This window comes from Rattus norvegicus, chromosome 4, assembly GCF_036323735.1.
Source record: "Rattus norvegicus strain BN/NHsdMcwi chromosome 4, GRCr8, whole genome shotgun sequence".
NCBI lineage: Eukaryota > Metazoa > Chordata > Mammalia > Rodentia > Muridae > Rattus > Rattus norvegicus.
The window spans coordinates 171,403,654-171,473,882 of record NC_086022.1 but is presented as its reverse complement, the minus strand read 5'-3'; the positions used below and the strand labels follow the sequence as shown (position 1 = coordinate 171,473,882).

The following is a 70,229-nucleotide window of genomic DNA, read 5'->3' as shown; positions in this document are numbered from 1 at the left end:
AAATGAGCTACTTTCCAAAGACAATTCTCTGCTGCTGGGGCTGGTGAGCGAGCTCTTCAGTTAAGAGCCACTGCAGCTCCTGTAGAGGAACGCAGTTCAGTTCCCAGCACACATTACGGGGGGCTCACAACCACCTACATGGGCACCGGTACTTGTGTATTTCAAAGTACAGTCGGATTATACACAAGACGCAGGGGTAGGTGGATCTCTGTGAGGTAGAGGCTACCTGTCTCCATAGCAACTTCCAGACCAGCCAGAACTGGAGTGAGACTCAACTCCAACATACATACATACATTTATGCACACATACATACATTCATACATATATATACATTCATACAAACACGCATTCATACATCATGCATACATATATGTATTCATACATAATACATACATATATTCATTCATACATAAATACATACATTCATATATACATTCATACATACATTCATACATACATACATTCATTCATACATACATACATTCATACATACATACATTCATACATACATACATTCATTCATACATACATTCATTCATAAATACATATATTTGTACATACATACATTCATACATGCATTCATACATGCACACATACATATATACATTCATACATACAAAGATAATACATACATGCATATGTGCATGCATACATACATTGATACATACACACATACATATATACATTCATACATACAAAGATAATACATACATGCATATGTACATACATACATACATAAACACATACATACTTCTGATTCACTGCCTCACTGTGTAGCCCTGGCTGGCCTTAAACTTGCTAGGTAAACAGTCTGGTCTACAGAGAACCACTGGCTTCTGGCACCTACGTGGGAGGGTTGAGGCCATGTCCCAGCACTCACTACTTAAAAGATGGATGTTTAAAAATCTCTGTCACCGAGCTCCTCTCTAAGTTGTGTCTTCTTTGCTTTTCACAGCTTCCAGCAAGAAGTGCACCCCTGCTCCAATGGTTGTTCTTTGCCTCTGTTTGGTCAGTGTCCTTATCTCGTCCAAAAGCAGAGAGCATAGGAATCTACCGGCTCCCTTTTAAAGGAACTATTTAAACTTTTCGCTCCTATTTTGCTACCAGAGTCTGAGGCTCACACTTCCCACCATACCACAGAAGACTAGTGAGAGAGAAAAGTCTGAAATCCCTACCTAAAGGTGTCTATGTCGGCTACTTTACCCAATAGCTGTCACCAAGACCAGGAGGAGAGCTTCACTTGACTTCTAAACGTACAGAACACCAGAGCCAGAAAGGTTTGGTATCAGAAGCACCAAGAACTACAGAAGCAGATATGGGGCAGGATATCAAACCTCAAGACATGCTGCCCCTTGTGACTCACTTCCTCCAGCCAGACTCCACCTCCTGAAAGATTCCACAGCCAGGAAAAATAATGCCACCAACCGGAGACAAAGTACTCAACACATGAGACATTCAAAACACAGTAAGCTCTTAGTGCTCAGTGAGAGGAGCCCTTAGTGCTTACGGGAGAGGAGATGGGAGTGCAGACAGACAAGGGCAGAAATCCCTGCTCTGAGAAGGCATCGCCCTACACAGACCTGTCTTTGCTCTGCCCTCCACAGGAACCTCACAAAGGACCACTCTCCTGCAGCCACTCAGCCAGACCTGGAAAAGGCTGTTACCACACGATGACTGAAAGCTGAGCATGGCGGCATCCTTGGCTGTCCATTTGTCCTTCCCTCCGTGCCTCTGTCTTACCCATTCAAGGTCCCCAAGGGCCACACTTGCTTGCCCATTATTTGGCCAGAGATCCATGACGAAATGACAATCCGAGGAGGACTCTCAATGACTTCTGGCCTCCATACATATGTGCATGCATGTACATGTGAGCTTTTACACGCGCCCACATAAAAACATTAATACACACATTTTTAATGCCAAGGGCTCAAAACAGATCCAGAGCAACCATGTTAGCTTTCATGGCTTTGATGAAAACAATGATGACAGGGATGAAGGGGATGGAGTCCTGCTGCTGCGACCGCTGCTGCTGCTGCTGGTGCCAGGGCTGCTGAACAAAGAGTCAGGGTATGTTTCTGAAATTCATTTTAGGAGTGCAGCAGTCAGAATCTCTCCTTTGAGTGATTACAAAAGCAGCGCACATGGGCACTCAGAGTTGCTGGCAGCTATCTCACCACCAAGAAAGAAGAATTTGCCTCCCTGAGAAACCAACTCAATGGAGGCAGCGCTACGAAACAGAGAGAAGACAGGCCAGAGTGCGCGATGAGCCTCTAGTGCGAACCGTGCCGGAACCGTACAGTCAGCGTCTTGGTTGCATGAGTTAATAAATGATGTCCGTGCTGGTGCGATGTAGGCTATGTTTTCTATCTAAGCAATTGGAGAGGTTCGGGTGAGCAGACTCCCACTGTTTGCTTTTGAAATCGGTGACCCCAAGTAGTAACAAATCAATGAAGAGCCAGCAGAGAGGCAAACGACCTTTCTCCAGAGATTTTTATTAGCTTTCAAGATCGGATCAGTGTGCTCACAAAACAGAAGACACGCATGGGAACCAGAGAGAGAGAGAGAGAGGATGTGTTAGTGTGGGAATGCTTAAGCAGTAGAGAGAGACAGAAAAAGAAACTGGAGCCTTATCTCAACAGACCTGATTGTTTATTCCAGAACAGGGTGGGACAGACACTCCTGAGGGAAAGGGGTACCTGGGGCCAGGAAAGGCTCTTCACAGGGGGGAGTGAGGGTATTGCTTGCACCCATAAGGGGATAGAGCAGTTCCAACGTCTCTTTCTGTGGGCTTGGGATGCAGCCGTGTGGCATGATTGAGGTCCAGATGCAGGACAGATGACTACCTGTTATGTAGCCTCAGGAGCTGGCACCTCTGACTCTCCATTCTTTCTTTCCTCCCTCTCTGTGACAGGCTGACCCAGTGAGGTCATTTGTAGGCACCCTGTCTTATGACCAAGGCATTCTACTGGTTAATAAAAACTTCATCCATACCTGAAACAAGTTCCTACATGCATGTCCCCAAAACATTATTAAAAAATGGGATTTAGGCATGCTACTGTTGCTGTAAAATTATAAAAATTGCTGTCTTTTATCCTGCTCTAGGTCTGACACCATAATGACCCAAGAGATCTGTTTGATCTCTTCATCTCAGTCAGCAAAGCCTCTCACCCGCTTTGCTCCATCCCATATCACACTGCCGATGGCTTCTCTCTGAGCCCGGTGACAATCTCTCTACCTAGCTAGTTCCCAAGGCAGGTTGCCACCATGCCAGACATACACAACCTAATTTCGTGGTGGCCCAGTGTCTCCAGTCATCACATACTCTCTGAAATTCAATTAGATCACCACATGAAAGAACACACAGCACAACAACCTCTGATCCAATTGATAAGATATAATTGCCCACCTAGACACACAAAGCCCTGTACACATCCATCCCTTAAGAATATTCATAACAACCTTAAATGTACAGAGTGGAATTTTAACATCTGCCTCCATGTTCTCTCGGCTGCTCCTCCTTCTCTCCTTGCTCCAGTCTCCTCCTCCTCCTCTCTAAAACTTTTCGCCTGCCCACCCTTCTTTCTTGTCCAATGACAGGCCTCATTCTATTTTGTACCTGCCTTCACCAGCATAATGACATCATCCTACATGCTGCTGTATTGACTAAATGGAAAGCTTTATTTCAAGCCTGTATAGAAAAGTATCTGTTGTCGGGGAGGCTATGTGTGGAAGCCAAGAGCCAAGGCGAGAATACGGAAAAGCTGATCATCAATGACTACCAAAATATCTCAGCTTCATTGTGCACTAGGAGATACGGAATATAAACTACCAAAATTCAGAACTGGAAACATTTCCCACACTTTCCCTCCGGAAGTACACAGTGTACAAGCAGACCTGATCTCCAAAGGCCTGCTACTGAGGCTAATGGAGGGAGGAGTCTGGGGGGGGCAGCTTTGTGCTTTTGAGCTCTCACTACCTACACGTGCCACTCTTGCCCCTTGAAGGAGAAGGAGATAAAAAGTAGCAGAAATGGAAACCAACTCTTGTGCCCCAGAGAGAGGTATGGGAGGGGCTGTGCTACAATCCAAGAAACAGAATGAACAGCTAGAGATGTAAACCACCTATTGGATGTTCAGCCTTCAACATGCCGTCTATCCACAGTGGGGAATCCCAGACTGCCAGGGCTGTCTTAGGTGGGGTTTCTATTGCTGCAACAAAACACTGTGAGCAAAGCAACTTGGGGAGGAAAGGGTTTATTTGGCTTCCACAGCACTCTATCACCTAAGGAAGTCAGGACAGGAACTCAAGCAGGGCAGGAACCTGGAGGCAGGAGCTGATGCGGAGGCCACGGAGGAGTGCTGCTTACTGGCCTGTAGAGTTTACTTGGTTTGCTCTCTTATAGAGTCTAGGACCATGAGAATAGGAATGGCGTAGCTCGGTCTGGGTCCTCCCTCATCAATCACTTAAAGAAAACGCTCTGCAGGCATTGCCTACGGTACAATCTTACAGAGGCATGGTTGGCTGAGGTTTCCTCCTCAGATGAATATAAAACTCTCCGGCACAATGAACAAGAATTTCCACAAATAATTCCCGTCAATCTTTGCACAGGGTCTTTGGTAGCTACCTAGGGGACAGCTTTGCAGTGAGCCCTGGAGAGGTAACAGTGAAATGACATTGCAGGAAAAGAAGGCACCCAACACCTGTCATATATTTCTTTTATTGTGCCATATACATACATTTATTGATCTGTGGGATATGCAAAGCATCAGGGGTTAGATGGTAAGAATAGGGTGGGCGAGATGGTTCTGAGGGCAAAGGTGCTCGCTGCACAACTTAATGACCCGGATTTGGTCTGAGGAGCGCGTGGGAAGAGTCACGCACATCTGCAGTCCTAGTGCTTCCACAGTGAGATGGGAAACAGAGACTGAAGACCTGCCATGAAGCCCATGGGAGGCCAGCTGAACAGAAACACCAAGAAGGACCTTGCTGTAAACACAAGGTGGGAGGGGAAACCAGCTTCCAAAGGTTACCTTCTAACCACCAAACGTATACCAAGGGCATGCTCACAATCACACATACACAGCAGTAGTTCTTTTCTTTTTTTAACTTTCAAAAGTTGAATATACTTGAATAGGTCTCTCATAAATTTGTAAGCTCTGAGAAGAAATTTAAAAACAAGCCACAAGAGGAATATCAAAAGAAAGGAACACTGTGATGGTTTGTATACGGTCGGCCTAGGGAGTGGCCTTGTTGTAGTCGCTGTGTCACTGAGGGTGTGGGTTTAAGACCCTCACCCTAGCTTCCTGGAAGTGAATCTTCCACTAGCATCCTTCATATGGAGATGTAGAACTCTCAGCTCCTCCTGCACCATGCCTGCCTGGATGCTGCCACGCTCCTGACTTGATGATAATGGACTGAACCTCTGAACCTGTAAGCCAGCCCTCATTAAATATTGCCTTTTATAAGACTTGCTTTGGTCATGGTGTCTGTTCACAGCAGTAAAACCCTAACTAAGACAGAAGGTGGTACCAGAGACTGGGGTACTACAGTGATAGGCCTGATCATGCTTTTCTTTGGAAGAATGCAGATTTTGGGACTTGGGATTTGGAAAGGGGTGGAATGCTTTAAATGGGGCTTAATGGGCCATCCTAGCAGGAATGTGGAAGACTTTGTTACTGGGAGTAATTTGAACTGTGCTGACCCACAGAGGTTTCTGAGGAGAAGAATTTCAGAATATGGCGTAAAGATTGTTTTTGTGGTATTTTGGCGAAAAATGTGGCTGCTTTTTGCCCTTGTCTGAAAAGTCTACCTGAGGCTAAAGTAAAGAGATTTTTATTAATTTCATTGACAAAGGAAGTCTCAAAAAAGCTCAACAGAGGCTTCATTCTCTGGCTAAGTCTCATGAAGAGCATTTTGAACAGCGTAGCAAGTTTAGAAAGGAAAAAATATAAAATAGGAAGTGAGATGGAGCCAAATCTTGTGCCACTACAAACACCCGTCTTATGTTTGTGAGAATCCAAGCAAACGATGCCCTGAGGAACCAGGAAGCTTTGGATGGAGGCAGCATTTGACCCAGGTTGTAGGATGTATAGTGGGAGGGAAGGGGGAGAAAAACAGTCAGTCACACATTGCATGTGGCAGTGCTCTGTGGCTGAAATGAGTATGAGCCATAGACGCTTGAAAATGGGAAGAAAATGAAATTCCTCTAGACCCAGGATAATGAAAGTTTTGAGCAGAGAAAAGGGTTTGTTTAGGTGAGACGTGGGTAGGAAAGAGGCAAGTAGAAAGGCACCGCAAAGCAGGGGTGGTCCTAGAACTCACAGAGGCAGGAAATGGTTAGATGTGGCAGAGAAAGGAGTAAGATGGTTGAAGGATTTAAAGCCACACAGCTTGGGGCTGGCAAGAGGGCTTTGTGGCAGAGGTACTTCCTGCTAAGCCTGATGACCTGAACTTGACCCCCAAAACCTATATGGTAGGAGGATACTTCCGAAAGTTGTCTTCTGACCTCCACATGTGTGTCACGTACCCACTTACACACACACATACACACACATACACACACATACATACACACATATACATACACACCTACAAACATACACACACATACATATATACACACATATGCACGCACACATACATACACACATACATACACACACATACACACACATATACACACATACACACACATATACACACATACATACACACATACACACGCATACACATACACACATACACATACACACACATATACACACATACACACACATATACACACATACATACACACATACACACATACACACATACACATACACACACATACACACACATACATACACACATACATACACAACATACATACACAATATACATACACACACATACATACATACACACATACATACACTCATATGCACATGTACACACACATACATACACACATATATACACACACATACATACATATAAACACACACATACATACATATATACACACACACTTTATTTAAACTTTTTTAAATTATAAAGCCACATAATAAAGTGAGAAAGTCAGTGTAAAGCATATCATCTCCATGCACCATGAGGCTTCCGAGTGAAACAGTTTCATAGGTGAGTCTTAAAGAGTGCTGTCCACACAAACAACATCGGAGTTCTTGTTGTTTCTTTTTGTTTGTTTGTTTTTGTTGGCTTCCGTTTTTGTTTTTAGCATCCCTCAGTGACCATAGTGGAAATGTGGACTCTAAAGCCAGGGGCTGTGTCAGCGGACTCATTAGCACTCTGTGGCTTCATACAATTCTGCTTTCTCCTCCAACAAGAGGGATCATTGTGCCTGGGATGTGGTCATGACATCTAAGGACATGAGTTGTCAAATGATGGCTTTGTTCTCCCTCGCTTGGATGCCTAGAGTTCACTGGAAGATAGTTGTAGGCAATCTGTGGGCTCCAGGGTTAGAAACAGAACTTTTCTCAAACAATAAGGTAGGGGCAATAGAGGAAGACACCTGATATGAACCTTTGGCCTACGTACACACACACACACACACACACACACACACACACACACACACACACAATTCTCCCACACTTGAGAAACCATAGAAGACCTGTTTAGATATTTCACTGTAATTTCTGTTTCTCTTGCTCTGTTAGTCTGTGGTATCTTCTACAGGTAAAACCCATGCTCAGATATAAATTTGCATGGACTGTTAAAAGAAACTTCTAGACAAGGTATCTAGTGAGGTATCTCTCATCGTGATGTCATTGAGATGATACAAGACTCTTAAGAGTTTTGGGACTGTGAACAGACACCATGACCAAGGCAACTCTTATAAAGGCCAACATTTAATTGGGGCTGACTTACAGATTCAGAGGTTCAGTCTATCATCATCAAGGTGAGAGCAGGGCAGCATCCAGGCAGGCATGGTGCTGGAGGAGCTGAGAGTCCTATATTTTCATCTGAAGGCCGCTAGTGGAAGACTGACTTCCAGGCAGCTAGGATGAGGGTCTTAAAGCCCACACCCACAGTGACACACCTACGACAACAGGGCCACACCTTCTAATTGTGCCACACCCTGGGCTAAGCATGTACAAACCATCATTGTCTATGTATATAAGTTTGTCCTAAATCAATTTACTATTTTATTTCTGCCATAGACGGTGTTCTCTTTGATAGGCCCACCTGAAGTTGTGTGTGTACTCTCTCAGTTAAAGCAGCAGAGTGGGTTGGGGAATGGCCGAGATCACTTGCTCTTCTTGCACAGGACCAAGATTCAATCCCCAGCATCCACGTGGTCACTCACAATATCGAAACTTCCAGTTCCAGAGAATGTAATGCTCTTCTCTGGCTTCTGTGGGATCCTGCATATATGTGGTACACATACATAGGTGCAGGAAAAATGCCCATAACTTAAAATGAGCAGAAATAAATCTTTTTTTAAAAAAGTGGAAAAATTTTTTGGATAATTTGCTTACAAAATCAGGATTTGGGGATTTCTTTCTCTGGTGATCTGATTCCAGCTGATTTAGATTGAATTAACTCATTTACCTTTTAAAATAGTCTGTTGTTTTATTTCTGAAACAATGTTTTTGAACTCTAGGCCAGCCTCAAATTCCCTACTTAGCTGAAGATGGTCTTGAACCTCTGATCCTCCTGCTTCCACCTCAGGAGCACCAGGCCTGCAGGTGTGTGCCACCAGGCCCAGTTTTACTCCGTCCTGGGGATGAGCCAAGGGGTTAGACAGGACAAGACAGGCAGTGTTACAGCTCGGCTTCATCCTCAGCCCTATCTAATCCTGACTTGGCAAAGTCAACAGTCATTGGTTTCCTTGGCAAATGCTTAAGGACTGGGGCTTTGCGTCCACCAATGTCTTACATGGAAGTGTTATAAAGACAGTGAGATACGGCTTTTTAATTTATGTTTTATTTAAGTTTTTATATATATTTTGATCATGTTTTTCCATGCCCCAAAACTCTTCCCAGAACCTACCCATCTCCCTCCCTCTTTCCCTCCCTCCCTCCCTCCTCTCTCTCTCTCTCTCTCTCTCTCTCTCTCTCTCTCTCTCTCTCTCTCTCTTCCTCCCCATCCCTCTCAAAATTATCAATTTAGGCAAATAAAAAGAACAAACAAAGCACCAATAAGACAGAAATAATAAAACGAAAAGTCCACAAAAACAAACTTACAAACAAAAATGGAGGCTGTTTTGTGTGGCCAACTATTCCTGGGCATGGGGCCTGTCTGGAGTGTGACTGATGTACTCAGTATCACTTGGTTGGGGAAAACTGAGTTTCTCTTTCCAGCAGCTGTAAACTGCAGACAGTTCCTTGGTTAGGGTGTAACTGGTTAGGGTGTAAACTGCAGACAGTTCCTTGGTTGGGGTGTAACTGGTTAGGGTGTAAACTGCAGACAGTTCCTTGGTTGGGGTGTAACTGGTTAGGGTGTAAACTGCAGACAGTTCCTTGGTTAGGGCGTAACTCTGTGTCCATTTAATCTTTTCAGAGCCCAGATTGCAGGGTGACTCCTTTCTGAGGAGACCATATGCACACACCTGGAAGCTTCCCTGCATGTTGAAAGTATACATTAAAAATACTCTTTTAGTCAACTCTGGTTCTTCCTGGAGAAGCCCATGCCTATGCTCTGGGTGTGCCTTACTTTCCTTCTGAGAACTTTTGTCTCAACCTTCAATCTTTCCTAAGCCCCCAACTCTGTGTTATACTGGCTACTCCTAAAATTGTTCCCTGAATTGAAGCCATGATTCCTCCTTTGGCCTGAGGGGAGGTCCCCGAAAATATCAGAGGAACTTTTTGAACTTCTGTCAATGGGAGAGTGGAGCTGTGCCTCCTCTGTGTACCCTGACCAAAAAAAAGTACCTATCATTTTTAACTACTAATATCCCCTTACCTTAAGACCTTAGAGCACACAGATGGGAACAAACTGTGTGCTCTGGTCTTATTCATGTAAGCAGGAAAACTATATTGCTATCCACTCATTGTTTTACTTAGGCCTAGGTAATCATATCAGGAATATCTAGTGGTTTATGATAGTCAAGACACTGGGCATTATAGAAATTGTACTAAAGCAGGAGAATAGGGCTGAGAGAGGGCCAGGAAAAACCTGACACAAATGAAATGGAAACTTTAAGGGTTCTGTGGAAAGTCAGTGGTGTTGGAAGGCGTTCTGCTGGAGCAAACACACAAAGGAGTGTTTTCCTGAAGTGGACACAGGTGCAAGACTAAGGCAGACTCGTGAAGGAAGGTTTAGCTGAAGCAGACACAGGATGCTCTGCTAACACAAGCGCGAAAGGACATCCGATGAAGAATTCTGTGCTAACAACACACGTGTATTGGTCCGCCCTACATTACCTAGTGGGGCTGCATTTGTTGGGACTGCGTGGATGGCTGAGAGAAGACACGTACTGAGGCAAGGCACGTAGAGGACACATGATGTTTGGAGGGCATAGACAGGACTCGACAGAGAGATGGAGACAGCCTGGCTTGCTGGTAGAGCTAGCGCTGCAAAGCTTATATGGGTCTCGCAACTTGGCTGATCTTTGCTTCCCTGAGAGAGGCATATCTGAGAACTTCTCCTGGTGTCCCTCTGGGTCCCTCCTGGTGACTCAAGCCGAGACTGAGGCCTGGCTGTCACTGCTAGGTAGTGCCACCTCTGCTGATTCCTGTTTGCTATCCCAGCTTCCTAACTGGACTGCTGGAATACCCATGAGGTGTTTGTGAATGGATCAACCTGCCACTGCCTGCTGACCTGCGAACTGAGCTGATTCCAGACAGCACAGAAGTCACTCCACAGAACCTTTCTAAACAGGTCCACTCTTCTTCCGTTTCTTTTCCTATGAGGGAGGTTAAAGTGTTTAAAAATCGTCACTTAAAACGGGAGTTGAAAAAATTAAAGTTATATACAAGGGCTGTGTAATTAGCATATGAACCAACCTTTTGGCATAAGGGAAGACTTCGACTCCCTTAGGTAGGCCAGCTTGGCCACAAAGGCCCATAATAAAGATATGCGAGAAAGCTGGCACTGTGCAACTGTCCCGTCAAAGGGTCACAACCCTCCCAGGACGACACCATTGAGCATCTCACCTCCCTCCCCCCCCAGCTCTGGCCCACCGCCTCTCCCGAAAGCACAGTTTTTCTTTTTTCTTTTTTTTTTTTTTTCTTTTTCTTTTTTTCGGAGCTGGGGACCGAACCCAGGGCCTTGCATTTGCTAGGCAAGCGCTCTACCACTGAGCTAAATCCACAACCCCAAGCACAGTCTTTCTTAATAAACTATATTTCTGCAGCACTGCAGATTTCTCTGTCCAGCTTTTTGTCCCAGGATGCAGGAACCTTGAAATCCCAACAAGATGACCATGAGACTCCCCGATCAGCCTATGTCAGTCTGAATGACAACATGGTTTGTATGTTTCCTGAGCATGAACAGTCACGACTTTTAGCTTACCATATGATAATGCCAACACTTACCTGGACTTTGCACTGCTGCAACTGAGGCACACTTGTGAAGAGGAGAGATCAGTGGCTTTAATTACGCTTTAAGAGCAACAACTGACTTAGGACTGGCTCTGAGGGAAATGCTGCCTCCACCCTTACAGCAGGACATTCTACTTAGTCACTGCTACAGCACCGGGGCTTTGGCTGTTCCTTTTTCTTTTAACAAAGCAGAAACTACAGGTATCTGGTTTGCCAGGCAATGACTCTGCCCTTGGGTTCTAACATCCGAGTATACTAACCAGGCATGTAGTGTCAGCACAGTATCATGGAAACATGGAGAACTCCAGCTGACTGTCATTCAGGAAGGAACAGGTTTCCTCTACTTGCCCTGAACCTGTGTAAGGACACAGCTATTCCCTTCCATGGTCTTTATGGATTTCCGGAGGACCTGTAAAGTCATGTCCATAGTCTTGATAAACTGTTCCAGTTCTTCTGCGGCTGTTTCTAGGGGCTTGTGGGCATTCTCTGGACACAGCATATCTTGCAGCCTCTTCAAGGCTTCCTCCTTAGTGGTTTTGGGACATTCTGGACTCCTGCTTTTCTCAGATGTGGTGGCATCTGGCTGTTCTTTGGTCTCCTCACTATGGAAGTCACTTAATCGAAGACCCATGATGGGGAACTGCATCAGGAGTGAGAGAGAAGTTTCTAGACTCCCAAGAATGTGACTGGTTTTCGGGACCAAGGCAGCACCTGATGTCTGGATGGTTTTGAGCATTTCTTCTGCCATGTGGTGTGGACTAAGGTCGGCACACTTCCCCCCTGCAGAGGTCACCTCCGTCACCACCTTGGAACACAAAGGCTCCTTTTGCATTTCTTTCTGCTTTACATCCGCCATCAGTTGCATCTCTTTAAAATTTTCGATCATCTGTTCAAGGAAGTCCTTAATGCAGCTCTCTTCATTCAGACTCATGGGGAGGATCTGAGTCTTCATGGTGAGGTTAAATAACTCAATGAACCTATTTATGAAGGAAACCAGGTCTTGTATGTGGCAGGAGAATAGTTTGGCGGCTTGAATCAGTCTCTCTTGACCCTTTTCTGACTCAGAAGACATTTCTCCAACAAACTAATTTCAGCCCTGTTAAGCAAAGCAGAATCCAAGTGAAAACTAAGCATGGAATTGACCGTGAAGAGACTGGAAGGATTCTATAAACACACCAAGCCAAGTGCTGACAAGGGTGGGAGAGCTGCTCAAACTTGAGGCAGACCTGACTCTGGGCTTTAATCCTACGCTTACAGCAGGAGGTGACTCCCAGATAAACTCTGCACTTAGGGCCAGAGGCAGCTGTATTTGAACAGGAAGGCCTGGGAGGATCTACAGCTGTTGGGCCAACTCCATGACAAGTCTAGGAGATGGATGAATCTGTATTCCTGCTGGGAACTCATGCCTCAGTGGTAGTTAGGCTTGCACACAAGTGACTCCCTGACCACTACAACTGAAGAGAACCATGCAGGCAACCAAGACGGTGGTACTCACATGGCATATGTGGGAGGAACTTAGCCAAGCAGGCCCAGCTGCAAGGCTGGCATATGTGCCACAGATATTTCCTCCTAGAAAAGACCAGCACAGCTAGAGATCGCTGATGATGGACCAGGCAACAGAGCAAGCCATTGAGAAAAAGACAGCATCATACGTGGCTACTTGAGAAACAATGAGATGCTGGGATAGGGGTCTAAAGGTTTGCCCAGCTCCTGTAATAGACAAATGTGCTTTTGCCACTTGCCCAACTCCCAGAATCTGTGTTGTTGACCCTGCCCATTCTTACGCCTGCTCCCAAGGTCTTGGTCGGGGCTGCAAGCAACAGGCATGGCCTTAGTGGTGCTGATAAAGATAATGCCACTAAGAGGCACCTCAGAGCTGTACTGCTTGCAGCCCCTGACTCTAGGACCACTGTACTCCATACTTTCCTGCACAGACATCCTCTGCTCACCCATCCTCCTCCCTTTCCTTCCTCACTTCTTTCCTTCTCCCTTCTCCTTCCTGGAGCCCCACTGGGCACTGGAGACAGCAGACATGCTGGGCTGGAGAGATCGCTCAGAGGTTAGGAGCACTGAATGCTCTTCCAGATGACCTTGTTCAGTCACGAGCACCTCCATAGCAGTTCACAGTTGTCTGGAACTCCATTGCAAGGGATCCAATGCCCTCTTTGGACCTCTGCAGGCCCCAGCACATCTCCTACTTGCGTGCATCCAGACTCACAAAAACACACAAAATAAAAATTCAAATATGTATTGTTTACATAGACACGCAAACATGGAAATGGGAAAACTGAGGGGCTTTACCCATGGCCAGGCAGCTAAGGAATGCTGAGAACTGAGCCAGGGAGAAAGAGTCTTCCAGGGAGAAGAGGCTGATGAGCAGACTATTGGATTATCCAATCCCCAGTCAGCGCACAAACCATCTCCATATGAGCAACACTGTGACGTGAACAGGCTGTACTATATATTATGGGTGTGTGTGTGTGTGTGTGTGTGTGTGTGTGTGTGTGTAACAATTACAACGAGAGAGAAAGAAGCATGATTTCACAGGAGAACAAGGGGAAGTGCAAGGGAGGGAGAGGAGGGAGGAAAGGTTCATCCAGGCACAGTCCTCTGGACCTGTGTCCTGTTGGGAAGGCATAAGTGACAAAGAGCAGAGCCCCCATTCTGGATGGGGACCCTTCTGTTCACACTTGGCTGTATCTGGTTTGTATTTCCTGAGAACGTAAGAGAACCACCCGCAGATGAGGCCCAACTGCAGCAGATCTGAAGAAAACGTATCTGGAAGGGTTGAGAAGATGGACCTCAGAGCTCCAACCAGACAGAGCTCACACTGAACCGGATTTGTGCAGTTTTATGGCATTTTGACCAGGTTTATAATCACTCAAGTTAACACTGCTTAGGACATCAGCAGGCTGCATTAAGGAAACAGAAGGATTCTGAAAACTAAGCCAGGCAGGAGTGGCTCTAAACCAGATGGGCAGAGGGACCCAGCAGAGACCAGCAAACCCTCTGGTCATCACATTCCACCAGAAGCTTCCAGAGGAGCCCACATGAGCACCCTTCAACAACACTCCCAAGCAACAGAGGGGACGCACACTTGGAACCCCAACAAGGTAAGTGCTGTGGAGACTCAAGGAGCGTGAGGACCCTGAAGGACCAGCCTGTGACTTTGGAATAAGGCCAGGTGTAGGCGGCCATGTACTGTGCCAGCTTAGTGTGAGGGGCTCTCGGGCATACTTTGGAGATTCCCTCCTTGTAGACACCAGGGGAAGAAGAATTTTGTTGAGAGAGGTTAGACTAAGTCACTGAGGGAGAGAAGTAATGAAGACATTCCTTTTAGGGAGTCTGGAGATGGAAGCCACGGCCATGTGTGAGGTAATGCTTGTCTGGAGGAAGCTGTGTCTTCTGTGTCACGAATGAGACTCAAAGTGTGTGGACAAACGACGGCAACTCTACGTTAGCCGATGCGTACAGCACTTGCCTGTAGTCCATGAAGTTACTCCAACTTTGATACATTCTGAGCCTCTAAGCAGCCTTGGAGGGGGAAGCACACTGTTTTCCTCAGCAATGTCTCCAGGGAACAACAGATTCCTTTGATAAGGGCTGAGGGATCCCCTCACAGGCCTCATTCTGCTCAGAATTACGACATCATTCTGCTCAAGATTTTAGAGGAAATTTAGAGGAATTTGTATCAGAAAATGTACCATTGCCTCATGATTAACTCAAAAACTGAACACCAGGGGTTGGGGATTTAGCTCAGTGGTAGAGCGCTTGCCTAGCAAGCACAAGGCCCTGGGTTCGGTCCCCAGCTCCGAAAAAAAAGAAAAAAAAAAAAGAAACAAAAACTGAACACCATGGCTTTGGTTTGAATTCAGTGAAGCGCAGAGTTAGACAGCAGCCGGTCTTTCCTTCTGCAAAGCTTCTGGCCTTGTTTGTGTTCACTCACAAGTGCACATCGAGGAGGGAGAGAGCAGTGCATGAGCTGAGAGAACACTAGTAACAACATTAACACCTCAGCCGGTCCTCTGCACTGTGTGTGTGTGCATGTGTGTGCATGTGTCTGTGTGTGTGTGTGCGTGTGTGCCTGTGTGTGTGTGCCTGTGTGTGTGCCTGTGTGTGTGTGCCTGTGTGTGTGTACCTGTGTGTGCCTATGTGTGCCTGTGTGTGTACCTGTGTGTGTGTGCCTGTGTGTGTGTGCTTGTGTGTGTGCCTGTGTGTGCGTGTATGTCTGTGTGTATGTGTGTGTGCCTGTGTGTGTGTGCCTGTGTGTGTGTGCCTGTGTGTGTGCCTGTGTGTGTGCCTGTGTGTGTGCCTGTGTGTGTGTGTGTGTGCCTGTGTGTGTGCCTGTGTGTGCATGTGTGTGTGTGTCTGTGCGTGTGGACCTGTGTGTACATGAATGTATCAGAGCACATACTTAGAAAAGCCGAAATGTATAAAGCCATTAAATGGACTTCCCTGTACCGGGCTTCGGCCCAGCTTTAGAAATGATCAGAACAAGGCCCATCCTATTTTTCAATGACTCAGCTCTCCCGAGTCTTCCACTTCACTGAGAGAGAATTCCTAGGGCCTTATCATTTCACATTAAAATGCATTCAGTTTGTATTCTTAAAAGAACAACTCTGTCTGAAATATAACCTAGGTCCCCCAAGTAAACAAGACCTAGCAGAGAGAGACCAGTATCGTGGCATAAACATTTACTGTGGGTGTCAGCAGAAAAGCTTTTGAAGTGCAATGTGAATATGTGTCAAAGGCAATAAAAATGTAGGGTCAGCAAGATGGCTCAGGGGGTAAACGTGTGGGCCAAGCCTGACAACCTGAGTTTGCTTCCAGAAGTCACAGGGTAGACAGAGAGACCTGATCCACAAATGTGCTTTACGTCCATGTCACAGCTCCAACCCTATTGTCCTTCTACCCACTCATTACACGGGAAGAATGTAGACATCGGAGGGAAAAACAAGCTTTGCATATAAACATTACAAATGTAACACAATTGGAGGCTTATTGAATTATCATGTTTAGAATAGCTTATATAACTAATATAGTGCTTATGAAATTAGAAGTACGGGAGACCAAATGAGTTAAAATGAAAAGAATCTCATTATTGCTACAAATTTATTGTTATTACAACTCTGTAATGATTTTTGTGGGCTGGAGAGATGGCTCAGTGGTTAGAGCACTGACTGCTCTTCTAGAGATCCTGAGATCAAATCCCAGCAACCACATGGTGGCTCAGAGCCATCTGTAATGGAATCTGATGCCCTCTTCTGGTGTGTCTGAAGACAGTGACAGTGTCCTCATATATAATAAATATAAATCTTAAAAAAGATTTTTATGCACATAGATAAATTTTAGAAATAAAAACACCCAGGATAGTGGGATTGCAGCTGTCTTTCTTCCTCTGTTTAAAGGTTTATATGTTGGTGTAATGGTGTTATAAGATTGATTATCAGCTGCTAAGTTTAATGTCTCAGCATTATATACTGGAGCATCTGCCAACACACCCGTCACACGTCGCTTTCTAGGACACGTTCCCTGCACTCCCTGAATCCTAGTTTCCCTCTCTAAGTTCCTGTAGCTCTGGGGAAAAGATGTGCTGTGTTCTCTGAAGTCCCCTGAACCTTTGTATTTGCAAAGTGACCAGCAAGAAGAAGTGGCAGCAGAAAAACAGGGAAGTACAAAGCATAATGACATACGTATAAAAGGCCAAAAGGAAGCAGTAATTTGGAACGCTAATCCTTAGTTTTAATTTAAATAAACAATTTAAAGCACGATGCACAAACCAGGTGTGGGAGCACACGCCTTTAATGCCAGCCCTTGAGATGCAGAGGCAGGAGGATTTCTTTGAGTTTAAGGACAGCCTGGCTTACAACAAGAGTTCTGTGCCATCCAGGGTAACAACATCAACAGCAATGATAATAGTTGACAGTCAGTGCCCTTTCTCAGGTAGTGTGCTTCTTTTCCAGAAAAAATAAACCACCTACATAGTACCATGAAATTAACCTTCACTTTTAGAGGTATGTATCCTTTCCTTTCTTTTATCTTTCTTTCTCTTGAGACAGAGCCTCAGGTAACCCAGGTTAGCCTTGAAGTCACTGTGTAGTTGAGCTGACCTTGCATTTCTGGTCCTTCTGCCTTTACATCTCAAGTTCTAGGACTATAGCTAATCATGCAAGAGTACTCTTGGTCTCAAACCCTGTTTAACCACCAAACACTCACATCAAACCCAATTGTACCCACTACAGCCCAGATGTAGACCAAGCAGGCAAAGCACAATTGCTTCCCCAAGGCTGGAGTGAGATGGACCCCAGGAGCCAGGAGCCCCACCTACTGGGTAGCAGCAACACCAGCAGGCGGCTGCAAGGCTCCATAGATCCCAGGGAAGAGCAGAGATGCTGGAGAACGAGAGAGCAATGCCCCGAACAGAACTTCTTCACTGACAGGAAGCACTGGATGCGATTTCTAACTTGTGAAAGCTCAAATAAGGCATACACAGTAGTTAATGAGAGCAGGGTTAAGCTCACTCCGAGGCCCCTGGTAATGCCACAACCTTCCACGGTCCCCAGGCAGGCAACTGTCAAAATGTAATAGAGTGGGAGTAAGATACGCCCAGAAGGCCTCTTGGGCTAGCATTGTGTCATTGGCCTGTGAGCTTTGAGATGGCTGGCTAATTGCAGGGCCTCCATTCCATTGAGTGGAGCGGTCAGATTGAGATGCACAAGCAAGTTTGTTGAAATCCAAAATGGACATATCACTGCGCCTACTCTTAACCATGAAGTACACATTTAAAGATATCAATTCAAAAGCCTACAAGTTGAGAACCTTCCCGGGTGACCAGGTGTCTCCACCTAGTGGCAGTATCAATATATAGTAAGAAAAGATGTAAATTGTTTAAAATTTGAATCTGCACAAGTCAAATCTTGTATATCCAAGTTTTTTTTCTAGCTTAACATCATAGTTATCACTGTCTTAATTTGCTAATTGATTGGAAATGCCAAGAAAGAGGCATGCCACTGTGTATTCTTTGTGTGACAGAGTCAAAGAAAGGCACTCCACAAACTAAACACCGAAGACAAACTACAAACAAGAGTAGTTCCACGATACTAACCGGCTACAGGTTCAGTGCTGGGCAGACAACATCGCAGTCTTATAAACCTGCTCTGGTGCACTGAGCACAGGAAGAATGATTCTTTAGACAGACAGGATGGAAAAGGAAAGACTAGAACACAGGTTGGTCAAGCTAGTTACAAGCCCTGTGAGACAGAAACAGGAAGACAGACACAGCACGGACAACAGGAAACGGACAATAGAAAAATGATTTGTGCTAAGGCTCGTGTGTGTGTGTGTGTGTGTGTGTGTGTGTGTGTGTGTGTAAGGTGAAGAGCTCTGGCTGCTTTTCCAGGAGACCTGAGTTCCATTCCCGGCACCCACATGGCGGCTCACAACTCTCTGTAAGTCCAGTTCTAGGGGATCCAATGTCTTCTATTGGCCTTAGAGGGGACTAAGCACATACATGATGCACAGACATACATACATGCAGGCAAAACTCTTATATACATAAGAAGACAGTAATTACAAAACTAACCATTGCTGAGTTTAACAGAGATGTCCAAGGGCCAGTCACACAGAAAACATATTCACTGTATACATATTAAGTTCTTTCTGTGCTGAGTTTTTTGGTAAAATAAATGCAGAAAAGTATTCTTGTTCACTCTCTAAATAGAAGGCACTGCGAGCCACAAATGCACTCCCAGGAAGCTGTGTTATCTGCAGAATGCTTGTGCTCTTTCCTAGAGCCTTTGTGAAATTCCATTGCCTTCTCTTTTCTGTTTTGTTTTTCAAACAGGATTTCTCTGTGCAGCTATGACTGTCCTGGAACGAGCTCTGTAGACCAGGCTGGCCTCAAACCCATAAAGACCTGCCTGTTTCTGCCTCCACAGATCTGGGATTAAAGGCCTGTACCACCTCCACCACCACTTCCACCACCACCTCCACCTCCACCTCCACCACCACCACCACCACCACCACCACCACCACCACCACCACTACCTCCACCTCCACCTCCACCACCACCACCACCACCACCACCACCACCACCACCACCACCACCACCACTACCACCACCACCACCACCACCACCGAGCCACCATTACCTTCATTCTAACACCCACTCTAGTTTGTTTCTATAATGGCTTTGGACAGAATGTGGTGGCTGTTACCAGCACTGAGGAGGCTGAGGCAGGAGAATCGCTGTGAGTTTGAGGCTGCACTGGGCTACCTACTGAGTTTATATGAGCCTGGACCACAGTGAAACCCTCAGTCAAACAAAAGATATGTCCACATGCAATATAGACTTACTAAATGGTTTAATGTGTTGAGTCCCAGAAGGGATCAGAGATGCCCTATACTCCTTTGGTCTCCACATTCTCCTCAAAGGACATTTTCATCTTGAATTTATACTCTTATTCTGAGGGGTTTTTGTTGTTGTTTTGGTTTTTGAAGCAAGCTCTCACTGTGTTGCTTTAGCTAGCTTGGCCCTTGCTATACAGTGCAGGCTGGCCTTGAACTCACAGAGATCTGCCTGCCTCTGCCTCTAGAGTGCCAGGATCAAAGGCATGCACCACCATGCCTGGCTGCTGAAGGATTTTTTTTAAGATTTTAATATTACATGGGTGTTGTTTTTAGATAGTGCTTAGAATTTAAAAACAATTTCCCAGAGTGATATAAAATGGCACTACTATTTATATCTGTGTTTATTGGGGAGGGGTGAGGTGGCTGTGTGAGAGTTCCCGAATGTTGTGGTAGGCGTGTAGAGCTCAGAGGACACCTTGCTAGAGTCACTTCCTTCGGGGGTTCCAGGGAGCAAACTCAGTCTTTCAGGTTGAGGTTGCACTGTTCCCAACTAGGCCTCCTGACAGCCCTGGTGGGAATTCTTTAAGTTATCAAATACATAAGCACTGAATTTATATCAGTGTTGCTGTAAACCAGATCTTGAGACTATTGATTTAACTTTAAATTCTTGGGAAATACAGCGGGTAAACACATAGTGGTGGCTAGGGAATTGGGAAACTAAGTAATGGTACTTGAGAGCTAGCCTCCGAAGGGCTGAGTGTGCCCCTGGCATAGAGCAGGCAGCGGGTGCAGCCCTGTAGTCATAGCTCATGGGAACCAGATGCTGAGGGATCAGAAATTCACACCTAACTTGGGCTACAGGAGATCCTGTCTCAAACAAGCCAACACATCTCACCTGCTGAGACCTCCAAGACCATCTTAGCTACGGCCGCTTTGCTGGCTGACTGGTTAGAGTCCTGCAGGTACTCTGAGCTGATTTCCTGTTTGATTTTTCAGAGACTTGCTGAAATATGGCTCAGAGTGACTTCCTCTACCCACAAAACCCAAGGAGGCGACAGGAAGTGAACCGCCTTCACCAGCAGCTGCTGGACTGCTTGTCTGACTGCTTCCAGGTCACCAACAAGCTCACAGGCCTTCTGAATGCCCACCTGGGTTGCAGGCTGGCCTTCATTGAAATGAGAAGTGACGCAACCATCAAAAGAAACTGTGACCTCATCATCCAAGCCGTGACAAAAATCCAGAAGGAGCTGCAAAAGGTTGACGAGGCACTGAAAGACAAACTCGAGCCAACCCTTTATAGGAAGCTTCGGGATATTAAGGAAAGGGAAACAGAGAAGATAGCCATCGTGCAGAAGGTCATTTCTGTCATCCTGGGAGAAGCTACAGCTGCAGCCAGTGCAGTGGCTGTCAAACTGGTGGGCTCAAATGTCACAACGGGTATAATTAGCAAGCTGGCCTCTGTGCTGACTCACATCGGGACTTCTATCCTCGGGAGCATCGGAGTAGCCGTGCTCAGCCTCGGGATAGACATGGTCGTTCAAGCCATCTTGGGAGCAGTGGAGAGGACGCAGCTTCAATCAGCCATCCAAAGTTACGAGAAGCATCTGACTGAGTTCAAGGCCGCCTCAGAGAAGTACCATCATGCTATCGCTGAGGTCACCGATGCTGTGAAGCGCCAGTTAAGGTGAACACTCAGGCGTCTACGCTGGGATGGCCCTGCGCTTCTCTCTTTGGCGCCGTGCTAACGTCTTTAATTTTCCAGATGTCTCCAGCAATGTGGACACAGATAAACAATGTGGCATGCTTGGGTGTTAGGACAACGAGTGCCCAAACCAGCTGTGTTGGACCGTCATGGGATAACGCTCTATCCGGGTCTTACCCTGCTGTCAGAACCACTGGGGTGTAAAGGCATCATAGAACAGCAAGGCACTGCCTATTGCTTCCTCATTGCCAAACATTCCTGCTAAATGGAGAGGCCGTTCCCATTCCCTGTTTCAAACATCACTTATGTCTAATAAATCATTCTTAATAACATTGGACTAGACACAGACCTGTGGTCTTCAAGTAAAATAGACATCCTTCCGTTATTTTTACCACCGGATTAAATTCAATTGTCTGTAATCTGAACCGATGGCAAAACCACAAAAACAACATGTTCTTCAGGAATGAAAGGAAGCAATGCCCCTGTGAGGTTCTACTCAACACAACATGTGTCTGGATGCATCTGGGAAAGGATCAGATAATAGAAATTGTGTCTATAATGCAGTTAATATTGATCTATCTGTCATCTATCACTTCAGCAGGCAAACTCTCGAATATCTTAATAAACAATAAATAAAGCGGAGTGACCCCTGCATAAAATATGTTAGAGTGAGGAAAAAGACTCACTCCCCAATAAGAATTCATTGGTTAAAGAAAGTATGTATTTTCAATTTTTCAGGGGGATAAGTTCATTTTCAATACCACCAGGAAGTGGCAGCTCCCTCTGCCCCATAAAGCATTAACAGACCTATGTTAATTTTCACCTGAAATCAGAAAAAGTCAAAAGCTATGGAGGCCAATTGATCTAACTTAATTTCTGTAGATGCAGCATTTGTTTTCTAAACCCTTCATCTAAGTGTTCTCATTGAGCCATTTTTTAGAGTTTACTTTGAAAGTCATATTATGTAACAATGCCGAGAATGTCTTTGTTATAGCTCTTTTGTTTTTGAAGCACAAAAATAATCATTGGAAGAAAATACTCAGTATATCTTTAAAAAAAAACAACTCTTACAGATGAAAAATTGTAACTAGCCCTATGACTTTTCCAAATATATTAATATCTTGTTATCACTGCTTTTATAAATTAGTTTCAAAATATCACAATTTGGGTCATCTTCAAATTTTATTAGCTGGTTTGTATGTTTTGAACTAATATATCTTGCTATTGCTGACCCTCAAAGAATTATTATAACAGGAATGTAATGACAGACCCAGGCATCATGACTTTTTGACTGGAATTCCATCAATGAAAACAATGAAACAGAAGGATGGGGAGATGGGGTCCAGCCTAATCTCTTTACTGAATACTTTTTTTTCCCTGACCACATAAAAACTTGGCTTAAGTATGGGACTGATGTTACATTGTTAGGGGACACAATCAGAGTATTCTAAACATTAATATACACCTTCAATACTTTTTAAAATACCCCATGTCAAAAATTTCCTTATTACCTTTTTCTGTAAATGATGTTCAGATTAAGTTGCAAAATAACCAACTGAGCTTTATGAAGATTTCAACTTAAATGCTTACCTTTAAGGGGAAAAGGGGTGGGGGTAGGGGTGGGGGGTTAAGGAATGGGGATGTAGAAGGGAAGGACGAAGACTTTCAGGTAAATCAAAGTGTGTAATGACATCATAAAATGCTTACCTTTAAGGGGAAAAGGTGGGGGTGGGGTGGGAGGGGGTAAGGAATGGGGATGTAGAAGGGAAGGACGAAGACTTTCAGATAAATCAGTGTGTAATGACATCATAAAGGTGTTTTGAGTTGATGAAAAGATCAGTCGGAGCATTATGTTCCAACTTCCCCTCTAGAAAATCTACAAATGTACCGTTTCTCTTTTGAAATATACATTTTTGTGTAGATGATCACTTTGTGAGTCTCGCCCAGGCACTATTTGTTCAGTTCATCATATCCTGTGTAGAGAGATGTTTGCTGGGCACTTTAGACTCGATGCTCCGTATTATTTGGCAACTCGTTTTCAATGGAGGTATTCCTGAAGGACCGCAACCATAACACACAAAAACTAACAGAGACTCAATGGACGACTCAGAACTGTCCATGTACCTGTACCTAGCATCTCGAGAGAGGAGCGACCGGAAATACGTCAGAATTCCGAGAGTAATCGGTCGATCAACTAGCGGCTTGCTTAGCTTTTATTCTTATTGGACTATATTAGTTTCAATCTACAATGCTTCGGAATGAGGCGGGCTCTTGGCCTATAGGTATCCAATCGGATATTGGATGCGAGCGGAAGTAACTCTGGCCCCAATGTTATTGTACCCTCTATGGTCCCAGTGCTTGGCAACGCGGTGTGAGCACGGTCAGCCGATAGGGAAGTGATGTATAGCTAGCGGTTTGGCGCGGGGTTTCAAGATAGTGGTCCCTGGGTGCCTGACTTAGAAGCAGAGGTGAAGGACTCGGGAGTCGCCCGCAAGTCGTCCTCACCGTCCCGGGAGCCTCGCTGTCCTGTGTGCGTGCGGACTAAGTGCTCCGTTTCCCGGGACCCTCCCCGGGACCTTCTAAGCCACCTCAGAAACACCAGGCCCAGGGGCCGCGCTATTCTTCCTCTGGGTCCTGGTCACGGGAACCACGGGTTTCAGGGCTCCCGGGCTGTGGAGGTGCGATGCGTCCGACGGGTCCTCGGCCGATCACTCCCGCCGAGTTAGGTCCACCTCCTGAGATTGTCAGTATCAACCGTTGCTATGGTTTTGGCGGTTGCTGTTGAGGCCTCCTTTAGTGGACCAGTCGGTCGGGTTGCATCTGTGCAGTCTGGGTTCCCTTGGTCTTTTAACCTCGTCTCTCCCAACTACTTCTTTTAGGAGAGTCGCTCTTGTAGACAGTCTTGTAAAAATTCTCGACTTGACACTGAAGTGTTTTTAGTTGGGGGGCCAGGGGAGTCAAAACCTGAGCCTGGGGTTGGTTTAAAAAGGGAAACAAAGATACGATCAAAAATAGTGGTTGTATCCATCCCTTTTTCTAGTTCTCTGTAATCAGTACCCTTCCCTTCCACCCAAACTCCTGACCTGTCAGTTTTCTGACAAACATTCATAATGAAATAATCGACTCTGGTCAGTTCTGAAACATCAGGGAAATAGCAGGGAGTCAGGCAGTTGAACGCTTTATGAAAGAAACATTAACTAAAACAACTTACAAAGTCTCAACCAAGGGAATTACAGTTGTAGAGTCTTAAATTTACTTCGGGTTATTCCCTTTCCTAACCTATAAAGAAAGATTTATTTAATGCTCAAAGGGGAACGACAAGAGGGGTAGCCTGTAGGAAAATGTCACACACGTTCAACGGGAAACATTTGTTCTCTTTTTACTATAGGCAAGGTTAAATTTTGAAAGTTTCATTCATTTGAAATGGACGAGAAAGAAGTGATACTAATGAAAGCCTGACCTTAAAATGTTTTCCTACCGTGACTACCACTTTAATTCCCCTAAAATATATAAATCAAGAGTCATTTGTGCTAGTCAGAAACAATATATATCTAAATATTAAGTCTGGGGAGCTCTAATACTTCATTTTTTATTTGTTTTGCTTGAGAGTCATGAATCCTTTGACTTGGTATTAAATCAGAATAGATGTTTGAATGGATTGCTTGTTGCCGTCTGGTACACATGCAGGGAGAAAAGTAAAGAGTATGTGTTGGTCTTTGAATCCAATTGATTATCCCCACTCCAGTTTCATTTCACCATGTGATGGCTATTCTTGGTTGTCAATTGACTCCAACTGGAATAAACTACAGCCAGGAATGGAGGGCACACCTGTGGTCCAGATCTTGAACCTGGAAGACACAGATGTCTGACCAGGATCTTATCGTGAAGATCTTGAGGCATAGGCCCAGGCAAGGTAGTACAGGCCTTTAATCTCGAGAGACTGAGGCAAATAAACCTCTGAGTTCAAGGTCAGCCTGGGACAAAACAAGTTCCAGATCCAGACAAGGTGGCACACACCTTTAATGTGGACCACACCTCTGGAGACCTACATGAGGACACTGGAAGAAGGAAGACTCACTCTTCGTCACCTGCTTGCACTCACCTGCCAGCACATCTGTTGGAAGGCACTTCTTCAGAATTCGTTTAGACAGAAGACCAGCTGGAACTACTAGCCTGGGCTTCCCATTCACTGCTGGCCATTGTGGGCTTAGTTGGACTGCAGACCTTAAGTTATTACAATAAGTTCCCTTAATATATAGAGACATTCTAGAAGTTCTGTGACTCCAGAGAACCATGACTAATACACATCTTAGATACACAGAGAAGATGTCCTCACGGTTTGCATCATATTATTAGAACATTTTCTAAATTATTTTTGGTTGGTTTTTAGGTAGTTTCATATTCCAAGCAATGGCTTTGTAAATGCAAAGTACTAGTTTTGTTTTTTTTTAGTTGACAGTACTATATAATCCATAGGAAAGTGTTATTTTTAATTTAATGATATTCTCACTACCTTGACTAATAGAGATGTTAGCTCTTTTTGTGGTCAAGAAAGGTAAAGACATATTTCTCGGATGCTTCATTCAAAATTAAGGAGCAAATTCTTACAACATTAAGAACCAACGGGTTATTTCTTTCCAGAAATTTATACAAATTCTTAAAAGGAAGACATTTTACACATACAGAAAAACTGAGTTCTTTAATTTTTTTTTAATTCTAGTTTTTTTTTTTTTTTCTGACACCAGCGACAGAATTTATTATGCGAAGCAGTTTGAGAAAGCTCAGGGTTTGGCCATGATCTCTAGCAGAGTCTTTTTCCACTACTCGTAGCTGAAGAGGTAGGTTACAGACTGCAGCCCAAGTTACATCACAGTTACTGTGCACTTCTTCTTGGTTATCTTAAAATCACAAACGGGGTGATTTGGGCCCAAATTTTATAAAGAAAAGCCCTATGCTTTAATTAGGCTCTGCGATGCCCATCCAACATATCACCAGCCTTACCCAGCTGAGGAGGGGAGTTCTGTGGTGCCAGAACTGAATGGAATAGGATAATTGCCTGGGAGTGAGCCTGGGGAGGAGACGAATCGAAACCCAAGCCCTCCTGTATGAGTTAGGCAGGATTTAAGATCTTTTGGGTGGAAGTCCCCTGGTTGCCTAGCAACCAGTCCTGCTCCTTATCAAGAATGAGCGGTGTTGGGAAGGTGGGTCTCCACTTTGCACATGTAAGGACAGAATTCTCAGGAGCTGGGGCAGAGCTGAGTGCCCTTATTTTCCACACCTGGGAGCGTAAGCTAGTGTACCTCATCCGGGATTTGCCTTAGTCTTCCCACCAGTTCCTTGTCTGGATCCAGAAGGCAGGTTCCTTATTTCCCTCAAATCAAATGGCACTTAAGAAACACTGCTCTGAACAGCTCTGGGGCCACTTCCTTGTTAATGAAGCCGTTTCTTCGTAAGTCAGCCCCACTTCCTGGCAGCCACAGTGGAACATAGACAAAGGCAAGCTTCATCTCCTCACCCAAAGAAGGTACCAGAGAAAGGACATTCCCGGGACCTATCTGCCAGACACTAGACTTTCCTCAGTATAAGCAGCTCATTCTGGCTACAAGGTCCCCCAAGGTGTTCCTATTTCTGTCTTTAAGGCACGCCAACTCCTCTAAGGTTCTCAGCTTATGAGTTTTATTATTTTTACCATTCCAAAAGAAAGTTCTACATTAATGGTCTCCCCTTCTAGCCATTTAGCCTTAGATGCTGAGAGAGTGGGCTGAGAGCATAGATCAATTCACACTTACGGGTTCTAGTCATTGGGGTCACACTTGATCATAACTTTGAGCCCCACTCCCTTTTTGGATGTGTCAAAGGCTTCTACCACCTTCTCCAGAGGTAATCTATGCGTAACTAAGGGATTTACACTCAGTCTTCGATGCAAGCATGGAATTTGCCACTGGCCACATGTTGCAGTATTGAAGCACGCTTTTGATACCCACGTCCCGCACAGCTGCGTGCACTGTGTATAAACTGATCCTCTTGGAGCCTATCTCCACAATCACCAAGATCCCACCAGTGAGTGGCTTAGATGCCCGGTCTGGATGGAGGACTCCGCTCCTCTGCATCCAACGGTGACCTCTGGCTTCCTCCCCAGCAGACTTTCCACCTTACTGACAATTTCCTGAGGGGTCTCTGTGGAAACCTGGATGATAAAGTCTGCTCCAACTTCCTTGGCCTTGGTCAACCGAGAAGCAGATAGGTCAGTCACCAGTACTTGAGCAGCTCCCATTCCTTTGGCCACAAGCAAAGTGACTATCCCAACCGGCCCAGCTCCACACACAAGGACCTTGTTCCCCAGGGAAACTGACGGCAGGCATGGATCCCCACAGAGAGAGGCTCAATCAGGGCCCCTTCTTCAAAGGTGACACCATCAGGAAGCTTGAAGCAGAAGTCAGCACTGTGCTTGTAGAAGCTGCAGAGGTTCCCATCATTCGGGGGTGTAGCACAGAAGAAGCTTGATGGCCTCAGATTGTGTCGGAGATCTTGCAGTAGTCATCTATTTCTCGGGGAACGCCAGGCTCGATGGCAACTCCATCTCCTGGTTTTAGATGTTTCATCGACCCTCCTACTTTTATGACTGTTATAGCAGCTTCACGCCCAAGCACCATTGGCTTTTTCATAACAAAATCCCCCTTTTGGTCAAGCTCCCAGGAGTGAACAGAGCTACAGAACCCCCACTGAATGCATCTTTAGTAACACATGATTTGGGCCCAGCTCGGTGATTGGGTAGTTCTCCAGGCTAATGTCTCCAGGTCTGTGCACCACCAGGGACAGGTTCTCGCCCTTAGCTGGAGCTGCCATGTCGCTCTCTGGGCTCTCTTGCTTCCAGGTGTCGGCTGGACTCGGCGGGAAGCTGGTTCTGCTCATCGAACCGCCAAGGGTCTGAAGTAAGGGCTAGTTTTGTTTTGTTTTATGAAAAAGTAAATCATACAAATTGTCAACATGGGACGAAGATCAACATCCTCCACCAAGAGTGGGAAGGAAGTTTATGAACCCCACAGACCAAGCCTGTAAGTGCCATTAGTGTGAAATGAAGAGTTAAACCTGGCAGATGATTTCACTGTGGCCTAAGTTCAGCGTTGGTACGGTGGGTTATGGGAGGTCATGTGGAATTCTTATAGTTAAAATTAATTCATGGTTAGAATGTTCAGAAAGTAAGTTACTTAACATGTTTCACCTCTCAAATTTGATTGGCTAGCAGGATAAAATTAAGTTTCTCTTTTTGTGTTAGAATTTTTAAACAAATGTGTTTTTCAGTGTGTGATTTGAGACTCTCTTTTCCTCCTTGTGGTTCAGTTATTTCTGTAAAAACAAAACATTGGCATTTTGGGTTGAGGGTTATAAGCAGTACAGTTTCCTAGTGAGTCAACACCACCAAGGCTGTTACATATCCATGTACTCCATAGGGGAACCTAGGAAAGAGAGAATTGTGTTAGCTTGTAGCAATGTTAACGATGGAAATTTGAGTTATGTCATCTCTTCCTCTCTCCTTAGGAAAAGAAGCCCGGAAAAGAGAGTTGAAAAAGGTATGGATTTAGAAGCATTCTGTGTATTGTTTTGAGATTTGTGAAATTTCAAATTACATGCCAGGAAAGACACTTTATACTGTACTACTGATGAAACCAGAAAATTGACTATGTTTAAAAACTGATATAACTCTGGAGATTAGATTCAAGGGGGTTTGTATGACATTGTCTATTTGATTCTCTTTCCTCATAAGTTAACAATGCTCTGGGGTCTGGAGTGATGGCTCTCAGTTAGCAGCACATACTGTCTTACAGAGGACCTGAGTTCTCTGCCTGGCATCCATGTTGGGTGGCTCATCCATCTGTATGTCCATCTCTCAGGAACCAACACCCACCTCTGATCTCCACAGGAACACACAAACACATGCCCATCCATTCACACAGTCAGACCCTGCCTTGAGAAAGTAATTATTTTTACATTTATCAAAATGTAACTGCTTTCTAAAGAGCTACAGAGTGAATGCCAATAATTGTGTAGCTGGATAGCTTAGTATGTGTACTTAACTATTAAGTTTTGGCAGAGTGCTCAAGCAGTGAACATTTGGTATCATTTGTGATGCTTTGAGGATCTTTTATAATCTCCGTTGGTTTGCTCTTCTTTTATTGTTTAGTCTTTATTTTTCTTTTCTTTTTTTATTTTGTGGTTTTTGTTTTCTTTTATTTTTATTATTGTTTAGTCTTTTTTTTTTTTCCCGGAGCTGAGGACCGAACCCAGGGCCCTGTGCTTGCTAGGCAAGCGCTCTACCACTGAGCTAAATCCCCAACCCTTTATTGTTTAGTCTTAATCTTTCAAATTGTCCCTGTCCAGCATAGTATTTTATTAAATGTAGCCCTCTCCCCACTTTTTAAAGGTTTTCTGTGAAGTAGTTGCTAACAGTGTAACTAGGTAGAAAAAAAATACTTAAAGCACATCATTTTCACTAAAGTTTAAACATTATTGAGAAATAATTCTCATAGCTGTTTCTGGAGGTTTAAACATGATCAGAAACAGGAGAAATTTGAAATTCTTCTCAGAATTTCTAGAGTGAAGGTAAAATGTGTGGGTTGCTGCCTATATGCTGGTGAGGGCAGGCACAAGATAACGTAAAAGCCTGTGGCTGGGCAGTGGAAAAGGAAGGCGGGCTGAGAATTTTAGAAATGAGACACTATAAAGAAAGAGGGAAAGGAGTCTGTACTTGTGAGTGTCACAGGTCTTCCGACTCAACTATAGCTCATTGGGCAAATTCTGCCTGCCTAGAACGAGGCACATCACCCACTCCTTTACACACCCACCCGGAGAGGTAGCTGCTGCAAAAGAGGATTTCTGGGTTTTCTGACTGTTTTTGTTTTTGAGACTTTGTGTAGCCCTGACTGCCCCGAACTCCCTATGTGGACCAGGCTGGCTTGAACTCAGAGATCTGCCTGCTTCCCTGGTGCTAAGCTTAAAGTTGTGTGCAGCCACCAGCCTAGGACAAAAGCTGGTCCTTGGCCTGCCCTCCCTATACCCCAGGAGGCTGGTCCTTGGACACTGTTGCTGCTCACAGGGACAGTCCCTTACTTCTCAGGGTCTCACAGTCACAGACTAGGCAGGAATGGTGTCTGTATGAGTAGCACAGACGAATCTGCTAAGCCAAAAGTTAACATTACTCGTATGTATGAGCTGGAGAAGAACCACTGGGTTCCAGAGGTGAGGACCCTCTGCCTTGCGTGCCTGCTGCAGGTCTTGGTGCTCCATCAAGACTTTAGCTTACTCTTAGGCTCAGACACTGGAAGAAGAATGCCTCAAATTGTTCTTACATGTTCAGATTATAGGGCCTTGGCATTTAAAACAAAATAAGGTGTTTTCCCCCGTCTGGTTCACTCGGATACTTCAGTTTACCATATTTCTGAAATTACACAACTGATATTATATGCCGAGTAAATGTCATGAAGGGTTTTTTGTATCCACTTAATTAAAAGATCATAAATGTACCTTCTCAGTCAAATTGCGACTTGATTTTACTGAAATCACTTTCACAGAACCAAGCGAAGTAGGGCCTGACTGATCTTAGTATAAAGGAGGGTGAAGGTTGTCATTAGCAACTGAGTGTCCCCACCTAGCCTGAGTTTCATAGGATCCTGCCCCAAGATACAAAATATTAAACACACAAAGAACAACCAACCCTGTGGATTTCTATGCATATCTGTATTCCCAGCACAATGACGGGCTGACCAGGAGCTGGGGTCCTCCATACACCCCTTTGGTTCTGAGCAAAATACTGCCACACTCAGGAGTTCATCCTGAGGCTAACTTCTTCAAAGTCCTGGCTTTACCACCTACAGCTGACTCTCATACACTAGTTAATAGTCCTATGCATTCCGTGGGTTATCCATATTAAGTCAATGTAGATAGACACCTCCGGTGCAGCTTCGGGGAAGAGATTCTAGAATGACTTTTGTAAACCATCTTAAGTGTGTGTTTATATCATGTTTATATCTTTTTTTCTTTTCTCTCTTTTTGAGACATGGTTTCACAAATTTGAAAAAGTATTCTGGCTACAGCTTTGTTCCTCATTTTGGTAAGAATTCTGAAAATCGAAGGATTTAAAATCGTAAGGTAAAATTTAACCATTCAGGCTTTCCCCCCTCAAGCTATCCTCGAGCTCAACTAATCTCTAAGAGACAGGGAGGGAACAAACAAAGGAGATCCTGTCTGAGTAATGGAACTAATGGAAATTGTAACATATTATAACTTAAAAGCATTTACAAGTACACAACTTTAGGAAACAGTTTTCCTACTGGGAAGGTTTCTTTTTAAGACTACAGACCAACAACAATTTACTAAAATACCTAATCCTCAACATGCATTACCTGGGAAAATATGACGAACCCTCCCTTAAACCCTGCTGTCTTTAAAAACGAAATAAACGTCAGGACAGCCCTTTCTTAAAAACAGTAACCACCACCCAAACTGTTTTGTTCTTCAGGGATTCTTCTGGGGAGGAAACCAGAAGAGCCACTCTCCGGTTTGGGGATTTGCAGTAAAAATGTGTTCAGAGTCATGCTTCTGACTTCTGCTACCTTACAAGAAAGATCTGAATGGGAAGGAGAGGAAATGTAGTTTAGTCTGTCTAGACATGGCAGGCCTCCAACCAGTGGCAGTCCTGCCTCTTACAGATGTGCTTCACCAGATCTCTTACATGCAAGCAATGAGAACCTGGGATCTAAATGACAACTTATAATAGTTCAGCTAAGTAACTATAGAAACAGTTGGCTTAAAAGCAAATGCTAATGTGTTTGCGAGGCAGGAGAGGCAGAAAAACCCACACACTGCAGAAACAGTTGAAACCAAACTGAAGTGGGAATTAAGATAATTTTCTTATCGTGGTCACAAAAGAAGGCACTGAAACACTTCTCCCATCCCCTCAAAAGACTCACACGCGAAATGGAAACTGCTTTGGTATAAGATCTAGTAAGCTAGATTTCTATTGCTAGCTTCTTTTCATTTTCACAGTAAAGTTGTGTAAGAAAAAGCACGCTGCTTAGAAAATACCGAATCAGCGCGCACTGTAGACGGCAAGCATGACACGCCGTTCTTATTTGTGCTTAAAAAGGAGGATAAACCTTATATTGTTTAAACTTTCAAATATGCTAGAGTTCCTGAAATTTGGAGCGGGAACACAAAGGGCTTTTTTCTTTCCTGGTCTTGATAGACAGCAGAGCACAAAGAACCAGGGGGTGGAGCCTAGAGCTCCGCCCACTCCCTGCTGTTTTCAAACAGGTCCGCTCCCAGGAAATATAAGCTCTTGCCTGGCGCTGGGTTTCTGTAGATTCTTCTTGCTCCATTACTGCTCAACTAAGAAGATGTCTGGACGAGGGAAAGGCGGCAAAGGTCTGGGTAAAGGTGGCGCCAAGCGACACCGCAAGGTTCTCCGAGATAACATCCAGGGCATTACCAAGCCCGCTATCCGGCGTTTGGCTCGGCGCGGCGGTGTCAAGCGTATCTCAGGTCTTATCTACGAGGAGACTCGCGGCGTCCTGAAGGTTTTCCTTGAAAATGTGATTCGCGATGCTGTCACCTACACCGAGCACGCCAAGCGCAAGACGGTCACGGCTATGGACGTGGTGTACGCGCTCAAGCGCCAGGGCCGCACGCTCTATGGCTTCGGCGGCTGAGCCGGTGTGCTCGTTTGTCTAGGCCTTCTCCTTGTCCCCCTCCCCCACTCACAAAGGCCCTTTTCAGGGCCCCCAAACTATCAAAAAGGAGCTGTGGACATTTAGTCTCTAGGTTAGGATTTATGAACACCCAATCCTTAGCATTCGGCTTAGCATTGTCTCGTATGCAAACTAAGCTTTATGGGCGCACTTCCTCATTGGAGGGCTGGGCGTGATGGGAGGCGCTCTGAATGCTTGCTCAGTTAGGTCTGCCTGAATGAGTTCTACACTGCCAATGCAACCAATTAGTGGAATCCCGGGATGCACCGCTGAGGGTCCCATTCTACCTCGTAGGGAGCGTTGACGACGCTCTTCAAGGGAAAAATGCTGAAGTCCTACGTTCCTGTAGGGACAGAGTGGACCTGAATGCGGACTGGGGTGGAGGTTTGGAACACCCTGCAGCCTTGATTAGAACAGATAGGACTTGGGTACATTTTTTTTTTAACCTTTTACGTCAACATTTTTTCTTCAGGAGGGAAGTTGGTCATTACCTGAATAGGTTCTCAGTACAAAAGTAAAATTTTTACTTACTAATTTTCTGTGTTAACACTATTCAGCTATGGCTAGGCACCCTGGCAACACACAATGACTCAAAGTAAAAACATCCTGGGAAGATGTCAGTCTAATGAACAATGAAAGCAGAAATGAGATTATGCATTTGAACATCCCTAAGTGGTACAGCAGGTGTACTGTCACAGCTGCTCCATGCAGGGATAGCCTCTGCTTCGGGGAAAGTAACGTGGGCTTCCCCAACGAGGGCTGTGGGGCTGGAAATGGGCATGGGGATAGAAGCCCTGGGCGGCTGGAGAGCAGGGTGTAGGAAGAGGCAAGGCAAATGGATCTCTGTGAGTTCAAGGCCAGCCAGAGAGTTCAAACCTAGCCAGAGCTATACTGTAAGACCCTACCTAAAAAACTAGAGAAAAACAAAACAAAACAAACAAACAAAAAACCACTGCCGCCAACAAAAAGATAGAGGTTTAGGATTGGGATTGTAGCTTAGCTGGGAGAATGCCGACCAGCACAAAGGCTTGGGCTAGAACCTCAACATGGCATAAAACCAGTCATGGTGGTGCAGGCAGGAAGATCAGAAGCTCAGAGCCACCCTCTCTATTATACAGCAAGTTCAAGGAAAGCCTAGGATGTATAAGACCTCTTCTTTAAAAGGGGCTGGAAAAATGGCTCAGGCATTAAGATTATGGACTGTTCTAGAAGACCCCTAGTACTCACATGGTGACTCACACTCCAGCTCTGGTTCTAATGCCTTTTGTGTCCTCTGTGGGCACCGCATGCATATGAGTGCATGGACATACACACAGGCAAAACACTCATACACGTAGCATAAAATAAGTAAATCTTTTAGTTAGGTTTCTATTGCTGTGGTAAACATGAGGACCAAATGCAACTTAGAGAAGAAAGGATTTGTTCCATCTTATGGCTGGGAGTTAATCCATCATCCAGGGAGGTCAGAGCAGAAACCTGGAAGCCGGAGCTCATGCAGAAGCTATGGGGTACTCTTCCTGGCTTAGTCCTTCATAGCTTGGTAGGTCTGCTTTCTTAAACAACCCAGGACCATCAGCCCATGGATGGGCCCTCTCACGTCAGCGGATAATTAAGAAAAGGCACTACAACTTTGCCTATAGTCAATCTTTCAGAGAGAGGCATTTTCTCACTTGAGTCCCTCTTCCCAAATCACTCCACCTTCTGTCGAGTTGATGAAATACCAACCCACACACATAGTTTAGAAACGAGGAATAAGTAGGCCATCTAATTGATCATGTTTTCAAAACACCTCTGGGGATGTTTCGGGAATACCCTTTAAAAACAGGTATTCAAGCTCTCTGATAAACAAAAGAGCATTCTTTTTAGATAAAAACACCTCAGGTGTCATGTCACCCTTTGCTGTTGACAACCAGTTGCTCTGCCAGGGGATAGTCCTGTAGCCAGTTCTGTGTCATCCTATGCAAGACAAGGGTCCTCCACATATGAATGCAAGCATAGTCACTTGTAGGCCAGCTGCGTCATCTGCCATTGAGTTATTTCCCAGTCTCTGTCACTCCACCATCAACACTGCTGTTTGTACCTCAGACACAACCCTTCTCAGTTCCATCCATACCCATAGCCATGTACCAGGCTCCCTCATGCTGAGGTCCTGCCTCTCACTCTGTCTGTACCAACAGACTAGGCCAAGGTGACCTGACCCCCACAGATCCAAGACAGTAGTGCTTGTCTGAGGATAAAAACCTGTAGTAGACTGTGAAGAAAAGAATGATACTTTGATAATTAAAAGGACACACCTAGCCAGGGTCCATGATTCCTAAAATATGCCTGCCTAAGAACAGAAGCAGGAGAATCAGAAGGATTCCTACACCCTGCTCTCCAGCCGCCCAGGGCTTCTACCCCATGCCCATTTCCAGCCCCACAGCCCTCGTTGGGGAAGCCCACGTTACTTTCCCCGAAGCAGAGGCTATCCCTGCATGGAGCAGCTGTGACAGTACACCTGCTGTACCACTTAGGGATGTTCAAATGCATAATCTCATTTCTGCTTTCATTGTTCATTAGACTGACATCTTCCCAGGATGTTTTTACTTTGAGTCATTGTGTGTTGCCAGGGTGCCTAGCCATCACCCTCAACTATAAGTCAAATTCAAGGCTAGCCTGGGATACATGAGACCTTGATTTAAAAAGAAGGGCGGAGAGGAGAAGAAAAACAACTTAAAACACAAATCGGAGACTGAGGGAATAAAAATTGCCATTTTGTCGACTTCAAAGAAAAACACTCCAGGGCAAAGCCAAGGACACTGCTCAGTGGGAGACTACTAGCTTAGCATGCAAAGGTCCTATGTCTGACACCCAGTGCTGCAAAAAAATAAGTGGGACAGAGAAAGAGGGAAAAAAGATTCTTGGAATCAGTCCTCCTAAAACGGAGTTGCGCGCAGAAACTGCTCTCCTATAACAAAACCACTTTAACACAACCGTAACTCAGCACTGAGTTAATACTTAGCTAAGATGGCCACATGTATTATCAGACATTGGCTGTCTGGTTGGTCATCAGTGAATATTTTAAACCATTTATACTTATGAAAATCAATAACCTTGTGCTGCCTGCCAGACAAGCTCTTCGCAGACAGGTCCCAGAGTGCAGACATTCAAGAGCAGCTTGACCCCAGATGCACCCTGTTTGTGCTATAGCCGTTTGTATGACTCACTAGCTACATGTCCTTGGTCAAGTTGCTTAAGCTCTTTAAGTTTGTCTTCTACTCGAGGAGTACCTAGGCTAGAGTGGCTGAGGAGAGGCCCCAAGTCCAACCCCCCAGCTCTCAAGTAAACAGAAAGAGAAACTACACAATGAACAGTGTAACCCAGTTTCATGTGGCCTTTATGGAGAGAAGTAAACTAAGATGCTAAATGACTTCCCTGTTCCTTAGTAGATAGGAAATGGTAAATCAGTGTTACGTTAACATTAGTCCTCTGCCACAGGGGCGCATACGGATGAAGCCTATTCTGTATCTCCCAGTCACCGGATCAGTCACTAGACTAGATGGACTTGTGATACCTGAAGACCTAAAGAAGACTGTGATGGGGGTCTGATCCTGTGTCCAGAGAAAAGAGCTGGAGTCAAGCATAAACGTGTACAGTGTGCTCTCCTGCACTATGGAACCACTTCCTCCCCACCCCCCAAAGCTGTATTAATTACAAGCTGTGAAGCCTCCAGAAGTATCAACTTATAAATGGCTGGGGCTTGGGGGGTGGGGTACTACTGCATGCTAGGTGACATTGTTTCTCAGAAACTGAAAAGGGAAAAGGCATGTCAGCCAAGAGATGGGACTACCATCAGGTCTCCTTGCAGCTGCCCAACCATTAAAATGTCTGGAAGGGAGAAAGGAGAGAGGTAAGCCCTTGGTGAAGGGAGGGCATCTTTCTTCCTTTGAGCACAGAATCTGAAGGACAGTGGAGGGACTGGCCCACCTGGTGGTTCTGAGACACCTCACTTACACCTCATCTGCCAGGCTGGAGGCTAAACTTCACTTAAGCCAAGCACTGAATGGCTGTATGATCTCGGATTAGACATAACTAGCATCTGCAAATCTCGATTAATGAAAAAAGTTAATTGGTCACTGTGATGTTTTTTCTTCCACCAGGGTGCCCGAGGATGCTCTTGATGTCTTGAGGAACCCCCTTGAGCCATTTGTGTTCACTGACAATGTTCTCATTACCTGACTTCCCGGAACTGTTTCAGATCGATGCACAGGGGAACCCCGGGAGGAGAAGGCAGCTAGCAGTTACTTGCTTTTCCTTGGGAGACTATATCTCAGGCCGTTCTAAAACTTTCTACCTCCTCAAGCTCTTGAGCCTCCTGCTTCTGCCGCCAACATGCTGGGACTGCAGGTGTCTGCACCACCACACCAGCTTGACGCTGCAGGTCTCCATTGCATTTGCTCTCCTACGTGGGGCCAGTGCACCTTCCCATACCGGATTGTTCTAGACAGCTGCTCCAGCTCACTTCTCCACTGAAGTCAGTCTAGGGAACTCCTGGACGTGGTACTGGCACAGACACCTAATGCCTCCCTCAGGACTCTCAAATCCTCCCCTGAGACTGTTTCTTGTTCTTTCCTCATCTTTCCATTGGCAAAGTCATACTCTATTGTATGTCCCCAAAGTTCTTATGAGCCAGGTGAGTATTTTTCTGTATAACTCAACACAAACTCTTGAGAAGACTACGTACAGCCAGACATGGTGGCCCATGGCTGTAGCCCCACTGGAGAAGAAGAGACAGACAGAATTGGGCTTTCAAGGACATTCTTAGTTTATAGGGGGAGTTTGAGGCTAGCCTGGGATACATGAGACCCTAGTGAGAGTGAGAGCGAGAGCGAGTGAGAGAGAGATCAGATTTAGAATTAATTAGTTACTCGGCTGTCTTTGTCTCAGTGAGAAATAGTATACTTCAAAACATAACTTGCTCAGTCCTTTACTTTATGTCAAAGTTGGTCTTACAAACTTGCAGGCCAAGTTCCCAGTACCAAGGAGCTGACCATTCAGAAGTAAGACAAGAGCTCAAACTGGTAGCAAAAGAAGATTCAAAGGAGGAAACATGAAACAGAAAAATTATTCTACACTGCCTTGTCTCCCCCGTAATTGTTCTGTTGTCCCTCACATGACCTATACTGGTTACCATAGCAACGTGTTTTCATGTTTCTTAAAAGGTTCAGAGTATGCCAACTAATGTTAGCTTGTTTTTCTCCCTTAAGTGGTTTCTTTCAGCAAAACAATGTGTGCCAAACACACACACACACACACACACACACACACACACACACACACACACACAATCTGCTCTTTATTACTGGATTTACAAAGAATGATTTATGTCAAAATGTTTCAGATCATCAACATTCTTGGCATGCGTTCTAAAAAAACTTGTGGCAGCTTAATTTTACCTGTGACCTTTGCCAGTGACAAACCATGGTGTTGTGGCCTTGGGGGAGGGGCTTAGCCTCTGTGCCTGTTGCTACCCATGAAAAGGAAAGTTATCTTTTGAACATATACTGAAGATTCCAGTGAGAAGAAAATTACTTAGCATGTGGAAAGGCTCATAGCTGGCCCTCGGGCATGCCGAAGGACTCAGACCTCTACCTCCATTATGGGTCTCTCCTGTTTCATCGTAGCCTGGACTTCAGTGCTCCGAAATACCTTCTCTCAACATGCGGTGCACCACTGACCCTGAAGTAGAGTGACTGTCTTGAGGGGAGGGGTAGAGCTGTTTATGCTGTCTTATGATTGTAGTCTTGACACTAGGAGAGGCTGAGGCAGGAGGATTGCTGCAAGTCCAAGGCCAGCCTGGAGTACATAGTGAACTCTAGGCTGAGTCCCAGTCTGAAAGAACCAGTAAAAGAATCTGACCTGAGTTAAAAGTGAGTGAATGGAGTCAGGGTCAGCAGCTTGTGAGGATGCCTGAGCCCCTGAGCTGGTTAGTCTGCTGTGGCAATGACATGACAGAACCTACGTGTCCACTACCTGCTCAAACAGAAGCAAGAAACTGGGAAGGCCTTTGCATATGAAGGACGGCTAATGACTTAATAGTATAAACATGTGCTTTAGTGAGACTGACAGAGAGGTCAGAGACAGACACGGAAAGAGAAGCTCTACTACATTTTCAGTGCCCACTTTTTCCTAGGGAATATTCTAAAGATTAACAGGAAGGAAAAGCTAATTTAACCTGGTAGCATGGTGTCTTAGTTAAGGTTTTACTGCTGTGAACAGACACCATGACCAAGGCACCTCTTATAAGGACATTTAATTGGAGCTGGCTTACAGGTTCAGAGGTTCAGTCCATTATGATCAAGACAGGAGCATGGCAGCATCCAAGCAGGCATAGTGCAGGAGGAGCTGGGAGTTCCACACCTTCATCTGAAGGCCGCTAGTAGAAGACTGACTTCCAGGCAGCTAGGATGAGGGCCTCAAAGCCCACACACACAGCGACACACCTACTCCAACAAGGCCAAACCTACTCCAATAGGCCACACCTTCTAACAGTGCCACTCCCCAGGCCGAGCATATACAAACCATGACATTCCACTCCCTGGCCCCCATAGACTTCTCCAAACATATGAGTCTATGGGGGCCATACCAAAACAGCATAATAAAATAAACCTTTAGTCCAATTTCCAAAGCTGCCATAGTCTATAGCAGTCTCAACAATATAAAGTAGAAACTTCAAGGTCTCTTCTGAAATTCATCCAATCACTTAACTGTAGTTCCCAAAGCAAGACAAACTCCAAATTCTGCGTCTCCATGTCTAATGTCGAAGTGGTCTTCAGATCTCCAACTCCTTTTTCACCTCCCTTGACTACACTGGTTCCACTCCCCGTTAGCAGCTTTCCTCAGCGGACAGCCCATGGCTCTGGCATCTTGAACATCTTGGTGTCTTCAAGGCAACTTCTTTGTTACAGCTTCTCCACACATGATCTTCTGGGCTCCTCCAAAGGGCTGGCGTCACTTCTCCAGCTCTGGCCTCTGTAGCATTCTTAGCTCAGGTTGATCCACCCCACTGCTGCTGCTGATTTTAGCTCACAGTTCAGTGTGGAGATGTTACAGAAGCAGGAGCTCCACATACCTGGTCAGGCTGTCTCCATAATCACGAAGCAGAGGGCAAGGAATGCCTGCTGGGACTCAGCTCACTCACTCCACTCTAATGTAATGAAGTAATGGAGTCCAGGATCTGCACCCAAGGGAATGGTGCCACCCACAGTGGGTGGGTCTTCCCACCCTAATCAATATAATCAAGATAATCCCCCACAGATATGTCCAGGGACCCATCTCTCAGGCAACTCTAGATTCTGCCAAGTTGACAACAATAAACACCACATCCCTTCTTCTGGAAGCTGACAAGATTTTCAATGTGTCTGCACTCACATTGCCCCCTTTTTCATGAACTCCATTAAAATGGTCATGAATTCACTTTCTATCTGGGTTTGTTTTTAAGTTATTTTACCTCTGAGGTCAATAACCCACAAAAGGGTTTTACCATGCTCCTTGGTAACATACATGATCAAATATTGTGTATGATCCTAAATATACAATCACTTGGAGATGAGAGGCAGGACCCTAACAAAGACTAGACGTCTAACCTACCTCTTTCTTCTTCATTCCTATGATGCCTGGTGTCTGGGGCTGGGTAGTGTGCCTAGAACCGCTCCCTGCCAAACTGGAACAACAGGGCTGTGCTCATGCCAGGACAAAGCAGCACATATTCCAGTAAGTTCTATGATAACACAACAAGGTAACTCCCAGTTAAACTCTGCACTTAGGGCCAGAGGCAGCTGCATTTAAACTGGAAGGCCTGGGAGGATCTACAGCTGTTGGGCCAACTCCATGACAAGTCTAGGAGATGGATGAATCTGTATTCCTGCTGGGAATTCATACCTCAGTGGTAATTAGGCTCATATGCATGTAGTTTTTCTGTAGGAAAACAAGATGGTGGTATTCACATGGCATGGCCTTGGTGGTGCTGATAAAGATAATGCCACTAAGAGGCACCTCAGAGCTGTCCTTCTTGCAGCCCCTGACTCTAGGACCACTGTACTCCATACTTTCCTGCACAGACATCCTCTGCTCACCCATCCTCCTCCCTTTCCTTCCTCACTTCTTTCCTTCTCCCTTCTCCTTCCTGGAGTCCCACTGGGCACTGGAGACAGCAGACATGCTGGGCTGGAGAGATCACTCAGAGGTAAGGGGCACTGAATGCTCTTCCAGATGACTTTGTTCAGTCACGAGCACCTCCATAGCAGTTCACAGTTGTCTGGAACTCCATTGCAAGGGATCCAATGCCCTCTTTGGACCTCTGCAGGCCCCAGCACATCTCCTACTTGCGTGCATCCAGACTCACAAAAACACACAAAATAAAAATTCAAATATGTATTGTTTACATAGACACGAAAACATGGAAATGGGAAAACTGAGGGGCTTTACCCATGGCCAGGCAGCTAAGGAATGCTGAGAACTGAGCCAGGGAGAAAGAGTCTTCCAGGGAGACGAGGCCATGAGCAGACTATTGGGTTATCCAATCCCCAGTCAGTGCACAAACCATATCCATACCAGCAACACTGTGACGTGAACAGGCTGTACTATATATTATGGGTATGTGTGTGTGTGTGTGTGTGTGTGTGTGTGTGTGTGTGTGTAACAATTACAACGAGAGAGAAAGAAGCATGATTTCACAGGAGAACAAGGGGAAGTGCAAGGGAGGGAGAGGACATCCAGGCACACAGTCCTCTGGACCTGTGTCCTGTTGGGAAGGCATAAGTGACAAAGAGCAGAGCCCCCATTCTGGATGGGGACCCTTCTGTATCTGGTTTGTATTACCTGAGAACGTAAGAGAACCACCCGCAGATGAGGCCCAACTGCAGCAGATCTAAAGAAAACGTATCTGGAAGGGTTGAGAAGATGGACCTCAGAGCTCCAACCAGACAGAGCTCACACTGAACCGGATTTGTGCAGTTTTATGGCATTTTGACCAGGTTTATAATCACTCAAGTTAACACTGCTTAGGACATCAGCAGGCTGCATTAAGGAAACAGAAGGATTCTGAAAACTAAGCCAGGCAGGAGTGGCTCTAAACCAGATGGGCAGAGGGACCCAGCAGAGACCAGCAAACCCTCTGGTCATCACATTCCACCAGAAGCTTCCAGAGGAGCCCACATGAGCACCCTTCAACAACACTCCCAAGCAACAGAGGGGACGCACACTTGGAACCCCAACAAGGTAAGTGCTGTGGAGACTCAAGGAGCGTGAGGACCCTGAAGGACCAGCCTGTGACTTTGGAATAAGGCCAGGTGTAGGCGGCCATGTACTGTGCCAGCTTAGTGTGAGGGGCTCTTGGGCATACTTTGGAGATTCCCTCCTTGTAGACACCAGGGGAAGAAGAATTTTGTTGAGAGAGGTTAGACTAAGTCACTGAGGGAGAGAAGTAATGAAGACATTCCTTTTAGGGAGTCTGGAGATGGAAGCCACGGCCATGTGTGAGGTAATGCTTGTCTGGAGGAAGCTGTGTCTTCTGTGTCACGAATGAGACTCAAAGTGTGTGGACAAACGACGGCAACTCTACGTTAGCCGATGCGTACAGCACTTGCCTGTACTCTGTGAAGTTACTCCAACTTTGATACATTCTGAGCCTCTAAGCAGCCTTGAGGGAAGCACACTGTTTTCCTCAGCAATGTCTCCAGGGAACAACAGATTCCTTTGATAAGGGCTGAGGGATCCCCTCACAGGCCTCATTCTGCTCAGAATTACGACATCACTCTGCTCAAGATTTTAGAGGAAATTGAGAGGAATTTGTATCAGAAAATGTACCATTGCCTCATGATTAACTCAAAAACTGAACACCATGGCTTTGGTTTGAATTCAGTGAAGCGCAGAGTTAGACAGCAGCCGGTCTATCCTTCTGCAAAGCTTCTGGCCTTGTTTGTGTTCACTCACAAGTGCACATCGAGGAGGGAGAGAGCAGTGCATGAGCTGAGAGAACACTAGTAACAACATTAACACCTCAGCCGGTCCTCTGCTCTGTGTGTGTAACAGAACACACACACACACACACACACACACACACACACACACACACACACACACACGAGCCTTAGCACAAATCATTTTTCTGTTGTCTGTTTCCTGTTGTCCGTGCTGTGTCTGTCTTCCTGTTTCTGTCTCACAGGGCTTGTAACTGGCTTGACCAACCTGTGTTCTAGTCTTTCCTTTTCCATCCTGTCTGTCTAAAGAATCATTCTTCCTGTGCTCAGTGCACCAGAGCAGGTTTATAAGACTGCGATGTTGTCTGCCCAGCACTGAACCTGTAGCCGGTTAGTATCGTGGAACTACTCTTGTTTGTAGTTTGTGTTCGGTGTTTAGTTTGTGGAGTGCCTTTCTTTGACTCTGTCACACAAAGAATACCCAGTGGCATGCCTCTTTCTTGGCATTTCCAATCAATTAGCAAATTAAGACAGTGATAACTATGATGTTAAGCTAGAAAAAAAACTTGGATATGCAAGATTTGACTTGTGCAGATTCAAATTTTAAACAATTTACATCTTTTCTTACTATATATTGATACTGCCACTAGGTGGAGACACCTGGTCACCCGGGAAGGTTCTCAACTTGTAGGCTTTTGAATTGATATCTTTAAATGTGTACTTCATGGTTAAGAGTAGGCGCAGTGATATGTCCATTTTGGATTTCAACAAACTTGCTTGTGCATCTCAATCTGACCGCTCCACTCAATGGAATGGAGGCCCTGCAATTAGCCAGCCGTCTCAAAGCTCACAGGCCAATGACACAATGCTAGCCCAAGAGGCCTTCTGGGCATATCTTACTCCCACTTTATTATATTTTGACAGTTGCCTGCCTGGGGACCGTGGAAGGTTGTGGCATTACCAGGGGCCTCGGAGTGAGCTTAACCCTGCTCTCATTAACTACTGTGTATGCCTTATTTGAGCTTTCACAAGTTAGAAATCGCATCCAGTGCTTCCTGTCAGTGAAGAAGTTCTGTTCGGGGCATTGCTCTCTCGTTCTCCAGCATCTCTGCTCTTCCCTGGGATCTATGGAGCCTTGCAGCCGCCTGCTGGTGTTGCTGCTACCCAGTAGGTGGGGCTCCTGGCTCCTGGGGTCCATCTCACTCCAGCCTTGGGGAAGCAATTGTGCTTTGCCTGCTTGGTCTACATCTGGGCTGTAGTGGGTACAATTGGGTTTGATGTGAGTGTTTGGTGGTTAAACAGGGTTTGAGACCAAGAGTACTCTTGCATGATTAGCTGTAGTCCTAGAACTTGAGATGTAAAGGCAGAAGGACCAGAAATGCAAGGTCAGCTCAACTACACAGTGACTTCAAGGCTAACCTGGGTTACCTGAGGCTCTGTCTCAAGAGAAAGAAAGATAAAAGAAAGGAAAGGATACGTACCTCTAAAAGTGAAGGTTAATTTCATGGTACTATGTAGGTGATGTAGTTTTTCTGGAAAAGAAGCACACTACCTGAGAAAGGGCACTGACTGTCAACTATTATCATTGCTGTTGATGTTGTTACCCTGGATGGCACAGAACTCTTGTTGTAAGCCAGGCTGTCCTTAAACTCAAAGAAATCCTCCTGCCTCTGCATCTCAAGAGTTAGGATTAAAGGTGTGACCCCCCCCACACACACACACCTGGTCTTGTGTATCCTGCTTTAAACTGTTTATTTATATTAAAATTTAGGATTAGCATTCCAAGTCATGGAGTCTGTGGATGCTTTTCTGGCAGTCATGGACTGCTGAGTGTGCCCCCGGCATAGAGCAGGAGAGGGTGCAGGCCTGTAGTCATAGCTTATGGGAACCAGATGCTGAGGGATCAGAAATTCACACCTAACTTGGGCTACAGGAGATTCTGTCTCAAACAAGCCAACACATCTCACCTGCTGAGACCTCCGAGACCATCTTAGCTACGGCCGCTTTGCTGGCTGACTGGTTAGAGTTCTGCAGGTACTCTGAGCTGATTTCCTGTTTGATTTTTCAGAGACTTGCTGAAATATGGCTCAGAGTGACTTCCTCTACCCACAAAACCCAAGGAGGCGACAGGAAGTGAACCGCCTTCACCAGCAGCTGCTGGACTGCTTGTCTGACTGCTTCCAGGTCACCAACAAGCTCACAGGCCTTCTGAATGCCCACCTGGGTTGCAGGCTGGCCTTCATTGAAATGAGAAGTGACGAAACCATCAAAAGAAACTGTGACCTCATCATCCAAGCCGTGACAAAAATCCAGAAGGAGCTGCAAAAGGTTGACGAGGCACTGAAAGACAAACTCGAGCCAACCCTTTATAGGAAGCTTCGGGATATTAAGGAAAGGGAAACAGAGAAGATAGCCATCGTGCAGAAGGTCATTTCTGTCATCCTGGGAGAAGCTACAGCTGCAGCCAGTGCAGTGGCTGTCAAACTGGTGGGCTCAAATGTCACAACGGGTATAATTAGCAAGCTGGCCTCTGTGCTGACTCACATCGGGACTTCTATCCTCGGGAGCATCGGAGTAGCCGTGCTCAGCCTCGGGATAGACATGGTCGTTCAAGCCATCTTGGGAGCAGTGGAGAGGACGCAGCTTCAATCAGCCATCCAAAGTTACGAGAAGCATCTGACTGAGTTCAAGGCCGCCTCAGAGAAGTACCATCATGCTATCGCTGAGGTCACCGATGCTGTGAAGCGCCAGTTAAGGTGAACACTCAGGTGTCTACGCTGGGATGGCCCTGCGCTTCTCTCTTTGGCGCCGTGCTAACGTCTTTAATTTTCCAGATGTCTCCAGCAATGTGGACACAGATAAACAATGTGGCATGCTCGGGTGTTAGGACAATGAGTGCCCAAACCAGCTGTGTTGGACCGTCATGGGATAACGCTCTATCCGGGTCTTACCCTGCTGTCAGAACCACTGGGGTGTAAAGGCATCATAGAACAGCAAGGCACTGCCTATTGCTTCCTCATTGCCAAACATTCCTGCTAAATGGAGAGGCCATTCCCATTCCCTGTTTCAAACATCACTTATGTCTAATAAGTCATTCTTAAGAACATTGGACTAGACACAGACCTGTGGTCTTCAAGTAAAATAGACATCCTTCCGTTATTTTTACCACCGGATTAAATTCAATTGTCTGTTAACTGGAAACAGCAGCAAAACCACAAAAAGAACATTTTCTTCAGAAATGAAAGGAAGCAATGTATCTGTGAGGTTCTACTCATCACAAAATCTGTCTGGGTGGATTTGGGAAAGGATGAGATAATAAAATTTGTTTCTATAGTGCAATTAATTTGGACCCCTTGTTGGTCATCTATCACTTCAGTGGTCGAACATTGTGGAACATTATAAAACACAAGAAACAAACCCTAATGATCCCTACATAAAATACATTAAGAAAAAAGACTCACCCCGTTTAGGAATTTTTGGGAGAAATAATTTCATTTTCACTATCAGCAGAAAGAGTCGGCTCCCTTTGCCCCATAAAGCATTAGACCTATGTTATTTGCCACCTGAAATCAGAAAAAGCCAGAAACTATGGAAGCATATTGATCTCACATAATTTCTGTAGATCCAGCATTTGTTTTCTACACCCTTCATCTAAGTGTTCTTTGTGAGACATTTTTAGGGTCTACTTCTGTATTAGCTAGGATTTTACTGTTGTGAACAGACACCGTGACCAAGGGAGCTCTTACAAAGACAAACATTTAATTGGAGCTGGCTTACAGGCTCATATGGCTTACAGGCTCATAGGTCCAGTCCATTATCACCATGGAAGGAACATGGCAGCATCCAGGCAGGTATGATGAGGGAACATGCCAGGTATGGGTCAGGAGGAGCTGAGAGTTCTACATCTTCATTGGAAGGCTGCTAGCAGAAGACTGGCTTCCAGGCAGCTAGAGGTAGGAACTCACCCACAGTGACACCCCTACTCCAACAAGGTCATGCCTACACCAGCAGGGTTACACCATAACATTCAATTCCCTGGCACACATAGACTTGTTCTAATATAAGTGTATGGGGCCATACCTAAACATAGCATTGGAAGGAGGGTTAGCTCCTCTTTGCCTTCTTTCATTTGCTCGCTCGTATATCAGTTTACTAGCTTCGTGGGACTGAGCAAGTACTAGATCCTTGGACTCCCATTCATAGCTGACCATCGTTGGGGGGTTGGACTACAGAAGGTAAGTCAGCATAATAAATTCCCTTACTATATACAGACTATCCATAAGTTCTGTGGCTCTAGAAAACCCTGAAAGAAGAATTCAGATAAATCATAAAGGATTTGGGTTGATTAAAAGACCATTTGAAGCATTATGGATCAACCTCTCCTCTGGAAAAACTTAAAATAATGTACCCTTTTTCTTTTTTGAAATATACATTTTCGTGTAGATTATCACTTTGTGAGTCTCGCCCAGGCACTATTTATTCAGTTCATCATATGCTGTGTGCTTAGAGGAAATATGTTTGCTGAGAACTTTAGATTTCGTGCCCAGTGTTATTTCCTAACTTGTTCTCAATGGAGGTACACATGAAGGACAGCGTCGATTTACACCCGACACCTAACACATTATCAATGAACCACTCTGAAGGACAGCATCCATTTACACCCAACAACTAACACAGAATCAATGGACGCCTCAGAACGTTAAGCGAACCACTACCTTGCATCTGGAGAGAATATACTTCCGGAAATGCGTCAGAATTTCTTGATCAATCGGCCAATCAAATAGCAGCTTCCCTACTTTTTATTCTGATTGGGCTATATTAGTGTCAATCTAGAATGCTCCGGAATGAGGCGGGTCTGTTGGCCTATAGTTATCCAATCGGATATTGAATGCGAGTGGAAGTCACTCTGGCTCTAGAGTTATATTCTCTCTATGGTCCCAGTACTTGGCAACGCGCTGAGAGCGCTGGTCCCGGGTACAGGAAGTGACGGAAGCTGGCGGAGGGGCGCGAGGTTTCAAGATGGCGGTGCCTGTGTGGTTGACCGAGACCCAGAGGTGAAGGCCCCTTCGGAGAAAGTACTCGGGAACCCCTCGCTAGTCGCTCTCGCCGTCCCGGGAGACTCTCAGTCGTGTGAGTACGTGCGGACTAGGTGCTCCGTTTCCCGCTACCCGCCCGGGAACCCCTTAAGCCTTCTCTGAAATACAAGGCCCAGGGGCCGCGTCTTCCTCCGCTGGGCCCGGGTAGCGGGAAGCAGGGGTTTCAGGGCTCCAGGGCTGGCCGTGCGATGCGTCCGACGGGCCCTGGGGCGATCCCGCCTGCTGGGTCAGATCCACCTCCAGAGTGCGTCGACCGGTGGCCGTGAGTTGACGTGTAGCCGCTCGAGTCGGTACCAACCGTCGCTATGGTTTCGGCAGTTGCGCTTGAGGCCTCCTTCAGTGGACATGGACCACTCGGGTTGCATTTGTGCTGTCTGGGTTCCATGGTCTTTTGACCTTGTCTGTCCCTACTTTTGTAGGCGAAGGGACCGTGGTCTTGTAAAAAGTTTTCTTTGACTGGTACCTGATTTGTTTTTAGTTGTGTGTGTGAAGATGGGGTGGCGTGAAAAGGTGAGGCTGATTTTAAAAAAGGAAAACACTAAAAATAGGATCAAAAAAAGAAAGGTTGTATCCATGCCTTTTTGTAGTTCTCTGTAATCAGTACCCATCTCTTGCCTTCCACCCAAACTCCTGACCTGTCTGTTTTCTGATAAAAGAAACATTTATAATGAAATAATCGACTCCGGTCAGTTCTGAAACATCAGGGAAATAGCAGGGAGTCAGGCAGTTGAACGCTTTATGAAAGAAACATTAACCAAAACAACTTACAAAGTCTCAACCAAGGGAATTATAGTTGTAGAGTCTTAAATTTACTTCGGGTTATTCCCTTTCCCAACCTACAAAGAAAGCAGATTTATTTAATGCTCAAAGGTGAGCGACAAGTGGGGGTAGCCTGTAGGAAAATGTCACACACGTTCAACGGGAAACATTTGTTCTCTTTTTACTATAGGCAAGGTTAAATTTTGAAAGTTTCATTCATTTGAAATGGACGAGAAAGAAGTGATACTAATGAAAGCCTGACCTTAAAATGTTTTCCTACCGTGACTACCACTTTAATTCCCCTAAAATATATAAATCAGGAGTCATTTGTGCTAGTAAGCAACAATATATATCTTAATGTTAAGTTTGAGGAGTTCTAATACAGTTTTTATTTGTTTTGCTTGCAAGTCATGAATCATTTGACTTGGTATTAAATCAAGGTAAATATGTTTGAATAGATTGCTTTCTGCCCTCTGGGATGTGGAGTGAACAGTACACATCTAATGGGAAAAAGGAGAGAGCGTGTGTTTGTTTTTGAAGCTAGATTCATTCTCCCCACTGGTGTTTCATTTCACCTTATGTATAAAGGGAGGCAATCCTCATGGTTTTCTTCACATTGTTAGAACATTTTCTAAATTGGTTTGGGTTTGTTTTGAGATAGTTCATATGGCTCAGTCTGTATTCCAAGCAATGGCATTGTAAATACAAAGCACTAGTTGATTTTTCTTCAGTTAGCAGTACTGTATATAACCCATAGGAAAGTGTTACGGTTCGAGTATTTAATGATAGTCTCACTGCCTAGACTAGTAGGGATATAGCGGGTTTTCTGTGGTCAAGAAAGGTAATGACATATTTCTTAGATGCTTCATTCAAACTTAAAGGGGAAGTTCTTATAAGAGAATCAAAAGCGATATTTCTTTCCAGAAATTGATGTAAATTCGTAAAAAGAAGACATTTTACACATAACAAAAGATGAGTTCTTTATTTTTTTATTGCAGTTTTTTTTTTTAATGAAGAAGTAAACCATATAAACTGTCAACATGGGACGAAGATCAACATCCTCCACCAAGAGTGGGAAGTTTATGAACCCCACAGACCAAGCCCGTAAGTGCCCTTAGTGTGCAATGAGGAAGAGTTAAACGTGGCAGATGATTTCACTGTGGCCTAAGCTCAGCGTCGGTAGCGAGGGTTATGGGAGGTCATGTAGAATTCTTATAGTTAAAATTAATTCATGGTTAGAATGTTCAGAAAGTAAGTTACTTAACATATGTTTTCTCTCAAACTTGATTGGTTAGTGGGATAAAATTAAGTTTTTTTGTGTTAGAAATTTTTAACAAATGAGTTAAGTGTGGGATTTGAGACTCTCTTTCCCTCCTTGTGGTTTAGTTATTTCTGTAAAAACAAAATATTGGCATTTTGGGTTGAGGGTTATAAGCAGTACAGTTTCTTAGTGGGTCAAAGCCACCAAGGCTGTTACATATCCATGTACTCCATAGGGGAACCTAGGAAGAGAGAATTGTGTTAGCTTGTAGCAATGTTAACGATGGAAATTTGAGTTATGTCATCTCTTCCTCTCTCCTTAGGAAAAGAAGCCCGGAAAAGAGAGTTGAAAAAGGTATGGATTTAGAAGCATTCTGTGTATTGTTTTGAGATTTGTGAAATTTCAAATTACATGCCAGGAAAGACACTTTATACTGTACTACTGATGAAACCAGAAAATTGACTATGTTTAAAAACTGATATAACTCTGGAGATTAGATTCAAGGGGGTTTGTATGACATTGTCTATTTGATTCTCTTTCCTCATAAGTTAACAATGCTCTGGGGTCTGGAGTGATGGCTCTCAGTTAGCAGCACATACTGTCTTACAGAGGACCTGAGTTCTCTGCCTGGCATCCATGTTGGGTGGCTCATCCATCTGTATGTCCATCTCTCAGGAACCAACACCCCCCTCTGATCTCCACAGGAACACACAAACACATGCCCATCCATTCACACAAATACACACCGATAAGTATAATATTTTTAGAATGGCTTTTGGCAAATGACTCTTAAGCTGAGTGTGGTAGTTCACCTGTAACCCTAGCACTTGGGATTTAGAGATCAGGGCTATAGAATCCGGAGTTGAAGGCTAGCCTGGGGTACGTCAGACCCTGCCTTGAGAAAGTAATTATTTTTACATTTATCAAAATGTAACTGCTTTCTAAAGAGCGACAGAGTGAATGCCAAAATTGTGTAGCTGGATAGCTTAGTATGTGTACTTAACTATTAAGTTTTGGTAGAGTACTCACGCAGTGAACATTTGGTATCATTTGTGATGCTTTGAGGATCTTTTATAATCTCTGTTGGTTTGCTTTTGTTTTATTGTTTGGTCTTAATCTTTCAAATTTTCCCTGTCCAGCATAGTATTTTATTAAATGCAGCCCCTTCCCCCTTTTTAAAGGTTTTCTGTGAAGTAGTTGCTAACAGTGTAACTGGGTAGAAAAAAAATACTTAAAGCGCATCATTTTCACTAAAGTTTAAACATTATTGAGAAATAATTCTCATAGCTGTTTATGGTGTTTTAAACGTGATTAGAAACAAAAGAGAAATTTGAAAGTTTTCTTTGACTCTTGAGGCAAAGTGAAGGTAGAATGTGTGGCGCGCCCAGCTCTTCCTCAGTAAATGTGTGGAGCGCCCAGCCTTCCTCAGTCGTCTTCCTCTCTTGTTTTTTAAGAACAAAAAACAGCGCATGATGGTCCGAGCTGCAGTTTTGAAGATGAAAGACCCCAAGCAGATTATCCGGGACATGGAGAAATTGGATGAAATGGGTAAGAGTATAGGACAGGGCCAGACGCAACACAGGCTGTCATTGTCTGTAGTACACAGAGGCAGGCAGCACAGCCCTAGAAAAGTGGAACGGCCTCATGGCTGCCTTGGGTGCCATGAGTCGTTCTACTGCCATGGAGAGAGATCTGGGGCGAGCTTGAGATCCCTTATTCTAGACGGGGGACCATGGTTTCGTTGGAGCTAATTACAGTAATTAGATAGCCAAGGTCCTGTCTGGCCAGCTCACTTTATACATCTTTAGGTTTAACGATATTTTCCTTTAACATTTACGTTACTAGAATGAGAAGAGGTATACACTCAAGAATTTTTATTACTAGGAATGATGCAGTAATAATGTCTAGATTTGACTAAATCATTAAGATAGTAGGAAGATTTAGGGAAGAATTTAATTCAGTTTATGCTTCTAGAAAAAGAAGAAAGAACCCTAAATCTCCATTTAGGGTTAGTTCCATTCAAACTAATTGAAATAGAAAGGTATCTCCTGGCATCCTTAATAGAGATACCCCTAAATAAAGCTGCCTCTGGGAGAAAGCTAGAACTCTCCAGAAGACTGCTGTACTCTCTAGACAGTACTAGTGAGCTGCTTGGGGTAGAAACTGGAAGGAGTGTGCAGTTAGTGGCAGCTGGGAGACAAGGCCTTACTTAGCCTCTCAGCAGGATTCTGGGAACGTTGCCCTTGATTGGCAGTTCCAGAGAGGCTTGGGTGCAGCTGAGGTGCTAGAGTAGTAGCCTGTAGACTGCCTCTGGGAAGGATGTGGGGATAAGATGGGCAGGGCTTAGGACTCAGAAATGGAGTGTGGGACCTGGATCTGGTCTGGAGGGACGGTTCATGGATGGCTCTTCATTCACAACTCTAAAATCTGCTTTTCTCCCAGAGTTTAACCCAGTGCAACAGCCGCAGTTGAATGAAAAAGTACTGAAAGACAAGCGTAAAAAGCTGCGAGAAACCTTTGAACGAATTCTGCGGCTCTATGAGAAAGAAAACCCAGACATCTACAAAGAGCTGAGGAAGCTGGAAGTGGAGTACGAGCAGAAGAGGGCGCAGCTGAGCCAGTACTTTGATGCCGTCAAGGTAGCTCCTGGGGCCCGAGTGTGCCGCAGGCCGCTCTTCACGGTGGTTTCCAAAATGAAGTGTGCACCTGATAGTCTACAAGTTCAGTCCTTTGTACTTACAGAGATTGTCTGAACCAGTAACAGCCGAGGACTGACAACAGCCCAGGTGTCCTTAGCAGGATCACAGATAGTCAAATCAGTGTATTTCCACAAGCAAACACTACTCAGAATTTTTATTTGTTTTTTAGAATATTCTGTTGATAATAGAAACAACACATGGTAAAAATTAGTGTGAGTGTGAGGTAGACTTGGGGTGGATACCCTTAATCCTTGCCTAGGGGTGGAGACTGTCTGTCCAAGAACACGGATGAGACTCAAACCAGTGCTGCTTCGTCTACTGTTACTGCTCATGGGGATACACTTCCAGAACAGGCAAACTGACTGTTAACACGGACGGCCTTGTACCGTGTCAGGAGTTGATTGAGAAGGACGGGCATCTGTCCGCTTGTGAGAGCTCTTATAGTTGTAAATTTTTCTTTACCGTGGCAGAAAAATCAGAAACCCAAATGAGCTGGTGTTGTTAAAGTAGATGGGGTGTTTCCAACACCACAGAAGAGAATTGGGGCAAGGCAGGTGAGCGTTGGAGGACATACATTGTGTGTTAATTGGTGTATGTCACTCTCCAGAGCCGGAGGAAGAGGGTGGTCCTGCCACTACTGTGAACAGTTGGATTTCTTTAAAACTGCAGCAGTTTCAAATCATATTCAAAAAGACTCAGCTGATGATAGGGATTGTAGGAGAAAGGATGAGCTGTATTTGGGTTCTTAAGGAAAAAATATTCTTTCAAATCACCAGTGTTGGCTTGAGGCTTACAGCCATTTTTGATGGCCTTAGTGTTAATTGGAAAAAAAATAGAGAAGATTTAAGTTGTAGGAGCTGAGTTTGGAGCAGTGCCGTGCAGCCGGGTTTCTGTGTTTCAGAACGCCCAGCATGTGGAAGTAGAGAGCATCCCTCTGCCAGATATGCCGCATGCCCCTTCCAACATCCTGATCCAGGACATTCCTCTTCCTGGTGCCCAGCCACCCTCTATCCTGAAGAAAACCTCGGCATATGGGTAAGGAAGCCTTCCACAATGGCGGGTGGACTGATGTACCACAGCTAGTACAGCAGAAACACGAGGTGCTGTGACTGTGGTTAGACCAGACATGAGAGCCTTGAAGATGCTTTGTAAGGAGAGTCCAAAGTTCTGACTACTACTGCAGGGGTCGCTAACACTGTCCTTTTCCTTCACAGGCCTCCAACTCGAGCAGTTTCTATCCTTCCTCTCCTGGGACACGGTGTTCCACGTTTGCCCCCTGGCAGAAAACCGCCTGGCCCTCCACCTGGCCCACCTCCTCCTCAAGTTCTGCAGATGTATGGCCGTAAAGTGGGCTTTGCTCTCGATCTTCCCCCTCGGAGGCGAGATGAAGACATGCTGTACAGTCCGGAACTTGGTATGATGGGGCAGGGGGTTTTCCTCTGGTGTTTGTCAGTGTTGTTTCCCTGTTGGCCATATTTCACCGGTTCAGCACATGGAGAAGGTAGGAAGTGCATGAGGACACCTCACTGCCTGCTGTGCATCCCCAGGGACAAAAGCCCCTGCAGACAGAGGTGTGGCTACAGCTCCAGTGAGACGGGAGGGCGGGCGGGGTGCATGACACTTCACACTTCTCACAGGAAAACAAAAAGAGTTTAAAGCTATTACCTAGTGCAAGTGCATCATAATGCCTGGTAGCTGGCCTCCCGTACGTAATTCTCTTTTACAAGCTGAAATAATACGACTGTCTTTGGGTCCTGGAGAGCCAACCGCCACATGTTCCTTGTGCTCCTCTGTCATCAGCTCAGCGGGGCCATGATGATGACATGTCCAGCACCAGTGAGGACGACGGCTATCCTGAGGACATGGATCAGGATAAGCACGATGACAGTACTGAGGACAGTGACACTGACAGATCCGATGCAGAAAGTGATGGGGATGAGTTCGGCCACCGTGACGACAGTGAGCGTGACAACACTGAGGAGAAGAAGTCAGGTGTGTGCAGGTTGCTGTGCTGGGGTAGAGTGACACAGCTAGGCCCACTGCAGAACATCCTGGCTTTTGTTAATGTGCGTCTGCGTGCATGCGCACCCATGTGTACATGCTTGCTAGAGCATGTATGTGGCAGTCGTGGTTTGTTTTCTCAGTCTGTTAGAGCATCCTTGGGTCCATCTTTGGTAATTGGGTTTGGTGGCAGTGCTTTACCTCCTGAGCCAACTCACCAGCTTCTAATCCCAGTTTGGTTTGACTTGGTTTTGACATGGGTGTCCTTAGACTGCCCTTAAACTCATGGTGATTCTCCTGCTTCAGCCTCCCAAGTTGTGGAGTTAGAAATACAAGCCACCATTCCTAGCCATTTGTGTTGATATTTTGAAAGGTTTTTACATGTTATACTTATAGATGTTTGTGAGGAAGTAGTACATGTAGTTTTTTAAAAGTTATGCAAGAAAATTTCACTTTGAGGCAATAATAGTATTTAGCATCATGAAATTGCTAGCATATTCTATGATGAATATGCAGTAGGAAAGGAAGAATATCCATGGTTTTAAATAAGCTTATTTAAATATCTACACTGAAAACTTTTTAGGTTTTCCATTCTTCATTGTGTCTTTCATAAACTGGAGTGGTCTTTATAACTTATATGTTTATCATTATATAGTATGTATATGTATAAAGTGATTTTTATGCATGGATGTACTGTATTTGTATTTACAATCATACACCTATTTTATTATTTTAAAAATGTTTATGAGCCTTGGTGCCACGTCCTAGTTGGGAAAAGCACCTGTTCAGCACACTCTGACTGCATGTAAAACAAACCATCCTCCTGGGTCAGCTGTGAAGCACCTTTCAGAGATTTTGTGTGTGTGGTGCTGGGAAGTAAACCTAAAAACTTGATGTATGCTAAATGCATTCAGTTCTGTGTCCCCAGTTGTGTGCACACTGTATGTTATGTTTTGTTATGAGTATTAAGCAATGCAAAGCACAAACTGGGTGTGTCAATCAAACCCTAGTAGCTGGGGGAGCTTCCTAGAGGACTGTAGCTGTAGTGTGCAGGGTGGTATCTATAGACTGTAGTTATTGATAAGATCGGCAAAGGCCTATCCTACTTTTTTCTTTTTTAAAAACTGTGCATGCATGTGTGTGTGTGTACACACCCTCGCCCCACAGCCCTGCCTGGAGGCTACAAGATAATATTACATCCCTTAGAGCTGAATTGTCCAGGCCTCTTGGGATTTCATTAGTATTCCTTAATCATGATTACAAGTGAAAAGGCTGTCAGAAATCTATCACAAATTAGTATAAGAATGAGTCTGACATTGGAAAAGTATAGAAGACTCTTAGGTTGAACTGGTCTTAGAAAGGAGAGCGGGTAGAGCTCTGCCTTAGTCCGTGTTCTCTAGAGTCACAGAACTGTAGGCAGTCTCTGTATGCTAAGAAAATTGGTTGATGACTTCCTGTCTGGAGTCCAACTCCCCAGCAATGATCAGCAGCAGCTGTGACTGGAAGCCCAAGGATCTAGCAGTGGCTTAGTCCCACAAGGCAGGCAGACGAAAAAGAAAAGACTCTTCCTTCTTCCAGTGTCCTTGTGTAGGTCTCCAGCAGAAGGTGTGGCCCAGATTAAAGGTGTGTACCATCACACCTGGATAAGGGATCTGCTTTGTCCCAGATGACCTTGAACTCAGACTCAGAGATCTTGCCTTAAGCCCCTGGGATTCATAGCCACTTTGCCTCAAGATCTCCTTAAAATCCAGGTTAGAAACTTGTATCTCCCAGCCTTAAGATCAGGATCAAAGGTGAGCCTTCCAGTTCTGGATTGTAGTTTATTCCAGATATAGTCAGTTGACAACTGGAGTGGCCACTATGAGCTCCAAGTGCTCAATTCCCACGAGACCACATCTTCTCCTTCCTCTGAGGCTGCCAGCTGTTGTTGAAGTCCTTTGGGGTAGGGGTTTGGGGGGCTGGGACAGGGTCTCCTAAATGTCCCTGGTGACCATAGAACTTTGTAGACTAGGCTGGCCTTGAGCTGACTGAAATCCACCTCCTGCTTCCTACTGAGCACTGGGATAAAGGCCTGTGCCAGCAGCCTGTTTCTCCTGTGTGTTCATCAGTGTACATGCACAGCCCTCACACGGCTAACACAGCTGTAATACTGCCTTACCATATCCAAGCATTCTTCTGGGTAAGAAAAGTCCAAGGATAAACTAAAGCTTGGCCCACATAGAAATATTCCCTTAAGTGTTGGCAAAGATGTCTAAGACCAGATCAGAAGGGCAGTGTCTGACAATTGCCGGGTGGAAGTCTGTCAGGGTAAGAAGTCTTTCTGGTTCAGCTTTACTGAAGGATTTTGTGGTGGAAGTGATGTTGAGGACTAATCATAATCTTTAAGCAGCTGCCAAGGTATTACTAAGATTTTCCCACCTTTCATAGGGCCTTTTGCCATCATTAAATTACTAGTTGTAATCTCTGGTACAAACCATCGGGTACTCTTGGTACTGCATGCTCATGCTGGACTCCCTTCCCAGTACTGCTGGACCCGGTTGTCTTACACTTCGTGTTGGTTAATAGTGACTGCTGGTTTCCTGAGTTGATCGGCTTTCATCTTTTCTGTGACTTACTGTTTTGCTGAATTGCTAAAGATAAGGGTTGCTTTAAAACACCTCATTACGGTCTCAGCTTTTATGATTGGGGCTTAAAATTAAATTAGGTAATTCAGTTTATATATTTCCTAAGTATCCTGACATTTTCTGAACATTAAGTTTTAACTTAATGTAGTATATTTTATATGCAGCCAATTAGCACAGCATTGATTATCTTTAATATGTTTCTCTACATCTCTACATTAAAGTCATTCATAGTGCTTGTGGCTTCTGCTTTATAGTGACCATTTTTACAGCGTTTTGATGCTTCTTTCCTGTTTCATCCTTCCTTCACTGTTCAGGTCTGAGCGTCCGGTTTGCAGATATGCCTGGGAAATCTAGGAAGAAGAAGAAGAACATGAAGGAGCTGACTCCTCTTCAAGCCATGATGCTGCGAATGGCAGGTTGGAAGCAAGGAGGAGTGGATCTCTAACAGGGCCTTGTGCCACTTGCTTAGCAGACAGTCTTCCATTTATAGTCAGCAGCTCTGAAATAAGCCATAAGTCTGTATTCTATGAAACTTAGGATGTCGAGCTGTTTGTAGGGCGCTCAGTTTGAGCGCTGGTGAGCTGTTGTGAGGGAGGCTGTGCAGCATCCGTCCTAGCCTGGGGTGTGGAGGACAGCCTGGGGTGTGGGGGGCAGCCTGCGGGGTGTGGAGGACAGCCTGGGGTGTGGAGGACAGCCTGGGGTGTGGAGGACAGCCTGGGGTGTGGAGGACAGCCTGGGGTGTTGGAGGACCGCTTGCAGGAGTGAGGTTTTCTGTGGCTACCGATGGGTCCCAGGAATGGAGTTCTTGTTTGTCTGTCCTGGATGCCATTTAATTCCAAGTCTGTTCTGACAGCCTGGATGTCATGCTGCTGTACTAGATAGACAGATAGACAGAGTCAGGAAAAAGAGTTGGATTGTTGGGTTTTAAGAAGACATTTCGTATTTTTATATATTCGTTTTATTTGGTTTTGGGAGATGGTGTAGCTCTAACGCTGGCTGTCCTGGAACTTACTGTGAAGTCAGAGGTCACCCTGCTCCTGTGTCCCAGTGATGGATTGAAGGCATGTGCCAGTGCACCAGCTGTGGTGTGCCCTTGGCCACTGCTGCTCTCCAAACTGAAACAGAAGTCAGCTATTTAACACTCTTCCAGGTCAGGAAATCCCTGAGGAAGGACGGGAAGTGGAGGAGTTTTCAGAGGAGGAGGACGACGACGACTCTGAGGACTCTGAGGCAGAGAAGCCATCGCAGAAGCAGCATAAAGAGGATTCCCACGCTGACGGCTCCTCGGCCGCCTCTTCACAGCAGCAGGCCCCTCCACAGGCCGTTCCTCCTTCTCAGATACAAGCACCTCCCATGCCAGGACCGCCACCTCTCGGACCACCGCCTGCCCCACCCTTACGGCCTCCTGGACCACCTACAGGCCTTCCTCCTGGGCCACCTCCAGGTAAGCACCCCCAGAATGAGGAGTAAGTGCTTTGCTTTAGCCAAGGCAGAGTGAAGTTGTTCCCTCAGAACAGCGTGTGTCATCAGTTCTGATACTTTCTGTTCAGGCTTCTCAAAGGGGAATGAAAACCTTTCCATTCTGTGAGCATTGTCAGTAGGTCGGAATTCTTACAGTTGCCTCTTTTTAAGTGTCTTTTAGTTCTGATTTTGTAAGCTGGACACGTACATAATTGTACTTTGTTTAGTACTTTATCCTGACAGACTAGCCCAGTTCTGCATTGGTGTTACCTTACACCATCTCAGGTGTTATTACAGCTGGGACCTAAATGCATCAATCTAAATAACAAATCTGATACCCTCTTTATAGAGCTCAATATGTGTTGAATGAATTTTATTTTCATGCTTTTTATTTAAATGCAACCTCACTTCTGAATAAAATGATTGTGTGAGTTGCTTTTATACCACAATTGTTTGGCTTACATTGTTTTTTCTCCTTTCAGGGGCTCCTCCATTCCTGAGACCACCTGGGATGCCAGGAATCCGAGGGCCTTTACCACGGCTTTTACCTCCAGGACCACCACCAGGCCGACCTCCTGGCCCTCCGCCAGGCCCACCTCCAGGTCTCCCCCCTGGGCCCCCTCCTCGAGGACCCCCACCAAGGCTACCTCCTCCTGCACCTCCAGGTAAAGTTTTTTCAGCTTCTGTGACAATAGCTAGCTGTGGCCTGTGTGCTAGGGGTCTCTGAGAGCATTTTGCAGGGTCTGCATGAAAATGTGTTCTTCATGAGACTTAGATTGCTTTCCACTCATCCCTTTAAGCCATGAACAGTGAGAAGCTTCTCTGTCTGAGAAGTCTTGCTGAGAACAGGCACAATTGTGCCCCATGAGTCTACACAATTACCATCTTCAAGTTAAATCACAAGGGAGGGAGATTCCCTCCTCTCTACCCATTGTCCATATTAGTCCTACAAATGTCATACTGGGCATTTGATATGGCCAGGCTTTGGTTCATTTAAGACCCTGCACGTGAGGTTTCTTCCTTCGTCTTGGCTGGATGTGGAATAATGGAGTTTAGATATCGGCAGTTCAGATTTGATGCAGTTAGTACTTTATAGTCACTCCTAAGTGACCTGAAAAAACTACAATCTGCTGTGGGATATGTATGTATCACAGCTGTCAGAAGTTTGTAAACTCCGAAAAGACCAATCATAGTATGCTCTGTCCATTTCCAGTTAATGGGCAGGACAAAATCATTTCCTGTCTCCTGTGTGAGAGTGGTAGAAACTAAGGATCGACTGCCCCTTGACCTTAATAACATCACACTAGACAGCCAGGGTAGCATCCTGGGACTCCCAGATTGGAAGTTGTGTCTGCCACCAGCTGGCATTGTCACCTTGATGTTACATTTTTCAGCTAGGACAGTGCTTAGAAGAAACTGTTGTGAGTTCAGTCACCCAGACTAAAGGTGAATGTAACCTCACAGTAGCATGTTTCTTCCTATCAGAATATATTCCTGCCTTCCATGTAACTGGTTTTGTGAGTTCCATTTAAATTCCTGTAAATAACTTGCTTAAAAAGCAGTCTCTGCCCTTGTTTAAGTATCTTTAGTGGCAGTTAACTGTCATTAATTCTTGTACTCACTCTGCCTCTTCCTTCAGGTATCCCTCCTCCTCGTCCTGGCATGATGCGCCCTCCGTTGGTGCCTCCTCTTGGACCTGCCCCGCCTGGCCTTTTCCCGCCAGCTCCCTTACCCAACCCAGGGGTGTTGAGTGCCCCACCCAGCCTCATTCAGCGACCGAAGGCGGATGATGCAAGTGCAGCCACCATCGAGAAGAAGGCCACAGCGACCATCAGTGCCAAGCCCCAGATCACCAATCCCAAGGCAGAGGTCACACGGTTTGTGCCCACTGCACTGAGGGTGCGCCGCGAGAATAAGGGGGCTACTGCCGTTCCCCAAAGAAGGTCAGAGGAGGACTCTGCTGTGCCTGTGGCCAAAGCAGCCCCCAGATCTGGGCCTTCAGTTCCTGTGTCGGTACAGACTAAGGACGATGTCTATGAAGCGTTTATGAAAGAGATGGAAGGGCTGCTGTGACAGATTGTCCTGCCAGTGCAGGCTTCTCCTCAGAGGACTGGTTTGTGGAACAAGAGGCTCTCGTTAAACTTAGAGAGAAGAGCGAAGTGCACTGTCAGGTGTAATAGACCAGGCTGTGAAGCACTGCTGCTAGCCCCATTCCCTGACACCACCGTCTCCTCCCCTCTTCCCCTCTCCATTTTGGGAATTCTATCAGCGAGGTCTTAGTTACTTGTTTTGACTCATGTGCCATGAGCACTAGGGTAGAGAATTCTGGAGGAAGAAAGTTTATTTCATCTTGACTTTTGTGTTTGTGTTATTTTTAATATTTTCCTGTAAATATTTTGTAATATTTTCCTTGTAGTGAAATGGATCACAATATCATTTCCTAATTCAAAGCAGGATATGTGGGAAGAAAATACACAATTCTGGGGTTAATGTTATTTCCCACAAACTAAACTCTTTTGAGTGTTTCTTGGAGAAATAAAATGTTCCATACCAAGATACCTTGTGTGTTTGTGTGAACAGTTCCCCTGGCTTGTGGGCAGAGACAAACACAAGTTCCTAGTGTTGCTTCTCAGCAGCTGCCGTTTCTCCGGCTGTAGAATGAGAATGGATTTTATTAGAAATCTAAAAGGATAAAGAGGAAGAATTCCTTCAAGATTATATTGACCTCCCAGAAATTCAGAGGTGTGCACAATTTCCCTACTTTGACTGCTTAGATGGGGGTCTCCAAAGAATACTTAGAGCTGCGGTTGTGGTTTGTGTGAGAAAGTTCCCAAGGGTCATATATACTTGGACGTTTGTCCCTGGTTGGTGGCAGTTAAAATGTCAAGCTGTTTGGGGAAGCTTGTGCATCTGTTGGATGAGGAATGTCATGGACGCTGTCTTTGACTGTTTAAATGACTCCCTTTCCAGTTCTGCTTTGTGCTTGCTTTCAAGACACTGACTCAGCTTGCTGTGCCTGCTGCCTGCCATGCATGGCCTACCATCATGTATGTACACATGCAGATTGTCTGTGTCTGGTTCTGTTACTCTGCCAGATTAAGACATCCTTTAAACCACTAAATTGTCCACTGGGTTTGGGGTTTTAGTGTAATTAAGAAAAGTCAAATGAATTTCATCATTTTCATTCGAAGGAAACAATTACATTATCAGGTTGGCATGGTAAGTATATTTCTGCATAAACAGAATTGCTCTCCAGTTTGGCCTGAGTCTGATTTTTAATATTCTTGATTGAATCTATGTTCTTGGGAGAGATTTCTGCTACCAGTTACCTGAAAAAAGTTTTTGATTATCAAAGCAGTTCCAAATGTGTTGCTGGTTTTATTTGAAAATTGTATTCATGAAGCCTAACATTGAATATATCGATTCCATCTGTAGGAAAAGAGGGGATGGCTTACAAACCTGATTTGATTTCTTGTCACACTCAGAATTGTGGTTTCACCAAAGTGCTCTGTTTATGTCACCGCTGTAGATACAGACCTATGCTAGGATATGTGGATTAGGTAGGGATCACAGGCTCACCTCACCACAATGGGGTCATCGAACCCCTTTCTACATGGGAAACCTAGTACCCTCATTTGCATTGCCAGACTCCTCAAAACCACTGACTTACCTGGAGATGAAAATTCAACCCAGAAGAGCAGGCCAATCCACTCCCATCTTGGTGAACCAATGGATTGGGAATTGTTTGATGTTACTTAAGAGCACGGTGAGTGGTGTCCCTAGTTTGCTTTCTATTGTGGTAAACACCAAGGCCAAAAGCAACCTGGGGAGGAAAGGGTTTATTTGTCCTGCAGCTCACAGCCCATCCTGAAGGGAAAGTAGCACAGGCACTGAAGCTGTGAAGGGGTGCTGCTTACTGGCCTTTAGCTACCTTTCATACACCTCCTAGGATCAGGTAAGGGGTATCACTATCCACAGTGGATTGGGCCCACCCTTCCACATCAACTACTGAACAAGATAATGCCCTCTACAGGCCGATCTGATGGAGACATTTTCTTAATTGAGGTTCCTCTCCTCAGGTGACACTAGGTTGTCAAGTTGGCAAACCAGTTTAAGTGCCAGAGGCCACCTTACCAAGCCTCCCCATCTCTCCTAGTCGTGCACAGGGCCTCCTGAGCCTTGTCAGTCCCCTCAGCTTCCTTCAACCCTTCCTGGCTCCCTTCAAGCCACAGAAAACAGAAACCCATTTGATAGTTTTGAATGGGCCAAGTGTTTGCAAACCGGATGACTGGAATATGTGAACTTTTGGTGGCTTGAATGACAATGGCTCTCATCGTTCAGGTATCTAAAATCCTTGGTCTCTGGTTGGCAAAAGTGTTTCTGATAAGGATTAGGTGTGACCTTGCTGGAGGTGTCACTCAAAAGCCCATGCCAGGCCCAATCTTTCTGCCTCCCATTTGTGGATCAGATATAAGCCCTCAGCCACTGAGCCATCATGCCTGCCATGGACTTAGCCTCTGTAAGCAAGCCCCAAATAAAAGTTTTCTTTGGAAGTTGCCTTGGTCGTGGTGTTTTGACAATGGAGAAGTAATTGGGTCGGAACCCAAGTCCGATTCTCTCAAGCTTATGTACTTAATCACCAGAGCATTTAGCCTTGCCTCTGGATTTGTGGAGTCGGGATTTAGCATGCCAGTCAGTGCCAACAATGGCATGAGTTAAACCTTTTCTTTCCAGAAACGCAAAATTTAATAGACCAGTTCTCTGGGATCCAAAGTCACACCTGGCTCTGCAGGGAAACAAGTCCTGCCCACACTATACCCTGTGTCACTGAACTGCTGTTCTCTGCAGGAAAGGGTCAGTGTGCAAATAAAACCAAGCACTGTAAGTCTACCCAGTCTGACTTCAGGCCATGCTGTCTTTAGTCTCCTGTATGAAACACTAGCCCTTTAAATTAACCTCAAGAACTTTATCAAGAACCACAGGACGAGCTGATTTTGCAGAATGTTTCTGCCAATTTCCAACAACTCTCAGTATAGTATTTGAAGGGATTCTAAGTATCTCTGGAGCAATGAAGGTTGGGTGGAAATGGCAGTTATCTTGTATCTTTTTAGCTTGCTCTTCCAGTACCAGGGAAGATTAAAGAATCGTGAGAAAAGGACAGATGGGTTTGGTCTTCCCACCTTTGTCCTTTTCTCTTCCTGACGTTGGTAAGTATCTTTCAGACGCTTATCTTTTGTATATTAGACTCTATCAAAACCAGCACTAGGAAACTAGACTGAGTCTGTCCGCGTGCATACAGTGGGTGACTGCTTATCTATTAGCTTGAAGGGATATCACAGTTCTGACAAGTGAATATCATTTGAGCCAGTCTCCTGTGCAGCCCTGTCTGGGAACATGTATCTCAGACTGGCCTTCCAGGGTCTTCCTCAGTTTCCCACGTTCTGGAATTTGGGTCTAAATCACACCTGGCTACAGTCCTTTAAAATTTATCCTAGGAAAAGCTGTCCTACAGGTATGACAAAGGACCTGTCCTTGTCACCCCATGATTTATGGTCACTGGGGAAGAGACTCACAAAGGTCCCTTCCACTCTTACCACTCCCCAGGATTTACAGCTATTTTTTCCCAATGGTACAGCCACCAATGTTGCTGTTTATAAGGAACCCCAACTTAAACTCACTGGTTCACCAAGCTACAATAGGGCGGGCACACTTCTGATCCTGTCAACAGTGAGCCAATATTTGGTCACATCTTACCTGCTCATATTTATCTATACTTTGTCACCAGGGCAAACCCTTAGTCCTCGTAGATGGTATTTTTCAATGTAAGCACCGAATGCTAATACATAGTTCCTAAAATAATCTTAGTCTTCCAAAATTGTATCATGAAAAGCTTACCTCCTGAAATTGCCCACAATGCCACTGGAGTCTGTTCTCCTCCGGTGTCAGAGGGGACAACCTGCCTCTTTATCAACGGTGTGACAAGCCTTTGTACATCTTTCAAGATGAGCGCCAAGAATTCCAATGTCAACACAAACAGTGGAGAACCAAACACTAACAGACACCGATTTGTAATATATTATTTATTTGTCCTTTTTCCTGTCATCAGAAACCATGAAAAAAAAAAAAACAAACGTGGGTTTCAGGACAGTGGAACCTAGCTGGCCTTATTCACAGCTGTATCCTCCCAGATACTGGCCCGTGGCATATGTGGATATCAAACCGATACTGGGGATGAAATAAATTTCGAGAGAAAATACTGCAAATGAAGAGGAAGACTTCAACTCTGACAACCCCCCGGGGGGGGGGGGGGGGGATAAGCCCAGAGTGAAACCTACCCTGGGATGTTTTGTGGATCCTGTGGATAGAGTTACTGAGCATGAAATGAACAGCCAAGAGAAAAATCAAATTTCCAGAGCCCTAGTGTTGGTCTCTCCGTGTTAACTCACATGACCCTTCCCTTCATTACCGTGCCATCACACAACTCTACAGCTATGGGAAAACAAGAAACCAGATTTCAGGAAAGTTAACAGTCATCCCTAAAAGTTGGGTTTGGTTTTAAGTAAAAACAAAAGAGGTTGTTAGGAAGCTAAAACTCGAGAGGAAATGTATATATGTTATGTATGTATGTATGTATATATACATACACATATATACAAACACACACACGTGTGTGCATTATGATCTAATGTAGTTCAGGAATGGCCTTGAACTTGCTATGTAACAACGAATATCGTTCTACTTCCGAAATACAGAGATGGTGAGAGGGCACCACCGTAAGCAACAAGAGACAATCATTTTAAGAGCAGCTAAACGTACACTACTTAAGACTGTGGGCCCCGCTGTTATGCAACACCATCCAGAGAGCAAACTCCACGACTCACTTCCGTATTACACAAGTTATTTCACTTTAAAGAATCGTGAACACAAGCGTGCGAGGTGAAGATGCCTGGCACTCTGATCGCGAATAGGTAACATCTATTAGCTTAAAATAGTGAATAACTACCACCCACCAAGGATCCTAAGTTCTTGTCTTTTCCAAACTGCTCAACCTTTCTAAGTATGACCAGCGGGGCAGCTTCTTGTTCACAGCTCAAAACACCTCCCCTACCACTTTTCCCTGAGGACTGGGGACTTGGGCAAAGTCAATTTCAAAGCAGCCTCCCCGCACTGGCTCCGCTTCTCCTGCCCACTGTGATGCAAGGGGGATCTCCCAACCCAAACGCTGGGTTCCTCCAGCTCGCACATGGCCACACGGGTGGCCTGTGTCCCGCTTAAGTTTGAGACTCGTCCCCACCCAACACCCCGTCGGTCCCGTGACTACACAGCTCTCGGGATTACTCGCTTTTCACCGACTTTATTGGCTGCGGACTGTAGCGGGCTCAGCACCGGTAGAGTTCACTTGCTCTTCACCTTCTGGCTCTCCGTCTTCTTGGGCAGCAGCACGGCCTGGATGTTGGGCAGGACACCGCCCTGCGCGATGGTCACACGGCCCAGAAGCTTGTTGAGCTCTTCGTCGTTGCGGATAGCCAGCTGCAGGTGGCGAGGGATGATGCGCGTCTTCTTGTTGTCCCTCGCCGCGTTGCCCGCCAGTTCCAGGATCTCGGCCGTCAGGTACTCCAGCACCGCCGCCAGGTACACGGGCGCTCCCGCGCCCACGCGCTCCGCGTAGTTGCCCTTGCGCAGCAGCCGGTGAACACGGCCCACGGGGAACTGGAGGCCCGCGCGCGACGAGCGCGACTTGGCCTTGGCCCGCACCTTACCCCCCTGCTTGCCTCGCCCGGACATGCTGGACCCGGCTCCTGAAGTTCCAACACCGGCTCGCTCAGTTCCGGGACGCCGCGCGCCACCCCGGAACTGCCTAGCCAAACTGCAGTGGCTGCCGCCCGTGACAGACAGGTGCCTCACCCAATCAGCTCGCGAAAGCAGAGGCCCCGCCCTTCCAGATGCCTCCCAATCAAAAGCGCAAATTTCTAGTCCTAATTTACATAGCTCACAGGTATACTCAATCTTGTTGGAATTGGGTGCTTAGGATGTGGAGTTAACTGCGTGGTTCGCTTCTGTAATCCCGGCACTAGGATAGCCTAGGCAGGATTGCTAGAAGCCTAAAGTCAGGTGTAGCTATTCCAAGATCCAGACCAGCCTAATGAGAAAGAAGGTACGGAGGGAGGGCAGGGGAAAAAGGGAGTTAAGCAAAGCCATATTTGGTTCGAGTTGGCAATCCCAGCTCTTGGAGGAGATGAAGTAGGAAATCGCAAGTACAAAGACAGCCTGGGCTACATTGTGAGTTATAGACAAAGCTAAGAAGTGAGACCTTATCTCAAAAAATAAAAATTATGATGTTGGCACTTCCTTTACGCTCCGCCCCACAGTTACCTGGCAATAGCCAGGGCTGACTGGCTCACTATGAAAGGGGCTGCTTGCCCCCTCCTCACTTTTCTCTTACTCTCTTTACCCGCCTGTCCCTTCCCTTTCCATTCCCCTACACCTCCCTCCACGTGTTCATGCCCTCTCCCCCCGCCTTTGTCTCTACTACCCCTCAACTCCCCTCCCCATGCCCTAAATAAACTACTATACCTAGTCCTGTGGCTGGTACCTCAGGGGGAAAGGATGCCTCAGCATGGCCCACAGATGCACCCGGACTCCTGCACAATACCGCTCCTCTACCAAACACCCTTGGCTTCTTTTTCTTTTTTTTAAAACACAACAGTATGCATAGTTTGGTGTTCGGTGACTATGAATAAACCCAGCTGATGCAGGAGGATGAAAAACTTGAACTGAATCTGGACCTGGAGACAATACAAAATTAAGGATCGCTCGGAAGAGCAGCCTTGTGCCCTCATACCGTACTTATGCAAATTAGGGTCTCCAGTGTATCCAATGGGGACATCCAAATCGGTAATGCTCTGACTCCAGGAGTCTGTGTCCGAGCTCTTCCACCTCAACTATATAGCTTACTGGGTGAACTCGGCCTGCCTAGAACGAAGCACATCATCCCCCTCCACACCTGGAGAGGTAGCTGCAAAAGAGGATTTCTGGGTTTTCTGACTGTTTTTGTTTTTGAGACTTTGTGTAGCCCTGACTGCCCCGAACTCCCTATGTGGACCAGGCTGGCTTGAACTCAGAGATCTGCCTGCTTCCCTGGTGCTGGGCTTAAAGTTGTGTGCAGCCACCAGCCTAGGACAAAAGCTGGTTCTTTGGCCTGCCCTCCCTATACCCCAGGAGGCTGGTCCTTGGACACTGTTGCTGCTCACAGGGACAGTCCCTTCCTTCTCAGGGTCTCACAGTCACAGACTAGGCAGGAATGGTGTCTGTATGAATAGCACAGACGAATCTGCTAAGCCAAAAGTTAACATTACTCGTATGTATGAGCTGGAGAAGAACCACTGGGTTCCAGAGATGAGGACCCTCTGCCTTGCTTGCCTGCTGCGGGTCTTGGTGCTCCATCAAGACTTTAGCTTACTCTTAGGCTTAGACACTGGAAGAAGAATGCCTCAAATTGTTCTTACATGTTCAGATTATAGGGCCTTGGCATTTGAAACAAAATAAGGTGTTTTCCCCCGTCTGGTTCACTCGGATACTTCAGTTTACCACATTTCTGAAGTAACACAATAAGTGATGTCATGAGGTAAAATTTAACCATTCAGGCTTTCCCCCCTCAAGCTATCCCAGAGCTCAACTAATCTCTAAGAAACAGGGAGGGAACAAACAAAAGAGACCTGTCTGAGATAATGGAACTAATGAAAATTGTAAAATACTGTAACTTAAAAGCATTTATAAGTACAAAACTTTAAAAAACAGTTTTCCTGCTGGGAAGTTTTCTTTTTAAGATTACAGACCAACAATTTGTTAAAATATGTAATCCTCAACATGCATTACTTGGGAAAGTATTATGACCCCTCCCTTAAACTCTGCTGTCTTAAAAACGAAATAAACGTGAGGACAGTCCTGTTATTCAGAGCCATGCTTCTGACTTCTGGTACTTTACAAGCCATTTGAAGGGAGAGGAGGGGAAATGTATTTGAGTCTGTCTAACCTAGGCTGGCCTCCAGCTCTTGGCAATCCTCCTGCCTCAGCCTCCACAGAGCCTAGATTACAGATGTGAATCACCGAGTCTCTTTTACATGCAAGCAATGAGAACCTTGGATCTTAATGACAAGTTACAATAGTTCAGCTGAGTTTACTATAGAAACAGTTGGCTGAAAAGCAAATACTAATATGTTTGCAAGACAGGAGAAGCAGAAAAACCCACACACTGCAGAAACAGTTGAAACCAACAGGAACTTTAGTGGGAATTAAATAATTCTCTTATCGTGGTCACAAAAGAAAGCACTGAAACACTTCTCCCATCCCCTCAAAAGACTCACACGCGAAATGGAAACTGCTTTGGTATAAGATCTAGTAAGCTAGATTTCTATTGCTATATAGCTTCTTTTCATTTTCACAGCAAAATTGTGCAAGAAAAAACATGCTGCTTAGAAAATATCGAATCAGCGCGCACTGTAGATGGCAAGCATGACACGCCGTTTTTATTTGTGCTTAAAAAGGAGGATAGGTAGTTACCTTATATTGTTTAAACTTTCAAATATGCTAGAGTTCCTGAAGTTTGGAGAGGAAACACAAAGGTTTTCTTTTTTCTTTCCAGGTCTTGGTAGCTAGCAGAGCGCAAAGATCCAGGGGGTGGAGCCTAGAGCTCCGCCCTCTCCCTGCTGTTTTCAAACAGGTCCGCTCCCAGGACATATAAGCTCTTGCCTGGCGCTGGGTTTCTGTAGATTTTCTTGCTCCCTTACTGCTCAACTAAGAAGATGTCTGGACGAGGGAAAGGCGGCAAAGGTCTGGGTAAAGGTGGCGCCAAGCGACATCGCAAGGTTCTCCGAGACAACATCCAGGGCATTACCAAGCCCGCTATCCGGCGTTTGGCTCGGCGCGGCGGTGTCAAGCGTATCTCGGGTCTTATCTACGAGGAGACTCGCGGCGTCCTGAAGGTTTTCCTTGAAAATGTGATTCGCGATGCTGTCACCTACACCGAGCACGCCAAGCGCAAGACGGTCACGGCTATGGACGTGGTGTATGCGCTCAAGCGCCAGGGC

The 70,229-nt window shown here is 45.4% G+C and overlaps 6 protein-coding genes and 1 pseudogene across 11 annotated transcripts in view; 4 read left to right on the top strand and 3 right to left on the bottom strand.

The window, feature by feature from the left end:
- Art4 (ADP-ribosyltransferase 4) overlaps positions 1-5,468 on the top strand; it is a 14,021-nt gene extending 8,553 nt beyond the window's left edge. Inside the window, exon 3 of one of the 2 annotated variants that reach the window (XM_039107699.2) lies at positions 957-5,468. In XM_039107699.2, coding sequence (XP_038963627.1) covers positions 957-1,069 — 113 coding nt within the window. In that variant the 3' untranslated portion in view covers positions 1,070-5,468. The remainder of the gene's footprint in view (positions 1-956) is intronic. The other variant, NM_001173509.1, reaches the window with a different exon arrangement.
- Positions 5,469-11,147: 5,679 nt separating this feature from the next.
- C4h12orf60 (similar to human chromosome 12 open reading frame 60) lies at positions 11,148-23,280 on the bottom strand. Of its 2 annotated transcripts, none has more exons than NM_001037797.1 (2): positions 23,246-23,280; positions 11,148-12,583 (listed from the first exon to the last, which is right to left on the bottom strand). In NM_001037797.1, the coding sequence occupies exon 2, from the start codon at positions 12,557-12,559 to the stop codon at positions 11,828-11,830; it is 732 nt and encodes a 243-aa protein (NP_001032886.1). In that variant the 5' UTR covers positions 12,560-12,583; positions 23,246-23,280; the 3' UTR covers positions 11,148-11,827. The 2 variants fall into 2 exon arrangements, with proteins under 2 accessions (NP_001032886.1, NP_001406454.1); NM_001419525.1 differs by lacking the exon at positions 23,246-23,280 and adding an exon at positions 23,129-23,150.
- LOC134486647 (sorbitol dehydrogenase-like) lies at positions 11,514-29,794 on the bottom strand (annotated as a pseudogene). Its single transcript, XR_010065987.1, has 3 exons — positions 25,641-29,794; positions 23,246-24,508; positions 11,514-12,583 (listed from the first exon to the last, which is right to left on the bottom strand). The product of XR_010065987.1 is annotated as a sorbitol dehydrogenase-like (transcript).
- On the top strand, positions 20,847-22,718 carry Smco3 (single-pass membrane protein with coiled-coil domains 3). Its single transcript, XM_006237580.5, has one exon. It carries the CDS (start codon positions 20,847-20,849, stop codon positions 21,522-21,524), a length of 678 nt encoding a protein of 225 aa, XP_006237642.2. The 3' UTR covers positions 21,525-22,718.
- Positions 29,795-45,323: 15,529 nt separating the features above from the next.
- Positions 45,324-50,201, top strand: Smco3l1 (single-pass membrane protein with coiled-coil domains 3 like 1). 2 transcript variants are annotated; one of them, XM_039108871.2, is made up of 2 exons: positions 45,324-48,371; positions 50,095-50,201. In XM_039108871.2, exon 1 carries the CDS (start codon positions 45,324-45,326, stop codon positions 45,999-46,001), a length of 678 nt encoding a protein of 225 aa, XP_038964799.1. In that variant the 3' UTR covers positions 46,002-48,371; positions 50,095-50,201. The 2 variants fall into 2 exon arrangements, with proteins under 2 accessions (XP_038964799.1, XP_063142936.1); XM_063286866.1 differs by having other exon boundaries at positions 45,324-48,847.
- Positions 48,249-61,696, top strand: Wbp11 (WW domain binding protein 11). Of its 2 annotated transcripts, NM_001009661.2 has the most exons (13): positions 48,249-48,371; positions 48,816-48,817; positions 50,095-50,200; positions 50,680-50,711; positions 51,812-51,905; positions 52,800-52,996; positions 53,958-54,091; positions 54,271-54,470; positions 54,857-55,048; positions 57,996-58,097; positions 58,832-59,125; positions 59,625-59,807; positions 60,782-61,696. In NM_001009661.2, exons 3-13 carry the CDS (start codon positions 50,137-50,139, stop codon positions 61,213-61,215), a joined length of 1,926 nt encoding a protein of 641 aa, NP_001009661.1. In that variant the 5' UTR covers positions 48,249-48,371; positions 48,816-48,817; positions 50,095-50,136; the 3' UTR covers positions 61,216-61,696. The 2 variants fall into 2 exon arrangements, with proteins under 2 accessions (NP_001009661.1, NP_001289946.1); NM_001303017.1 differs by lacking the exon at positions 48,816-48,817.
- Positions 61,697-66,476: 4,780 nt separating this feature from the next.
- Positions 66,477-66,961, bottom strand: H2aj (H2A.J histone). The gene has a single exon (NM_001109610.2). The coding sequence runs from the start codon at positions 66,925-66,927 to the stop codon at positions 66,538-66,540; it is 390 nt and encodes a 129-aa protein (NP_001103080.1). The 5' UTR covers positions 66,928-66,961; the 3' UTR covers positions 66,477-66,537.
- Positions 66,962-70,229: the final 3,268 nt, after the last annotated feature.

Coding starts and splice junctions, on each gene's coding strand:
- Smco3 (XM_006237580.5), top strand. CDS start 20,847: ATGGCTCAGAGTGACTTCCTCTACCCACAAAACCCAAGGAGGCGACAG.
- C4h12orf60 (NM_001037797.1), bottom strand. CDS start 12,559: ATGTCTTCTGAGTCAGAAAAGGGTCAAGAGAGACTGATTCAAGCCGCC.
- H2aj (NM_001109610.2), bottom strand. CDS start 66,927: ATGTCCGGGCGAGGCAAGCAGGGGGGTAAGGTGCGGGCCAAGGCCAAG.
- Smco3l1 (XM_039108871.2), top strand. CDS start 45,324: ATGGCTCAGAGTGACTTCCTCTACCCACAAAACCCAAGGAGGCGACAG.
- Wbp11 (NM_001303017.1), top strand. CDS start 50,137: ATGGGACGAAGATCAACATCCTCCACCAAGAGTGGGAAGTTTATGAAC. Junction 50,201..50,679: donor GAACCCCACAGACCAAGCCC/GTAAGTGCCCTT, acceptor CTCTCTCCTTAG/GAAAAGAAGCCCGGAAAAGA. Junction 52,997..53,957: donor AGTACTTTGATGCCGTCAAG/GTAGCTCCTGGG, acceptor TCTGTGTTTCAG/AACGCCCAGCATGTGGAAGT.